General features: G+C 39.1%; 1 protein-coding gene across 1 annotated transcript; it reads left to right on the top strand.

Annotated features, from left to right (window-relative positions):
* The first annotated feature begins 27,318 nt into the window (after positions 1–27,318).
* On the top strand, positions 27,319–70,159 carry TYR (tyrosinase). Its single transcript, XM_058848790.1, has 5 exons — positions 27,319–28,304; positions 37,821–38,037; positions 47,155–47,302; positions 65,321–65,502; positions 69,682–70,159. The coding sequence occupies exons 1-5, from the start codon at positions 27,462–27,464 to the stop codon at positions 69,903–69,905; spliced, it is 1,614 nt and encodes a 537-aa protein (XP_058704773.1). The 5' UTR covers positions 27,319–27,461; the 3' UTR covers positions 69,906–70,159.
* Positions 70,160–72,089: the final 1,930 nt, after the last annotated feature.

Genomic DNA, 72,089 nt, shown 5'->3' with positions numbered 1-72,089 from the left:
CCGCACCGCTCCTCTCCTCCGCCCGGGGTGGGCGCAGGGCCGGGCACGGCGGCTCTGAGCGCGGGGAGGGGGCTTGTGGCTAGATGTGGGTGGGTGGGAAGGGTCCGAGGTAGCCTGAGCCCTGACAAACTCAACGCATCCCTGCACTACTACTGCAACGAGGAACACCAAGGAGCCATCACAACACGATGCCAGACAGAGATCATCTCATTATTCAAAGCAATTCTTAGCAAATAAACAAATAAATAAAATAAAATAAATTAATAAAAAATTAATAAAGCAAAATGGCATTTGAGTAAGAGCTGATCTGGCATTTAAAAGGCTGCTGACCATTTACTGGGCTGTATTTGCAGGGAAGGATTAGCTCGTGCATCCATTTTCAAGAATTAACAGCCTTTCTCTGCCACTGCTCCACAGCTGACACTCCCTGCTGGTTCTCCCCTCTTTGGGTTGCTGCTTAAAATATTATCTCTTTTCATTTTTTTTAAAGCAGCTGCTGAATGACCCAAATCCCGGTAACTACATGATGTGGCTCCCCCGGTGTGACTGCATCACCATATCCAACCATGTCCTCCTCACACTCCTGCCCCCCTCTGAGTTAACTTTGATAAAGTTGTTAGAGCATAGAGGAAAAGTCTTACTATGACTCCATCCGTGCTCCTAATGCTCTGTGATCCCCTTATTGCTGTCTCTCTTCCACCAGATTACCAGTTTGACTACTTCTTTCATCCCAGATTGTGAAGGATAGATATCCTGCATGTCCTTACCAGGTGTGGAGTATGGTCTCTTTCTCCTTCACATCAGCCTTCAGTTCCAGCCAGGGCCTGGCTGGGAGCCCATCAGCTGGCACCTGCTTCACACCCTTCCCAGCTCTCCTGCCTCCTTCAGGCACAGAAGCCCTGGAAAAGGCCAGGCCTTAAGCAGAGGGCACTGTGAGTGTGTGTGACTGTAACTCTTTGTTTCTTCAATGCAGTTCCAAGAGCTTCTGTGCTGGAGCTTGAAGGGATGGGTTACATGACAGGGGAGAACCCTCTAGTTACCATTCCTGTCACTGCCCTGGTGGGCTGAGAGGTAAGGAGCATCTTTCCTCTTCCTCCCTTGACCCATGCTTCTCTCAGACACTGTCTTTCTCATTAACCATGCACTGTGAAGTGGCTAGAAGGTCAGGAGCCTGGAGACAGAGAAGAAGAATAAGGGACATATATTTGTAGAAAAAGCACAGACAGAAGGAGGGGAGGGTTGTGTCTGTAGAAAGTAATGGTGACACCAAAAGCAAAGTGGTATTACTGTGTGCAGGGGTCTGGAAGGAGTCAATGTTGGATGAATTGGGGCAGAGGGGAGGTGCATTGCTTTTCTGGGCTGTCACAGCAGTTGTCTGCCTTCCCCTGGGACTGTGTGTGTGATGAGAGAGTCGGAAAGCAGCCACATCTCGTTGGCAACAGAGACAGCCAGCTGGCAGTGAGCAGGGTGACCCCAGCAGGAGATGGAGAGGATCCCCACACAAGCAGGACACACAGAGATGTGTAGAAGCAGCTATATGGGGATGCAAAGCAGCTCCTACACACACATCCCCAAGGACTCCCTGTGAATCACATCCCAGAGTCAGAGTTCATTGTGCCAGATGTTTGGAGCAGCTGGATCAAAGATTAAAGGAGGCAAGCAGAATGGATGGGGGCAGCCATGGCTTTTACATTCCTAATGCCTCTCACTGACCCTTTAAACGGGGTCCCAATAAATACAGATATATAAAAGGTTCTTCTCCTTTGCTCTCTTTCCCCCCTTTCTCCCCTCCTCCCTTTCCATCATTCTCAACCATTTTACAGAATCCATAAAATTAGCTGCTGTCTTCTCTGCTGATGGTAGATTCAGTTTCCCCTACCACAAAATTTTCCCTCCTATTTTGATACTATTTTTAAAGTTAACTAAAAGAAAGCTTCCTCTTCCTGTTTGCAACAGCACCAGCAAAAGAAAAATAAACTGGTACCTGAATAAGGAGACATAATGACTACACTTTACAAACCCACTATTGGTAACACTCATTACTTCTGTGGCAGTAGCACCTATAAATACTAACACATTGGCAAGGCTGTACATTTGCTGTATCTCTGCGCTCTGAGGAGATCGTACATGCAGAAAATTGCAGGGGTAAAAAGGGTATGAGTAAGTCTCTGGTATAATCAGTACCTCTAAAGAGCATCCTAACCACACAAACATTTTAAGATAGAAAATAAAGAGGCTAAGAGAATACTAATTTGGATTCTCCTCAGTTCCGGCATTAATAAACCCTGTGGGTCACAGGCAGCACAATCAAAGAGTGGACAAGAAGGTGATGTTGTATTGACCAAATAAGCCAAGTGCCTGCTTGCCTGCAAAGTAATCTCTAAAACAAAGAAAGAAAGGAAAAAAAAAAAAGGAAAAAATTGAATATTATATGTTTATATTCTTATATATCTATATATATACATATATGTATGTATGTATGTGTGACAATATTTGCTCCCTTTGGATAAAATGGAATAATCCAGCATTCTTATAGTTCATGACATACTTAAAATCAAGAAAATTACTCTTGCCTCCCTAGCAAGTATACCAATGGCAAGTCTGTTATGTAGGAGACAAAAAAGGTGCAAAGTATGCTATGCAACACATCTTAAAAGTAAATCTAGCCTGCTAGGGTAAAAGAATACTTTTAGAATTCTTATACTTTGCTCATATTGTTCTTCCTGCCTTGAGGAAAGCAAGGGCCTGATTTTACATGTAACTTTTGTAGAGATTTATATATGAACTTAATATTCTCTTAGGAGTTTTCCTGGTTTCAGCTACCATGGGGTTAAGTTCTTCTCAGTGGCTGTTGCATTGATGTGTTTTGGATTCAGAATGAGATATTTTGGGTTTTTGCTAAGTCATGTTTATCCTAAGTCAAGGATATGCTCTGCCAGTGCATAAAAGAAACTGGGAGAGTACATATTTGGGACAGGTGACATGAAAGGGATATTCCAAACCATAGAACAGTCGTGTATATGAACTGGGAGGAATAACCCAGAAGGGGAACTAATCCGGGGTCGGGAAGAGGGGTCTGGCATCGGTCAGCAGATGGTGAGCAATTGAATTGTGCATCACTTGAATTTTCCCTTATTATCATTATTATCATAACTTACCATTATCACTTTAGTTTTACTTTATTTTTGATTACTAAACTGTTCTTGTCTCCACCTCTAAGTATTACTTTGACTCTCCTCCCCATTCCACCAGACTGGCGGTGGGGAAGAGGGGGTTGAGTGAGCAGCTGCATGGTGCTTAATTTCCAGCTGGGCTTAAACCACTACAGAGTGAATACAGGAATATTATCTTTTTTAGGGTGCAGTTCATGTGATCTACCTTAAACACCTTTTTTTTTTTTTTTTTTAGGATGACAAAGAAGGAGGCATTAAGATGCATCCACTTCTCTTCCTCTGAATAGGAGGAATTCCAAAAGTGCATCTGTTCCTCAGAGGGATATCCATAACTTGAAAGCACCAATGTGCTTTCAAGGAATCTGACCAATTTTTCATTCTTGGTTGTGCATAAGTATAAAGGAGACAGTGAAATACCCAATACTTTGAAGACTGTTCTAGCTCTGTGCAAGGAACCAACCCAGCTCTTAGAAACTGGGAAAAATCAAAAATTCCAAACTGAACCTAGGTCTAAAGCTCCTTCAACGTTATTCAGGCCCAGAGTAAGAATTCTTACCTTAGATTTAGATTTATAATCTAAAACTGGAAATGCCTATAAGATCTTGTTTGGCTTGACCCTTATCAGTTGAAAACAGGACATGAGAGAGGAAGACAGAATACAGAGCTCCGAAAAGGATGCTTGCAAGAAGTATGTAAATGGGGAGCAAGACGTTATCTGTGGAAATATATGTGAGTAATGGAGTGTATCAAATGTGGCTAAGAGATTGTAACACACAGATGTCCTCAGCTTTACACACAAGAAATTATTTTAAGAGAATAAAACCCGTTCTCTGGGCATCTGAGTAAAAAACTAAAACCAAAAGGTTGAATTTACCTGAGGAAATTGTTCTATGTGTCCTCTCTGTAACTCCTCTTTTGCACCTTCTAGAGAATTAATTTCATGACTAAAGTAGCTGTACTTGCCCAAAAGGGGTAAGTGGAACTTTTTCAGAATTAAAGCTATGGTTCTCATTAGTAGGCATTTCTACAGGCAGTAGCTCCAACTGAGAAAGTTTGGTTGGTTTATATTTATCTTTATGACTAAAGATATTATTCCCATTATTCAAGTTCCATTTCCTGTTGCTTTAACTGTTATAAGAATTTTTAACTTTATAAAATCAACAAAAAGGCATTATGTTTACCTGATTTCTTCCTTTATTACTTCCACTCTCTTAAACTATCTGTGCATTTTATGTCTACCTATTGTATCCTATATTATTCCAATCGCTATTTTCCACCAAAGAATTGTAGCTCAGTCATCAAGAGACTCAAAACTGATGTGTGGGGGTCTTAATTAAATGCATTCAGCATGCACACATTAAAAGGAAAGCTTAGGGTACAGTCAGGTCTCCTTGTTAAAACCGAGTGATATACATGACTCCAAAACAAAACAAAAAAAAATTAATTTCAGTAACACTAAGGTTCTCAGTAAACTCCACACCCTAAAAAGACATTTCTGTCTATGTTGAGGAAAGTGGTTTAGCATTCTCACATCATTCAAAATCTGATGCTGCTGCTCCTATTTCTACTCAGCAAGTTCTAATCTGAGTGGGGGAGTGCTTCTAATGAAGGCTGACAGAATGAAACCTCCAATTATGCTGCAGTATGATACACTATCTTCTCTCTGCAGTGAGAGTAGAATATTGAATGGGTGAAACTCAACCAGTTTTGAACTCATGTTTTGAAGTCATGTGTGATAACTCCAGATGGACACCTTCAGCTGAACAGTGGGGAGACAATGGCAGTGGGGCTGTTATGTTGTGAACCCACACAAATATGATCAGATTTATTTATTAAATATTAATTATTAATTAATTATTAATTAAATATGATCAGATTTATTATGTCAGTGTTATTGATTCATGTCAATACAAGGCAGAAAAGTTCCTGGCTCTGAAATGGATTCTCTCCTGAGAACTCTACTCATTTGAGGATCCAGACCTTGCACTCATGAGAAAGAATGATATCAGAGGAAAACATTCTTAAAAATTCATTTCATTCATAGAATCATAAAGTGGCATGTGTTGGGAGGGTCCTTAAAAATCATCTCACTCCATCCTCCCTGCCATGGGCAGGGACACATTCCATGAGACCAGGCTGCACAAAGCCCCATCTAGGCTGGTCTTGAGCACTTCCAGGGATGAGGCATCCTCAGCTTCTCTGGGCAACCCATGCCTGTGCCTCACCACTCTCATAACCAAGAATTTCTTCCATATATCTAAACCTTCCCTCTGTCAGTTTAAAACCATCCCCCCTTCTCCTGTCACTGCATACCCCTCCAAAAACCCCCTCTCTCTCTCCTTACTTACCTTAGATACCGAAAATTTACCTTAGATACTGAAAGTTGCTAGGTTTCCCTGGAGCCTTGTCTTCTCCAGGCTGAACAACATCAGTTCTTTCAACCTGTCTTCACAGGAGAGGTGTTCCAACCCTCTAATAATTTCATGGCCCTCCTCTGGACATGCTCCAACACATCCAGGTTTATGTTGGAGACCCCAGAGCTGCATGCAAAGATGTTAAATAGTGCTGGTCCCAACACTTATCCTTGAGGAACACCACTTGCCATTGGTCTCCACTTGGATATTGAGCTGCATGTTGGATGCAACACTTGGATGTTGACTGCAGCCCTTTGTAGCTATCCAACCAAATCCTTATCTCCTGAGTGGTATGCCACTGTCAAATCCCACAGCGCATCTATTTAGTTTAGAGACAAAGATGTTCTGCGGGACAGTGTCAAATGCTTTGCACAAGTCCAGGTAGATGACAGCAGTTGCTCTTTCCTCATCCACCAGCACCATAAGCGTGTTGTTAGGAGGCCTTCAAATTTATCAGGCGTTTGCCCTTAGTGAAAACATGTTGGCTGTCATCAATCTCTTCCTTATTTTCCATGTACCTTATCATAGTTTCCAGGAGAATCTACTCTATTATTTCACCAGGCACAGAGGTGAGACTGACTGACTGGTGGTCCCCATGGTCTTTATTTTTTCCTTTTTTAAATTTTTTTTTCAGTCAGTGGAAATGTCACTGGATTGCCATGTGTTCTCACTTATGAATGAGTAGCCGCTTCTCTCTGTCTACAGAAGGCCTCATCTCTTCGGTCTTCCTGCTGGAAACAGACACCCACTAGAAAGTGATGTGTCCCTGCTCTCCCTTTCAGCCTCTCCCATAAGCTCTTCAATTCCCAGGTGGAATTCCATGCACCCCAGCTCCTCACTGACCATTGTGGAGAACTGCCACTGTTGGAGAGCCACCCTCAGGACTACCCAGCATGAAAACAAACCAGAGTAAAAAGATGATGAATTTCATCTGAAAAAAAACTCTGTCCTCCAGGAGAAAGTGGCAAAATGTCACCACAACGCTCCACACTAATCACCTTACTGGTGTATTTCAGCTGAAAAACTTATTCTTCCAGCTATTCTTGGCCAGCTGATTCTTCCTGCTGACACTGTGATATGCATCCTGTTCCCCCTATGAACAAAGGAGGTTGGCAAAAGCCTGGGAAATACGTAGCACAGAACAACCTTGCTCCAGCAGTAACACAGACTTGGATCAGCACATGCCTGCTTGGCAGCTCACCTGCCACAGAAGGTGACTTGGAGCCAGCTCTGTCTCTTTGCTTGTGGCTATTTCTGTGAGAAATGTCAGCTCAGGAGTAGAACTAGTAACAGTGGCAGGGGCATAGACACAAAATTATTTCAGTCCCTCACCTTCCTGCAGGACGCCAAAAAGAGGGGAAAAAAGGACTAAGGCAAGCAGTAATCAGAGGTGTTAAGTTTGGTGTATGTCTTTAAATTATAAATCCCCAATATTGTTTTCCTAGGTAAACAATTACTATAGTTACCATAGTAACACTGAGTTGACAAAAAAAAGTCTTTGTATTTTGAAGATGACTATTTTTTTGAGACTCAGCAATGTGGTTGCTGTTCAAAAATTTACAGTTTCTGTCAAACTAATTAATTCTGTATGGCCCATTGAAGAAGCAGGTGCACCTCAAGTTTTTATTGGCACTGAGTAAGCTCTTGAATTTGTGAAATGGAGTTTTTATGTTGGTTATGGTTTTGGGTTGTTTTGGGGTTTTTTTTCCATTCCAGAAAAGGAAGAGGCTGATGAAGAAAATTAGTAGATAAATTACTTTGAACTATAATTAAATACCAAAGCCATTTCCCTTCTCTTACATATTTCTCTGTTTTTCACTTAGGTAAATCTATCTACACAACTGCCCGAAAACTTTTCTCTGTCAAACTTTCTTCCTTTGACTATCAGTGCACACTAAAAGAAAATGCAACTAAGAGACATGGAGCTTTGCTTTTGGATTCTATTTGACTCTAGGTGTATAAGGGTGCTTTATCAAGACAAAAACACAGTTGACCAGTCATATTCTAAATATACTTAGGGCTTCTCCTAGTATCTCTTCTGGATTCTTTGTTCAAGATCAAGAGTTGTTTCATGGCAGCCTGCTGGATGAATAATCTGATTGCTGATAGATCCAAATAATTTACAGTAATGTGTGAGCATGAACAGCTTGGATATTGAGAGCAGACACAAAACAAAACTTTCCTAATCAGACATAGTTTACTGTAATGTGAATTCTACCTCTGGTCATTTAAACTTCCTTTGTGATCAGTGGATAGGAACCGGTGCCTGGCTGATACAATTAGTGTCACCCCTAAGAAGTCTTCAAGTGAATGTACCTGAAGATTGGCTAATTTATGAAAACAAGAGTAATTGAGAAGCAGGTACCTGCCTTATGACCTCTTTGAGTTAGGCCAGATGAACATGACATGGTTTTCATACAAAAGGAAAAACAATATTAAAAAAACTGTCTTGCTAAGAAATTGTCAAGACTCAGGTATAAACTTATTTTTGGAGAGGGAGTGAAACAACCATTGTTTTTTTCCCCAGCATGGGCCACTAGCTGAATATGAGGTTTAAATGATCACTTCTCTACTTTTCCTGTATTTAAACATCAGCCTGTGCATTAAAGCAGCTCAGACACATGGTGTGCTAAAGAACACTGAGCTTATTCATTTGTCAAACCTACCTTATTGTGCATATTTCTAATGCAGCTACTCCCACAGCATTGAGCTGACAGAAATGCTTATCACAGTGCGGCCCCACTGAGATTCTGATATGAGTTCTGACCTTAAGAAGCCACATGAAAAATCCCACTGTGGCCCCAAGAAGTTCTGAGACATCATTTCACACTTAAATAGGATGGGAAATAAAAGAAGTAAACAAAAAAAATATTAGAGTTGTATCTCTGAAGGTCTCATGTGCATGGATGATCTCTGAATGCAAAAGAAGTAAAAAAGAGTAAGTAAGGTAACAATGAAACCCTCCTTGTGTTTTGGTAGGAAAAATCAGTGTCTCTTCTTTTTTTTTTTTTTTTTTTTTTCTGCCACAGGTACAGCTCTGCTGCACTTTATTAGAAGACTGCAGTAACTGTTCCATGTTTCTAGTACAACTCTAGGGTAGGCCAAACATTTGCCTTACCAGCATCTCCCACTTTTCTTTGAAGGTGGTCATGTCTTGCAAAAAAAAAAAATTTAAAATTTTGAAGGGATGTAGATAAAACTCTGCCATTCCCTGTTTACTTGATAAGAAATTGGAGTGAGATGAAGATGGGTCTCATAAAACCATATAATATCCAAAACTTGCACAAAGATAGAAAAATACTTATTCTTATAGAGGTTAATAGGCTTTTGATTGGTTCCAAACCCGTACCCAATGAATAAAGAGCATGAATGAAAACAACTTGAAATGATAGGTCAGATTTAAGAGAGGGAAACATCTGAACCTCTCAGGTGTCTGGAGGACATGACCAAGAGGACTGGTAGTTGTATGTAATGCCAAAACTGCAGTGGTATCTATGCATGTGTTACTGCAAGGAAGACAAAGAGGTGTTGTTTTAAGCAGATACAAAATGTGCTGTACAGAAAAAAGAACCAACCCACAACTCATACACAAAGTCAAATTTCACATGTGAAATGGCCCCTGTGCTCTGTGCACAGGTCTATTAATTCCAATGGAAGAAGAGAAACAAAGCTCTCATTACATGGTCAAGTTTGTTAGAACCATGTTTGAATAGACAATTCCCTTCTGAGCTGATGCTAATATTTCCCTGGTAAAGAACATATTTTTGTTAAGCCTTTTATAAATACCGGTAATAATTATGTTTTTTTGACACTTGTTTACAAATAAAACAGCATGATTTTGCTTACATGGAGTTTAATATCTTTGAAACCAAGGATGCAAAAGCTTTGCTGATGCACTGAGGGAACTAAGTTCACAAGATGTATCAGCCTAGATTTTTTTTTTTCATTTTTGCACATAAATAATTTGCAGCCTCTTTGATATTGACACTATTGACATGCTTTTAGCAGCAAGGGGATACTTGTTAATTGCCCAGAAATATCCTTAATATCAGTCAAAATAAAGAAGTAATATAAAGAAAAGGAGGTAAGTGTGGAGGAAGACCATAAAAAAAAGGCAGAGAGTACAATCAATTTGGTAATGGATACATTAAAAAAGATGAGAGTGTACATTGCCATATTTTCTTTGTGGCCATATTTAAGAAATTCTTTCCAAATATAGCAAGTTTGTTGCTTGTGTTGACTGAAAATAAATTACTCCTGTAGCCAGAAGTGGGTTATTCAAAGATGGCTTCCGGAACAAACAAAGATTTTTAAAATACCGTTAGAAAGATGACAAGAATCACCTACCTATATTCAAGGTTTGTTACAATTCAGCACCTAGGCCAGCTATCAGATCAATTGATGTGGTAGAAGTATTCATCACACTTCACTTTTTGTGATATAGATTCATTACTTTTTTCTGTAACTTTTCTCATACCAAGACATAGTATCAAAATGAAATTTAACAAACCACATTGTCTTCAAAAATCATGCCCTCTTAAACACAAAACTTTGCTCTGTTATAGTCCTGTAAAACTGCAATCCTCCAGGGTTTTAATATCACAACTGTCCATGTAAATTAAGTTTTATGGGTTTACTATGATTTGAAAGCTCTGCAGATTATCATCTTGCTGTGTGACCTTTTCCTGAACCTGATGAAATAATCAGGATTTTGATTCAAGTAGAATAGCAAGATGAGAAGTAGCTAGATACAAGTATTTTAAAGCTTGCCTTCTTATCAATTCCATGTCATCCTCTGGTTTTTGTAGGGGAGAAGTTGAGAAGCCAGTCTTCCAATTTGTGGGGGCTTTTTGTGTGTAGTTTGATTTGGTTTGTTTGTTTGGGGGGCTGTGAATGTGTATGTGCATGTTTTTTGGGGGCGTTGGGGGGCTATTTTGTGTTAAAATCAATTTACAGAGAAAGAAACTCCTCCTCATATGCTCACACCCCCAGATGTGGATGTCCAGATAACAGTCCCCATGGACACCTAGAGGACGAAGCACATCTTCACTTTGTGGAACTGGGAATTCCACCTCACTACAACAACCCATGACAGAGCACAGAGATTGCTCCAACTCTCAACCTAAAAACCAGACAGACAAAGGAGTGTAAAACTTTAGAATTAGACTCTTGCTTGTAATCAGAATTAAAATATCCATAAATTAAATCATCAAATTTCATTGTCCCAAAGTAGGGCTATAAAAATGTCTATATAGTGAAATCTCGTCAGTTTGTCCACGATGATTAGTATTACCCAGAAAAAAAAACAAAACAAAACTTATTTTACTTAAATATTTGCCTTAACTGGAGTAGAATACATAATAAGAGTCATCACTGATTGGCCCTCAAGTGGACATTATGCCAAAGAAGTCAGGAATTTCTGGTAACAAAGAAGTTCTAGTAGATCTTTCAATAAAATACTATATTTTAAAATAAAATCCTCTATAAATAGCTATTTTAAATGAAAATTAAATTGAAGTTGATAAGTGAAGAATTTCAGGAACTCAGAAATTCTTTGCATATTTTCAAAACTTGCAGACATTTGAAATATTGAAAAAAAAAACCCAAAAAGATGAGCTAAAAAAAAATCTAGCAGGATGCAAAAAGTCTTCTTATACTTTTTATGTTACCCTTTACTGTCTCCTGCAAAGGACAGTAGCATAATGCAAATATTTTTATGTCTTTTTGGCATTCAGATGCTCTATAGATAGAAGACACACTTGGATGATATTCTGCTTTGACAAGCTTTCATAATCTGCATGAGAAAACAAGGTTGGAACTAGAACTTCCGCAGCTTCATACAGATAAAGATTAAGAAAGACTGTCAAGAAAGAACATCTAAAAGGTCTTCTACTATTTAGAAACCTTGGAACTGACATTTCTTGCTCTCTCCTCCCTTCACTTACCACAGAAAAAGCAAACAAATAGAATAAAATTACTTTTGCCAAGAATGAGTACTGAATTGCAAACCTCAATACATTTTTTCCCCCTTCTGTACATAATCAAGAAGCCATTTGTTCTGCAGTAAAAGCTGCTTGATACATTGCCTCAAAAGCACTGTAAGGAAGGCTGATAACACACTTCACCATTTTAGAGGCAGCAGGGACTGCACATGCTCAGTGCCGTTATCACCTAGGAAACAAATGATTGCATCTTATTTTTGGCATAAGGCTGTAGGTGTAGGAAAGATCTGAAATTCGCTCCCACACAGAGCTGAACTCATTCCTCACGATGCCAAGGGGAGTACTGAGCGGAGCCGCTGGAAGCACCTCCTAGTGGCAGCCAGGGAACCACCCACGGGCACTAGACATGGTATCAGGGCTCTCGCCGCCTCAATTCCCCAGGAACAGGCTGTTCCGGCCGGCAGAAGGCACAAGTCAGGCCAGGCAAACATAATAGGCTCTTTGGAGCTGAAGATCCCTAAATGAAATCTGTGAGGCACCCAGAAGTAGCACGCATCAAGATGTAAAAGCATTCAAATGGATTTTAATGAAACAATTAATTTAAGTGCTCTTCAGAACTTGATGTAAATTGCCTCTGCATCAGAGCATTACAGCGGGAGGCTTAATATATTGATAGATTTTAAGGCCAGAAGGAACCATTATGATCATCTAACCTGACTGCTTGCATAGTATGGGTCAGACACTCTCACCCGAAATTCTGTAAGTAAAGCCCATAACTTTGGATTAAGCGAGAGCGTCTCTTCCTGAAAGCCATCCAAACCTGATTTAAAGAATTTTAATAATAAAAAATCCATTGCAGCCCCAGATAAATGATTTAATGGGATATTACCATAACTCTTAAGGTTTTGCCTCTTATTTTTAATCTTCAGTTTCCAGATTATTGCCCACCTTTGTTTTTCAAGCAAGCAGATTGCAATATAATTGTGACTTACTTGGGAAGATCTTGACTGTGAAATCTTGAGCAGCCTTGATGATCACAAAATATGTACGTACAATAGCCCTTCCATCTTTTCTTCCTTCTCTCCGAAGAGTCACCTTTATAATATTCCTAGGACAGATAAGCATGTCTTCACCTTTGTTGAATGGATCAGCATCATTCTTTCCAGCTTTTACATGTAAATATTTGCCATGAAAAACATAACTGTCAGGAAATAAACCTTTGGTTTAATTCTGGTGTCATTATACAGGATTTTCTTAAAATGGGAACATCTGTAAAGCACTACAAGCATAAATTCATATGAAAATTGGTATTTTACAGTGCCTTTCCACATGGACATGTTTACTGAATAGTTTACTGCACCCAGCTTTGAGAACAACGAGCTCCTGTGAGATTATTAATGCACTACGTGTTCCCTTTACCCCTTATTCCACAGCTACCTCCCTCTCTACACATGTCCGGAGTGCAAAATGATGTTTCATTCTAACCTTAACATATGTGCAACCTTACTGACAGCAGGAAAGAGCACTTGTGATTTATACTCAGAAAGGAAATGAGAATGACCTCTCCTAGAGGGACACACAGTAAAGGGAATGATATAAAAATGGTGATTTCATTAAATCTGACAGGGTAACACCGATATGTGCCATTTAACAATCTAGTCTGCCGCCATGACTTGCAGCATTCATGCTATCTATAATGTGATGGTTTATCTGCTAGCACTAAGATTAAGTTTTTCTTTTGTCTGTACAGCGCCTGGCACAACAAGGGCCATGGCTAGGGACTCATGCATGCTATTATACCAGAAATAAGGAATGCTAACCATAGTTCACTTCAGTGGGACTCAGTGTGCCCATATGGTCTGTCCATATGGAGCTGACTTCAGAATGGGTTTCTTTATGTGCAGAACCTTACACAGACAAAAAGATGAAACTTTCAATAAGGAAAATAAGTAGAGAATAAAACATAAACCTGATGGACAGAGACCAAAATATTATTTTTCCTTTCAAGTCCCACAAATTAAAAACAAAGACAAAAATAGAAACACAGAAATTAAAATCATGACTGCCTAGATTTGAGACGCTCATTAATTATGGATACCACTTTGCATCACACAATGTTAACACTGTAGCCAGGATGTATGCTGAGAAAATTAATATCTAAAAGCAATGATTGTATGTGAGGAAGCTGCTTCCTTTTTCAACAAAATAATGGATACCTCTATTCTAGCCTGATAATGTTTCACAGCTTATAGACTACTGCTTGGTAGGCTGAGGTTGATACGATCAAGTAAAAATTCCATGCCCCGAGACATCTGTGAAATTATTTCATCTTCGCAAAGGGGAATGCACACAAATCGATGTTAATTGCAACATTCATATTTCTGATTTAGTCAAATGCCTTTAAAGCTTGATGATAACAAGCTGAAATCAGCAAAGTGACTGTAGCAAGATGCAGCCCAGACAAGGATGAAGTGATAAGAAAGGAGAACATTTCTAGCATCTAAGACACTGCTTTGGAAGGCTCTGTCCATGGAAAACAGTTTGACCTCCTTCCAACACCTCTCTTATTGCAAACAACTTTTCAGAGAGCTTGTATAACACGGTTGCCAGCAATTCTGCTGCTTCAGTGCTAGATCTGTCATGAAACACACCACAAAGTGCAGATAAAAGGTGGCCCTTTTTCTTGAACAACGTCTTCTTATGATTTAAGGCTGCAGACCAAATAACTCTGTAGGTAAATCTGAAGAGGAATGGGTGCATGGATCACAGACTGTCTGTCTCTGCAGCCTTTATTAACATTACTGTGAATTTCTGTACATGCCTAAGAGAACAACAGACCCCAGTAGCTCCATGCTAGGACTGTATTTACTCCTATTTTTATTCAGTTTTGTTCATTTCAATTTTGACATCCTGAAGCCACTGTTTACAGCAAACTGTTCTATCCCTTCTGCTTTTTCTTAATTTTAATTATGTTGAGAGTGTGTTAGACTGAAAAGAAAGTCACACACTTTTATTTTTCCTGACTCAGATTTTCTTCCTACTCCCTTGTCTACAAGTTGCTTAGTGAAATTTTCCTGGAGCTTCTGTCCTTTACTTGCAGCTTTTTTCCCACTTTTTGGGGACAATAGCTCCAGAACTGGCCACCTGCTTCCCACTCTCAGGTTGTTCAGCCCATACCTGCAGTCCACAGAGAAGCTTATGTGGAATATTGGGCAGGAGTATGTGGAAAACACTACATATATTGCATGCATATACATTGTAATAAATTCAGGACTAACAATATTTTTTCTTGAGCTTTATAGTTAGATTATTTAATCTTTTGCATACTCTCTGCCTTTATAAAGGAGACAGATTGTAAAATGACTCCTCTACAGTAGTCAGACTCATAATGTGTATGAATTGAAATGATTTATTACACAGGCCACAATGCTTTAAGACTGGAAGTGTCACTTTGTAATTAAAGTGTCGGAACAGCTGGGATGATTTATAAGGGTGATATAATGAAATTATTATTCTGAGGCTTGTCTGTTTCTTGTAAATTTTGTCTACCCTTGGCATGGGCATTAGTCCTGTGGTATTTATAACATGGGTTTTCTAAGCATAGTTTCAGGGATTAATGTACAAGAAATTAATGTATAAATCTTTGAAAATCAGATTAGCAGGATAAAATAATGAGGCCATCGTCAAAATAAGAATAACAGCCAGGCTTCCCAATGTATTAATTCTTTTTTGTAGGGCTCTGAAGATATAGCACAGGTCTAAATGTGCTATGCTTTACACATAGCACTAACTCTGCAGATTCATCTCACCCAAGGGAGTCCACTCTGCAGCACAGGCTAAAAGCATTAAGGACACGGCCAAGCAGAGGGAAATTTGAGTTCTCAAATGGTGACACTTATTGCTCACAATTTGCTTCAAAGCCACACAGATAAATACATTCATCCCATGTAATTTCCTCAAAGGTTTTCAAGCTCTACTGTGAACCACTCCTTCCTGCAGCTAAACTCCAGTTCAAGGTGGATGCAAACATAGCATTCAATCTATGTTGGTATCACAATTTTGATCACCATCACATTCTGAATGTAATCACATTTTGAACACCAAGATTATTTTTCATTAATTGTTAGCATGGTATTTGTGACTGATAAGAGAAAACTCATCATGATATTATTCAGTAAGATTGTTTTTCACAATGGGATTCCCTTGAGACCCCTCAATCTATTTCATCAGCTTTCTGTCTGCCTTGTCCAGAAGGTACCAGTCTGCCTCCTGCTCTCTCTCCTAGTCTTCTCCATCCGAAACATCTCAAATGCCAATCTCAAGAGACCTGAACTAAGTCCCTGTCTCACCTGTCACACATCCATGGAGACACCTGCTTGTGGGAAAATAAAATGTACGCATCTTAACTCCCTCTGCCAGATACAATTTGATTTTTAATTATTTTCACTCTTTTCTTTGACAAGGCTACACAAAACCTTTACATTCCAAAAACAGACTTTGCAAGGAAATGTCAAAATAAAGCTGTTTCCGTTTTTAATTTAGCAATTTATGAAATATTTTGCTCTTATGAGTTTTGCTCTTGCATGTGTGTGTTTGTTCTGAAGCCAGATTGTGTTACTTCAGATGTTTGAACAGATATTTAAAATAAATAAAGGTCAGATTTTCATTGATAAATATAGGTTTGATCACTCTAAAAAAAAGCAAATTGAGCTTGAAATTGGCTAAATGCATAAGAGGAAATTACGACAAATGAAGATTTAGTTTGAGAAATTTTAATAAAATACTTAAACTTTTCATTTAAAAATGGAATTTCAGGCTATCTTTCAATAAATTAAAACAAAAAAATATTAAAATCTTTAGACAAATAATTTATAAATTCAAAATATAATGGTTCAGATTTTTTTTTTTTTTGTGAGAAACTGATTCTCTGTTTCTTTTACTTTTAATGTACAGTGGTTGGGTTTTTTTCCAGTTTAGGAAAAGTGGAAGAAGAAAACTGAACTGAAGAAAGTTATAATTACTATTATTCAACTCAATTGAAGCTCAAGCTCAAAATTTAACACCTATTTAAGTAAGATTGGGAATGAGGATTCTCAGTGTTCTCTATATTGCTATATTTTCAAATGAGAGTCTTTCTGCTTCCCACATTTTAATTGTTCTGTACCCTCACACAATATGTGCTGCAATATTAAGGAAATTCTGAAAATTTAATGGTTTTAAGTTTAAAAAACTGACAATACAGCTAATAGTCTACCTCCTCTATTCCAAAGAAGTATATGGCAACTGCAAAATCTTCCTTAAAAATCCTGATTATTCTTTGGTTTTTTGCAAAAAACCCTAATTTTTAATAAATTTAACTAGGCACCTTTTTTCACACACTGTTTAACAAAAAAATACTAATTTTCATTTATTTTTTTAATGACAAGTAGCATGGCATATTGTATATATTGTAAGCTTTAAAATTTTTCCTAACACCATCTTTCACAATTATTTTTATTGTAGTAAAATTTGAAATTTCTCTTTTTTTTTATTTCTGCCAGAACCACCTTTTTTGTTAATAAAGGGTTCGAAACACAAAATTAATTGTTTAATAATGAAACAAACCCTCTGAATTATTAGATTTTCATAGTTTATCGAAATACAAATTCGTTCTCAAATGTCCTAGGTTTTTTTTTCTTCATCATTCAAGATTCTTTTAAAATTGGGTGTTTGTCCCTAGGAAAATACTCTGGTAAGTATGTATTTTTCTGTAAATGTACCTACTCTATTTGGTATAATACACAGTAACGTCTTTATGTTTAACAATACACACACACACACACTCACACATATATATACAGTGTGCTTCAGATTCCCTTTACAATAAATATTAAGAAATAGGTGTTTATAGAATGCATTTCAGATCCTTGTGATGTAAATGTCTAAAATGGCCACAATCATCCATTTCTCTACTTCGATCATAAAAACCTGGAATGATATACTCAGGTGCATACTTTTGCAGTGCTATTTTTACATGGTAATATTTGAAAGTGAAAAATGTTTAAAAAGTCAATACCCCAAAATTTGCAGCATTCAAAATTATTACCCTTTAAGAAAAGAAAAAAAAATGTTATTCATGCCTTGCTCTTGAAAAGGAGAGAGGAGAAGTCAAGGAATGAAAAAAACATCCTGGAAGACTTTTAGTATAGAATTCAGCATGAAAACCTTCAGATTTAATTCTCCGAAAGGAAAAGTCTTGAAAGCAGTCCAGGCATGAATATGAGCTTGGCACTCTCTGTGATATCCTCTTTGTTTGTTGTTTCCATAGAAATTGCATTTCAAATTCAACGTATGCACCGAGTCCTTTAGTGAAAATTGGGTATTTTATTTTAAATAGTTCTGCTTTACGTCTTCAATACTATTTTTCTAGAAAGAGATAAATACTCCATGTCATGTATTTGCTCATATATCTGGTGATGGTGAACTTTCCTTTTATTTGTAGAAAATATACTGTTCACTGTTAAAAAAAGCTACTTATCTCCTAATGTTATTCCTATTTCAGATGTTTGTCTAGAAATATAATAAAAGTCACAAAACAACTGATATCGCAGGAATTTGTGTTCTGTGATTTATCTGTATTTTGAAGTGTATAGGTGGCACAGCTGTCATTCAAAATTTAGAGCATTTATCCAGCCTATTTCTTTGAGAGGATGGTTCTGTAGAATTAATGTAAACTTATCAGTACAGCTCAAAAATACATAGGCAAGTTCATTTTACAGATAAATGCCTTTGGCAACTCTATCAGCAACTCACTCAGGGATGTTTTCATTTCTGTTGCTTTCAAGAGGCAGGAAAATATTTCATTGGAGATGAATTCAAACCAGTGCCGTACTGGGGCAGCACATGGCATCTCTGCTGGGCTCAAGGACTGCTCAGGTTTGCCCTGGTGAGGCAGTGCATGGTTAAATGTAAGGTTAAGACCACTTTTCTTACATCTCAGCCTGCTTCAGATGTCTTTGTCTAGGCTCGTTCCCTTGTCTTTTCTTTCTAGTGATGGAGAGAAATTGTCACCTTCTGAAAGGGATTAAACTGAACTATCATGGTCATCTGTTTCAGGGTGAAATGACTGCATACGTAGAAGGACACAAGCTGCAATCAGTTCTCTTCTGCACTTTGTACATGAAAATTAAATATTTTTTATTGTTTTTAGTTTTGATTCAAACACATTAAAAATAGGTTTTGTGTGGCCTCAGCACAGGGCTGCTTTGTTTCTCACCACCTCATTTTCTTTATCTGAGAATTAAGGCAAAGTACACATTTATATGTCATGCCAATACATTAATCATTGGCAATTCTCTAGGTGACACAAAGTGTTCAAAGCCCAAGATGTTACACATAATCATATTGATCACACTGAAATCAAATGCAAGGACAGTTTAAAAAACAAAAACAATTTAAAAGTCACCCAAAAAGTAACTGCCATGAAAAACACCCGTCACCCAAATAGTAAGGCCCACCAAATAGTAAGAAGTCCAACATTTTTCAGTCACTGAAATAGAAAACAGGAGACTTGCCCTCATGAAATGAAGACAGTCCCAAAAGTAGAGCAGAACTGACACTTACTTCTAGTTCTGGGAGATCCCAAAATATCAGACCTAGAAAACTTGAGACGTCACTCCATATAGAAAAGCTACAGGCAAATGTTTTTAGGAATTTCTGAGCTCTGCATCTTTCCATGGCGGAATCTGACATGGCATTTGCGCCACTGTTTTCTTTTAATCATCACTTGCAAAATAATAATAAAATACTGAAAAAACCTCAGACCCTCAAGAAAGAATCCATACAAAATGGATGCCCTTTCTTCACTGGTATGTTCTTATTTTTGGTGTAAGGGGCAATTAAGATTAACCATATGTATGTTGGCAGTAATTTTCACACTATGACTCACTTTGAGTGCTTCTCTCACTCTGTATTTATCACTCCTTAGCGGTGAAGAGATCTTTGGTCATGCTGGTGGGCATGTGCTATCAGGATGCACAATACTGTCCTGCAGTTTCCACGTGCTTAAATGAATTTTACCTTACACATTAAACGTGGCTCTGTTTTTTGTGAGTGGAAGATCAAGTTCAAAATAAATTTGGCAGTACTTAATGCGAGATCACCCTAAAATTCACCAATGTACACGAAGTTTCCAGCAAAACCTTGTGTACTGTGTGCCTGACAAGGAATTTATTTGAGAAATATAGCAATTTATTGTGTGTCAGTCCAAGTCTGTAGTGTGCAAAAGCCCAACTTTGCATCAGTGCAAGTGGGCATACACACACAAAATAGAATCCTTTAATTTATAATGTAGTTAAATATTCCTTGTTATGTTATATTCCATGATGAACATGTTATGTTTATTATATCTGAAGATGAGCAAATGGGTGAAAAAAGATCCTGGCATAAACATGAGGGCTTTTAGTATTTTTATGTGTTTCTATAGAAATGAAAGGTGTGATATAAAGTTTCCTTTGAGAACTCACTCAGAAATCTTTGCTTCTCCAACCTCCCAAATGATCTGCTGAATCACACTGATCAGAACCCAGTCAGTCCTTCACAGTTTCTGAAATTAGCCTTGCCACTCAAAGCTTTCAAAAAATTTTATGTTTTGGGGTTTTTTGTCAAAGCTATACTCTAACAAAAAGATTGGAATGATAAAATTGCTTAAACTAAGTCCATCTCATATGATCAGGGACAGTTTATGATTAATTTAGCCATTTAAGTCACAAGAATCTCTTACACTTATGTCAGAAATATTAAACATATTATTTCTGAAAGTTTTTTATTTGTCTTATTTAATGCCTTAGTACCCTTCACAATTGATGCATCACTTGCTTACTGAACTATTTCTTGTATACTCTACACCTTTTTTTCCTGGCCTGGGGAGAAGAAAGGAATTCCAGGAGCACTCTCAGCCATTAATTTCTTTCAAATGTTTTTCTAGGTACATCAAGCCTACCAGAAATTATAACTGGTGCAGAAATAATGTTTACAGTATTCATGTGAATAACCTCAACAAAATCTGCTTTGTTACCCACAAAATTGTTGGGCTTTTTATTTGTTCCAGATTTTTGCTTTTTCTTCTGAAAAGTTGAAAGCAGGCCTACTGTCTTGGTTCTAGAAGACAGGTGTCTGCTAGGGAGAGCAGGAGCCTCCCTTGGGATGAAAGAATGTAGACCCCCTCCCTCCGAATTATTATAATTTTGAAATCAAGGGGGCTTTCAGGCAGAGATCTGGGGATAGGAATAACAGTTCTTTACTAGTATAACCAGGTAAACAAACAAACAATAACTACAGCAATAACAAGAAAACAGAACCAGGGACCCCGGGACAGCTTTCTCGGCTGAGACGGGATGGAGGAGAGGCTTTGTTTTCATAAACCCCTCGAGCAGTCAGTCCCGGTGTTCCTGCAGGGCTCCGAGGAAACAGTCAGCTGGGACAGCAGGGACAAGCTGCGATCCTGGGCTGGTGGATGAGGTGGATCAGCAGCTCCACGGTGATGCCTGGCAGGACAGGGAGTGCGAGGCCACCAACCAAGAGGGGAGAAGGAGAAGAAGCAGCTCCGCGACCCAGCACACGAACGTCCTTCCCCGAAGCTGAGGAAAAAGCCAGCTAAAAACTGTCCCCACCCTCCTTTTTCTGCCCCCTTCCCCCACCACCCTGGGCCCGGCTACTCTTTGTCCTTTGTGAGCACCTCTAAGTACCGGTAGTTAGGTTGTCCCAGCACATAATGGGTAAAAATTCCCACTTAACTCTCAACATCTACTTTTTAAAATTTGTAAAATAAACTCCAAATCTTCGTGTCTTTTTGCCTTCTAGCTACTTTAAGGATCTTGCTGTCAAATATCAAGGAGGTATATGTTGTATAATTTTCACTGTTGTGCAGTATAGACCAGATACCTGATGACATCTGCGCTGAAGATATCGCTGTCATTGGGTAATATTTCATTCACTTTTGTAGTAGGAATGATCAAAATAAAGGACCTTGTTGTCCATTATTCTGCTCTCTCAACGGCCCTTGGCAGATGCACTGTGGATCTGGGGACAGAGCAAGCCTTCCCTTCCTTGGAGTGATCGCCAAGGAACTTAGGGTTCAGAGACTTCAGGAGCCAGAGATGGTGCATTCCTGTTCTTTGGTTCTGTAATTTATTCTTTTCTGAATTTGTCTGGTCAGTTTTTGAACTCATCAGAGTTTTCAGCTACAATGAGCATAGCAGCTTTACTATGACTTGTAGGAAGAAAAAAATCTCCTTTTGCTTGTTTCAAACACCCTGCAATAGTAATGGCAAAAAATTAGCAAGGACAATGAGAAAAATCTCTTGCAATCCCACTTCTCTTCGTTACTCAAAACTGTCAGCTATTATTAGAATAATTTTACATTGGAAGGACTTTTCTTTCCCCATATTCCCAGATGCCTAATTGTCTTACCAAGACATTTTGTTCTTTATTCAGAGACTTTGCAGTCTGAGTAATGGAGTTTCCTATCCACTGTTTGCATTGAAGTGAAATTGAATGTCAAGGTCTTATTTATATATTTATTTAGCCATGGAATAATTAGTGAAGTTCTACAGAAAATGTAAAATTCAGTACGATTTGATTCTTCATTACAGCCATTATTTGTCAGGCAAGGGGGTGGGGAAATCAGAGACCACATATTGTATTTGTGTCTTTCATGCAGCTGGCTGGGCCTTTGAGTATTGTCAGACAGTTGTGGAAGGTTAATAAGACTTTTTGAATTCTAAACAATGTATCTCTTTTCCCCTTATCTTTCATATGCTATAGAAAGGTTTAAATTAATAGAAATGTGAGTGGAGCTATTATAGTTGTCTTCTTTGTTATCTACATTTTCTCCCTGCACTCATCTGGGAGTGAAGGGCTATGTGATCTCCCCTCTGTAGGGTGGGGGAAACAGCAGGAGGACACACATTATTCTCCTGTGGACCCATTGGGCTTGCAGGCCATCTTCTTCTTGCCCATTCCAGCACATTCCTCTACTTGAAAATCTTACAATAATAAGTAGGTATGCAGGTAGCAATCTGGGAATTAGGGAACATTTACTTCCCACAGCTTTCCTTCTCTCATTGTATCTCATGGAAGATGTCTGCATGTTTTGTATTGTAGTCTATCAGCACAGTTTTATCTGATTGCTCCTTCTACCAGAGTTAAGAAGATAAGGGGATTTCAAGAGAAGAAAAAACTGCAGACTTTAAGAACCCACTAGCAATACAGTCACAAAGTTTAAAAGGTTTTCTGAGGTTCCTGAAAGTCTAGCCAGCTAAACTTTTCAATCTGAAATAAGCTTCCTGCAGGTAAGGGTAATACTCAAAGGAAAATCTGAAAGCAGCATATGTTATTAATTTCTTCGGCACATATTTTCTTTCTACTAGAACTGGAATTTAATCACATTTTTGTGAGGTTTTTTTTTCATTTTAAAAGATACTCTGTTGGTGTGTAAAATTCAGGCTCTTTTACCATTCAAAAAGTTTTTATTCACCTCAGCAAATCTCTCAGATACACTTTAGAAAAACTATAGTATTCTCCTCACCACTTTTGAGTATTTAAAAGATCAATTTAAGAATAAAATAATGTGTGGTTGAATTTCAGAGTAAAAATATGCATTTGAACTACTTATTTGATTTCCTTCTACTTATAAGCAAAAGCTAGGTTTAGTGGAAGCCAAGCTGCTCTGGATCCAGAAGAGGCTATATGAGGTGACCTCAGCCTCCAAGGGTCCCAGCTGATTTATATACCTGCACCTGTCCCAAATGATTCTCTCATTCCTTTTCCAAATTTAGTTTTTTGACACTGCACAGCTGTGTTTGCCTTACCACCAGGAGCTACCGAGACCTGCTCTGTGCTAAATGTCACACTCGTGGTTTTTAATACACTGTTTGATTATGTGTTTTCCAAAGCATGCACACAGAGAAAACCAACACACAGCTACTAGTAGTTATTATTCTTTTTCTGTTCCTCTGCAGAGCTGGATAAATGGAGCAGGACAAGTCTGTGAGAAGCACCATGGGGCACTTGTTATATACAGCTGGTTCTGAAGACAAGCCCAGCACCATGGGCAGCCAGAAGGAAGCTTCCTCCAGTCAGCTTGCAGAGTCACTGGAGTCAGAGCACACTGGAAAGGAGGAGGAAGAGCATAGGCTTTTAACTACAAGGGTAAAACTCTGCAGCTGGCTGAGACACAACTATGGGAAGCCTGTCATGATGGCAGAGGATGCAGCTTTGCAAGATGGGGAGTCAGTCCAGGAGAGCTCCAACAGAGCCAAGGCTGGTCTTGCCTCTCCTTTAGTTGTTTCCACCACTAGTTTTGCACAGGGTGGATTGCTTGTCTGATCCCTCATCAGGCAAGTTTCCCTTGGAAAATTAGCAGAACATTAACCCAGAAAAAAAATGAATAATTTCCCTGTAAGTTGCTGAAAAACCTTCTGTGCTTTCAACCTAGTGAGCTCTTAAAAGAGACAGGAACATCCTGAAGCTTCACAATATTATCCACCTAGTTAAATCTGGGCCCTAGCCTGCTATCAGGGCCACAGGTATGTGTCACATAGTACTAAGAAATTGTTTGACACTTTTCCTTTGAAAGCTGATAGGAAAGCATTCAGAACCACATACCAGAATTTCCACTCTGCCCTGCCTGCTTCCAAAAGCCAGAAGTCAGACTGCCTTTCAGCAAAGATCTGAAAGCAGAGGTGAAGAGTAAGTGGAGTAGCAAAACTGTAGGAAATGTTGCTTTAGCATCCCCCATAGATGCTGTCCTGTCATCAAGATTGACAGATGTATAGAAATTTTGTGCAGACTGTAGACTGATAGATTGATAACTGCTTTTCTGCTACTTGCTATCTTCAGTCTATAACAGGGAAAAACTTCCTTTTGCCTTTTGATATAGTTTGCTATACTTTTATTGCTCTGATTACATCAGCACCTCTTCTTCCTTGCTTTGGACTGTAGATCAATGACATTTTCCTTGCTCCTAGAAGTTGCCTGTAATATTTGGCCTGTGTTTTCAAACCAGTCTGAATGCCTGTTTTCTGATGCACTAATTCTGTATCTTGGTCTCTCAGTATTGGATCAAAAATAACATGGCCACATAATAAAAGTACTGATCCAGTAACATTCACTGGTTTGCACAATCCGAGCCCACTGGTTTATCACACTGAATTTCCTGTCTGGTTAATAGACTATTTGTCCTTCCACTTTTTTCTTTAATTGTTAAGAGGTCCTTGTACTTATCCATCTCAAATAACCATTTTTTTCTCTTTTTCTCTAGATAATTTGTATCTCCATTGGTAACTGAGCAGCATTAACTTTGTCTATCCAGCCTTTATTTATCTGCAGTTTTATGCTTGACTTTTAAAATAACTACAATTTAAATTATTCTCCATTTTCCAATTGCAAATTTCTTTTTCCCCCTCTCAACATAGCCAACTAGGCCTAAAATCCCCACAGAATTTCTAACAATTAATTAACAAGCGATACTGAGGAATACTTCCTTCATGGTGCCGTTCAGCTATCAGAGTTTTTTAAAACACACTAATATTTCTTGAAACTTTGATCGCTTCAGTACTAGCAGTCCGGAATGGAAATTTCCATGGCATTTTACAAAAGGAAGACATGATATTTTGAAAATCAGCCCATTCAGCTCTGAGGAAACAAATAATTAATTTTATGAGGTAATTTGAACCCCCACTCAATGCAGTTGTTTTTTACTCAGAATGTTTTTGTCTTTGTCCCTAACTACGTCAGAAATCCATAGGCCATGTCTCAGTGATGCTTGGTTTAGTATTGCAAGAAAGCCAGCAGGTGAGCTTCAGGAAGACTTCTCACTACTCTGGGAGTTTTCATTCTAGTAACTATTGACATCTCTATAAAGCAAAAGGGGCGTGTGCTGCTCCTGAGTCACATTCCTGATTCATTCATGCTATTACACAGGGAATTCTGTGGTTAACCAGCTGCTTTGGAAACTCATCATATGACAACTCCCAAGGCTCAGATCCTTCTTTTGTAACACGGAACATAAAATCTCATTTGAATAGTAAAACAGAGTATTGAACATATTTGTGTGTATGACTGTCTGCATAAGTATATATTTCAGGGCTTTTCTCGTTCACTCTGAGGCTCTTCCTCAAGTTTCTCCCAATCCCTGTAGCTTTTCAGTAAAAATTAAAAAATATATATTGGTATCCTCAGAGATGTGTCCCTCCTCATGTATAGTATTTTTGTAGTACCATTCATGAGAAGAGTAGTAAATGAAATGACAAGGTTTCCCAAACAGCCAGGTAAAAAATGAAATGAAATGAAATGAAATGAAATGAAATAAAATAAAATAAAATAAAATAAAATAAAATAAAATAAAATAAAATAAAATAAAATAAAATAAAATAAAATAAAATAAAATAAAATAAAATAAAATAAAATAAACACATAGCATTTCTATGATAGAATCTGTTTTACAAGCCTAATATGGAAACCAGCAGAATCAGCTAATAAATAGTAATCATCAGACTATGGTTAAAAATATTTTTTGAAAAAGCAAATCCTTTCCCTTTTCCCTTCTTGCTTCAGGCTCCCCCATCACAGGCTCCCTGGGAGTGGGACTCAGGGATAATCCCCTGGGATACCTGAGGCGTAGAAGCCAACAGGATTAAAGCGCCTCGTGCTCCTCAGCATGGTCATGTGATGACCTCCTGATCCCAGCAAAGGCCTTGTTTCCCAGCAAGGTTCTCACTTCATTTGCCTATATGTTATTCCTGCCCTCACTAAGCACAAGGAAATCATTCACAAAGTTTTTAGTAAGAAACAAACCCAAGAAAACTACTCTTACTAACAGCAGTAGTAGCTGAAGGAAATAATGGATAATTCATGTGCGCTTTTCCCAGCAGTAAAACAGTTGTCCTCTTGCAAGGGGCAGCTTCAAAGAATGTCTAACTTTTAAATCTGCTCATGCAGCTCTGTCAGATCTGCTCAGGCTACTGTACGAGAAGAAAGAGGTGGGTGGTCTGGAGGCTGCCCAGTAACATATTGAGCAAAGAACGCAGATATGGTGTTTGCAAACTGCTTAATGGGAGAAAAACAGGAGTCAATGGTTTTTTCCCTGATCCAGAGACAGATGCTCAAAGTGCTTTCTGAAAATCTACTGGCAGATTGTCCGTGTTCCCCACAAAACTGTGGAGAAGACTGTCATGCAGACTTCTGTGTATCATCAACTGTGAAAACGCTAACAATTTTAGGAGAATAAAAACAATTTTCTTAAGAAAAGTATATTACTTCCCTCACATCCCTTTGCCATATGCTAATCTGAGAAACCCAGGTCGCACTGAAATGTAAAAATGCTAAGTCAAACAATTTGTTCTGGTTCTGCACTGTGTTCACACTTAATCTGACCACATTTTATTCTTGCTTCCTCTTAAAAAAAAAACAGTTTGCTAAAAAATTCTTTATTTTTTTCTTTTTAGGTTCATTGTTCTTCCTATTTAAGTGACCAGATTCTGCCACATCTTTTTTTAACTTTATTAAAGCATATAATCAAACTAGGAATTCTAAGAACTTACAATTGATTCTGTGTCCAAACTCTAATTTTACTTCCTCTCCAACTGCCAGGGGAGAGCAATCATGTGCTAGGCAGAAGACGAAAGCTTGTAATAAATGCCTGCATTTTGAAACTTGCAGGGGGTGGGGAGAAAGTCACTTGGCTTTCACCTAGAACATGTGATAATGAGATTAACCCTGAAGAGTATATTGTGTGCAAATGCATCTCATGTAGGAATGGGGAAGGACATTGGAGGGTGCGCTGTGGCAGAAGTCAGCGGTGAAGTGTTCCTGGTGGAGGGGAGGAATTCCTTTCACACGCAGGCCTTTGGAGGGGTCAGAGAGAACACTCCACGCACTGAAGCATAGCGCTGATGCTCTCCTGCTGCTCTGTCAGTATGCTGCGATTTGCCCTGGGTTTTCTGCTCGTCATCCTTCAGCCATCCACTGGGCAGTTCCCCAGAGTCTGTGCGAATGTGCAGAGTTTGCTGAGCAAGGAGTGCTGTCCCCCTTGGGATGGAGACGGGTCCACCTGTGGGGAGCTTTCTAGCAGAGGGTCCTGCCAGAACATCCTTCTCTCCCAGGCTCCACTGGGACCACAGTTCCCTTTTTCAGGAGTGGATGACAGAGAGGACTGGCCCTCTGTATTTTACAACCGGACGTGTAGATGTGAGGGCAACTTCATGGGATTCAGCTGTGGGGAGTGCAAATTTGGCTTCTCTGGGATCAACTGCACTGAAAGGCAAGTGAAAACAAGGAGAAACATCTTCCAGCTCACTGCTAGTGAGAAGAACAAGTTTCTTGCCTATCTTAACTTGGCGAAGAACATCCCTAGCCAGGACTATGTAATTGCTACTGGCACGTATACTCAGATGAATAATGGCTCCAACCCCATGTTCAGAGACATCAATGTGTATGATCTCTTTGTGTGGATGCATTATTATGCCTCTCGAGACACACTGTTAGGTGGGTCCAACGTGTGGAGGGACATTGATTTTGCCCATGAAGCCCCTGGTTTCCTGCCTTGGCATCGGGTCTTTCTGCTGATGTGGGAACGTCAGATCCAGAGGATAACGGGTGATGAGAACTTCACCATCCCCTACTGGGACTGGCGAGATGCAGAGGACTGCGAGGTCTGCAATGATGAGTATATGGGTGGCAGACATCCCAGCAACCCTAATTTACTCAGCCCAGCATCAATTTTCTCCTCGTGGCAGGTAAGAGCCAGCCAAGGAAAGGGGAAGGGAATGATCCCATCTGATTTTAAGCACTTCAGTGGGGGGCACAAGATGGGAGCTTAGACACTCTGCCTTCCCTTAGATATTCCTGGAGAGAAAGTAAGCAATACCAGACAGCAAATTGGATTTTATGTGGACCTAATCTTCACTTAGAACTGTTCATTTGTAACTGTTTCTCATTTCTTTCTGACTGTAAGGTTTAGGATGTTTAATTAAGAACATAAATTTAAAGTGGAAGGAGGAAAGTTATGCCTTTGTGTCCAAAAATGGCCTTCAGCAGCTTAAGCATTCTTGATTCTGGTGTGGTATTTAGGTCAGAAGAAGCAGGATTTATGCATATAAATTTCTAGCACACAATCATTGCAAAACAATTGGTGACTGAATGATGGAAATAAAAGCAAAGGCTTTTCAGGTGCTCTACCCCTCTCCCAGTGTATTCCTCCCTTCCACGAGTTAAAAACTATCAAATTAAACTAACCTGCTTTCAATATTGAGCAAACAGACAAACAAGTAAATCACGCCTTCAGAGAAGAGAAGCATTGTCTGTGTAATTCACATCAGCAGTTCAAAGAAATAGAGAAGAAATAATCTCTGTTGCTCAAAGGAACTGAGAGGCAAATGCAATAGTGATTCCTTCCAATTAAAAGCACTTCAAATGAACCCATAAAACACAGTGAAAGTACATTTATACAGAAGTGATAAGGTCTCATATAGCTGAGCTATAGTGTCCTGTTCTAACACTGAGAGCCCTTTTTTGTCTCTTGCTCATCACTGACACATTGTCTAAAATACAGTGACAAAGGTCTATTAGCTTCAATAGACACACTCCATCATGACAACAGCAGCAGTTGCTTCTGTCATTGAAGTCTATGATTGCCTATGTTTGTCTAAATCTATCTTCTGTTTATTTCTGTAGCAACAGCCCAAATGAAGGTTGGGCAGTTTTAGTGATTTAACAGAGAGACAAATTCAAGCAGCTCTGGGATATTCTGGCATATTACAAATCAGCACCCAATTTGGCTTGCTGGGCTACTTGTGCTGTATTTAGTTTTGATTTGTGCCCTCTGAATAATACAGGGTGTGTATACTTCTGTTATACACACATACAGGGTGTTTATACCTCTAAAAGCATTTGGAAATACAGAATAACAGAAGTCTTTAGGCTATTCTCTGGCATACCTTTTTCTCCTTCAGACAGGTACCATTTCAGGGATCATTCCCAGGAGAATGTTTGCATAGAGACACCCTGTCTATGAGACTAAAATTATTTTATTGACATAGACATGGATTATTTGATGTCACTTTACTTCTGTGCCTGGGAAATTTCCTGGACACATTTAATTTAGTGTTTGTATAGCCATAAAATAGATACAAACATGCGTTTTCATTCCATTTGCTAAGATTCTTCTTATTTCTAGAAGTTTTAATTTGGATCAACTCTACTAGCTTAATTAGATTGTACTGTCAGAAAGAAGTGGATCTTATGCTGTTCTACAGTGAACTGAGTAAATTGTTGTGTGAAAATGGTATATGTGGTTAAGTGGATTAAATTAAACCAGAATTTCACTAGTCATATGTGAAAAGTGGAGCTACCAACACAGTATTTTGGATGAGATAACCAAGGTAGGAGGAGACAGGAAATACACAGGAATCAGCAAGTTAGCAGAATTTTCTAAAAGACATGTAGTTGTCTGATAGTTGAGTTTAGTTGTTGTTGTTTTTTTTTTTTCAAAGGCTTTATTAATTGTGTCCAGATTCCTAAAATATTTTCATCTTGGTAGTAAATACCCAGAAAATTTATTAGTAGCAATTGATATATTTAAGAAACAGTCATGTTTATAATTTATAATTTCTTATTTAAAGTTATTTCCCACTAATACAGTCTTAAAACAAAGATATTTTTTTTTAATAGAAAAGGTTGCTCAAATATTTTTGTATAACTAAAGGGTGCAGAAATAAAAGTTATGCTATATTTAAAGCACATTCAGTGTCAGTGTACATAGGTAAGAGCACCTAACTAATTTGATGATGTTTTCCAGGTATTTTCTGGAAATGTTTATCACTTTTATTTTACAGCAACTTCTGGAAATGTTACAATTTCATCAAAATTTCCAAAATAAGTGTTAACTTTACCTTCAAATATTATCATTTCTCTCTAATATCTTCCATCTATGTATGGCTCTCCTGTCTTATCCTGAGAAAAAATGAAAGAGATTGAATAGATCTGCATTTTCAGTCATGAGTTTGGGGTAAAGATATTTTTTTATTAGCATTGAATCCAAATTTAAACAGTTGCTTAATAGGGAATAGCAGTCACTACAGTTCCTTTGAATAGCACAAAGTAAGAGATCAGACTATCACTCCAGAAAATCAAAAGGGAACAAATATAGCCTTAGCTTGAACTGGAAAACAGCCACAGATCTGCTGCAGAAAGCTCTGATTCTCTAAGCTCTGTAGCTAAACAGCATGAGTGAAAAAAGAAAAAAAAAAAAAGAAAAAAAAAAAAGAAGAGAAAACCCCCCAAAACAACAGGAGAATACAGAAATGTGAAGGAATTTGAAGGAATTCAGGCTTTTAGCAAGCATTCAAAATAAAAAGAGGGCAAGAGAAACCTGTGAATAGCACATCAATAATATGGTGTCTTTTTTAGAATTATAACTGTCTTTCCAAAGCATAACAAAACAATGCCTGTTATGTTAGGAAATGGTTTTATTTAAAAAAAGGTAAAGTGCCTATTTGCAGAACAGCATCCCTCTTTCTTTTTTTCTTTAATCCCAAAGAAAGGAGAAAATACTTTATTCAATTGAAGGGTTGCCATGGCAACATGGATACCCATGGATACATGCTGAAATTCTTGCTTTCACCTTACTTTTTCTTCAACATGCTGCTGTTACCACTTGACTGAGTGAACTATCCATCCACATTTTTCTCATATTTGTCATTTAAGTGACAATTCAGATTCCTGCCTCTTTTTTACCAGCAGGACTATCAGGAATCTTTTCTGGCTTTGTTTGTTTGCTTAGCTCATGTTTTAGGGTGGGTAGGAAGGGTTTTCTCATGTTTTCAGTTACTTGTTTGTGATGATTTAAGTGTTATACGCAGCATTAGGACTGCATGTGTCATACTAATGCTTTGGCAATTTTTGCAATTTCACGTCAACTTAACAGAAGACTATATGGGAATTGGAGATGTTCTATAACATTGTGAGAGAATTTTGTTTTGTTTTAGTGCTCTCTTCTACAATTATTCAAAATAATGGATTCGAAAAAAAAAAAAACCCACAAAAAAACCCCAGTTTAAAATGTATCTGCCCATAGAAAGAGGGTTGGACTAGCTGACCTTTAAAGGTCCCTTCCCACCAAAACTGTTCTATGACTCTAAATAGTAGGAGGTTATTTTTTTTCTCTCTTCTACACCAGGACTCATTTCAAGAAACAACTGAAGTCAATGGAGTTGTTAATGCATAAAAGCCTACTGCAAATTAAAAGCAGAATCCTTCTGCTGGCAGTTAACTTTTGAGTCTGGGAATCCCCACAGTGTGCTAGACATAAGATGAAGAAAATAAAGTTGGAGAATCTAAGTGCTATTTCAGTTTGCTGTTGTGGTAAGCAGGAAACACCACCAACTTCAGCTCCCTCTATTCTGTCTCTCCGAAGACTTGAGAGAAGCAATTGCATAACACAGAGAACTGGCTGCTCTCAGATGTGCTGGGGTAAGCCTGCTGCCAATTCTTTGTTGCAAGCATGGAAAATTTCCCTTAGCACTTCATTCCATATCACCCTGAAGAACCACTTACACAAAAGCGAAGCTGCTGTAAAAGAGAAACAAGTTACACAAATAGAAAATAGATAAAATGCTTCTGAACTAATAATGACAGTACTTTAGATCCATTACCTGAAAACATGACTTCATAAGAAATATGAATTCAGCTATTCAGACATAGTTATTTAATTCTAAGTACATTTTATCAGGGAGTTGTATTGCTAGCTGAATTGTCTGACAGCATTATTTGAAAAATTATTTTACATCTACCTTTAAAAACTGCAGGAAATTTTCAGAAATACAAACACCAGAAGCCAGCACTTCTTGATTCTTAAATCAGCCAGAGTCTTACATCCATCTGCTTCTGGACACCCAAGGAATTCACAAGCTTTATATTTTACTGCAACTTAATAGGTTGTGGTGCCAACTACGGGCTGGTACATTAAAAAGCAAGAGCTCAAATGGAGCAGCTATAAAGAAAGAATTTATGAAGGGTGTTCTCTAATGGTATGCTTACATGGATTATAAATTTGAAACATTTCCTGTTAGGAAGAGGTACCTCTTCACATGCCACCTCATGACCACAGCAGCAAGGTATCACGATCTGTGCAGAGCAGAAGCAGCCACTTGGGTATCCTCAGCCTCTGTGTCCCTGTCCATGGAATCTTGTGTGGGTGACAGTGGAGCTGGGTCCCTGGATGCTTGGCTCTCCTCTAATGTATAGCCATGCTTGCTCAGGAGTTATGTAAAGTAAAAGATGAAGAATTTACTTGTTTAGAGAAGTATAAATCAATAGCTAGGTTGATTGCATAAAAACTGGGGTTAGTTAATAATTAATCAGCAGAAGAGTCCTACCATCTCTCTCTAGACAGATGTGTCTGGGTGATTTCACAGTAGACATGGAGACAGCAGCAGTGATGGTACAGCTTGGAGACAGCCAGAGAGCAGGGACTCATGGCCTGTCAGACCAAGGGCTGCTAGTGAATACCTCATCAGTAATTGTTAACAGAATTTCCTACTCCAGCCCACTACCATTTAGAGGTGCATAATTTGGTATAGGTTGCCCTCCAGTTCTGGGCTGCTTTCAAGCAAAATGGTGAAACTCAGCCAGCTCTTACTGAAAGATGAGAAAATACCTTGAAGGCCCCAGATTTGTTTTAATGCTGCCAGTTCATGTTTGTCTCATCTGCTTTTAGCTTGAGTTTCACAGCTCCCCCAGTTTATGTATGTGCCATAAGGGGAAGAAAGACAATTAAGGACCTCACCCTTTTAGATGTTTCTTAGAATGCCTTCAAGGCTTTGCTTTGCTTATTTTCTCCCTATCTTTCAGTCCTCTTCATGTTTAACTTTTCCATTCCTGCAATATTCAGCAGAAAATGAAGAACCAGATATAAATATACACAATCTCTTAAAACCCTTTTAGTCTGCTACAGATACAGCAGCTTTCAAAGTATCGACTATGAAAACAAGGTGCCAAGGTATGGTTTGTATCTGGGAATTTCCTTGCATTTTCTCAGTTTGGATGCCACTTAATTAGGATTAAATTATGCCAGGCCCTAATGCAGCCAAAAAAAGAAAAAAATTAAACCTCTTTATAGCTGCTAAATGTTTTAAATCTAGTGTGAGAGCTGTGCTTTAATGACATTCCCAAGCAAGGTTGTGAGAGTAAGTGGACAAAGACAGAGAAAGACAATGAATCAGTGCAAAATCTCTTCTGGGTCCATAACAGGATGCAAGGCTCCAACTCAGGAGCCCAGACTTCACGTAGGACAAACAAAGGTGAGAGGAAGTGTCAAGGAAGGTCATGAAGTGCCTACATCACACCTCTCTGGCTGGCACACACCAGCAAGTCAGGTGGTTGCTCTGACTGTGTAGTCTGAAGTGCTTCTGCTCGGCTACTTAATCTGCATCACAACACTATGAAAATATGCTGGTAGAGCTTCTGAGGGGAGCTCAGTGGGCTCAGAGGAGAAGCAGTGGAAGGGTTCAGTTCTAATCCAGAGGTGTGGATTAGCCCTTTGAGTGGCTCTACTGCCCCAACAAACTGAGGAACCTGAGATCACTACGTGAGCACCTATTTCAATACCACAGGGAACCCTCTTTTCCCAAGTGTTTAGGTATATATTATCAGTGTTGAATGCCCTTGTGAGTACAGATCTAATAAACAAAAGTAACCCCAAGAAATCACTCACAAAATTTCCCATAGCTTTGAATTTAAAGACAGCAAGCAAAAGACTGAATATCACTGAAATCTTCTGTAACGCAGTTCCATTATTTTGGCACGGGGGCTGGTCTGTGCAAGCAGTTGCAAAGTAAAAGACAAAAGGCTTTCCCATTTTCCAAAGGTGTGAGACAGTAGCCTGTACAGTCTGTTTTCTAAGAAACACTCAGAAGATCTGTGTTCAATGTCTCAACTGCAGTATCTCACAGGGGGATGTTTTTTGCTGGGTGCTACAAGGTCCAGAAGCGATGCTGCATATTCTGGACTGCCATCTACTGGTATTTGCTCTGCTCACTACTTACATAAGCTTTTCCTCAGAGTATCTTCCTAACAATTTCCCTGGAACTGGTGAACTCACACAAGCAGGTGCAGCTGGAATTTGAAGATTTGTCCAAGCTGAACTGAGAAATTTGCTCAGGACTGTTATATAAGGGAATAAAATATCATGCTTTAAACCAACACATTTAGAGTAGAAAGTATTCCTGTTGAAGGAAAAGAAGGCAGTGATGTGACCCATTTTATGGATGCTTTATGCAGATCACATCCAGAAAGAACCATTTGACTGATCTATGTTCTATTATCACTTACACATCACATAACTGTTAAAATAGCAAATTAGAGTTTCAGGATAGACACATAATTAATATCACCTATTAAATTTTTCTGGAAAAGCATTCTGATTAATTTTATGAGCAGGCCTTAATTTTTAGTTCAGAAAAAGAAACAGCAAAAGATTACAAACAAGAGTTTTCATTCCTGGCACTTATGTTGTGGCATTTCTTGACCATGACTTTCCAAATGCCTTCTAGCTTCTGTCTCCTGTTTAGAATGAATTTGGCTAGTCAGACAGTTAATGAGGGCTACACTGAGACATAAATGGAAAAAACCATTAGCACTCTAAAAATTTATAAGCCTCATGACATTAACAATTACATTAAATCCCACTGAAATGGATAAACAGAACCAAGGGGAAAAGTTTCTTTATTTAGGGATATATTTAAGCTCATGCTTGAAGATTCCCTGTCTGAATATCTGAGAACTGGGTCTTGAACACAGCATGTGATTCCTCTTTAGGACACAATAGGAATATATCCCCAGGGTAGTGGGAAAACAGTGAAAGACAGGAGATGGCAGGATGGAGAACCCAGGAGATATGAGCCTAGATAAAGGCCATAGGAGAGATAAATAGAAAATCCACACTGAGCCAAGTGACAACTGAGAAACAGGTTGAGCTTCACCAGCCAAGACACATTTGCCTTCATCACTAATGCACTTTTAGGGACACAGAATGGTACATTTTTATAAACAAAAAAATTACTAGAGCTTCTCCTGAATCATCCACCTATTTTCCTTCAAATGGGAGTCAACTCAGTAAAACAAACCAATCATAAAAGCTATGTTTTGTGTTTATAACTGTGGGCCTCTCCCTGTCACTATCTCTCCTTTCTTGGCGGGGATTCTTAGAAGAGTCTCCTCAGAGACACACTCCTGACCTGAGTCACTCTTAGAGGTACAACCCTGACCCATTTGGTGAGCTTCTGGGGGAAATGTGCTGGTGCAATTCTCTGCTGGAAAACTACCTATAGCCTCCAAGGGCACTTCAGTAGTTTTAACAGAGATGGACAGATTGCAGCTTACAGACCAGTGCCAAAGGATAAATTGCTCTGATAAGCTTTCTTATATACCCCCAAAATAGATGAGAATAATTTTTTTCATGATATTCATATTCATAGAAAATTTATCATTTAACAACTCCAGATTCTTAAGGACTCTGTTATATCACCAGCTTCATCAAACATTATCTGTGAATTTGTCGTCAAATCCTTTACAAAAGGATTCATCTGATCTCCTTACATTCTTTCAAAAGTTAGTTCAGCAGCACATCAACTTGCCTTTGGCTCTGTCTTTAGATAGTTCAGAAGCACATCTGAGCCTCCAGGGTGTGATTCATCCCACCCTAATGCAGAAATAGAGCATTAAGTTGAACACTCTTAATTTTGCTTCCCTTGCTAACTGCAGTCCAGAGACAGTTTCTGCATTGATTTTTTTGCTCATTTTATTTCATCGACTAAGTCAATGGAGAGAGTTAGACACCCCTAGAGCTAAGTGCATCTCACCTACCAGACATCTGGTTTGGGAGAGCTGAATCACACTCAGGAGATGCCTCCCTCTCCCCTGACTCCAGAGGTCATCCTGAAGTGTTGCTTCAATCTCACAGTTTCTACATGGCTAGTATAGGTGAAATGAATCTTCCACCCACTTCCTTCAACAGAGGATCTCATGTTCTTCCATCTCATTCAAAGCAGAGATGATTGCTTTCACTCACCTTCTTGTTCATTGTTTTGGTCCCTGAAATAGAAATATACCTTAGGATAAAAGAAATTGAGGTTTCAGTGTTAGGTGTTTTCTCCCCTATGATGTCTCACTCACTAATTAGACCTATTCTTTCTCTACTCAACTTTCTCATTAACATTGATTACTTGCTAATGGCAGAGTCCTGAGTTATGTGTTTTAAAGGGGTCTCTGGTGGTTTGGAGTTTTACTTGTTTTGATGTTTTTTTCAAAAGGAAAGCAGAACAATAAATAGTTGAGTTTGATTCAGGGCCTCAATATTACCTTCTAGAACAACTTCTAGAAATTCTGAGCCACTGTTTTTCTGTTTCATTCTCATAGACCCGCCATTGACCTGCCTTGCTCTTCCAGGAATCTCAAATTGAACTGGCAGCTTCTGCAGATCATCTGAAAAATAATGACTTTTTATGTCACTGTAATTGGACTTTCTCTGTGAACCCGGAACACTTATAAAATTATGCTAGATGGATTCTGGCAGTATTTTACATCTCTATCCATCTCTCTAAGATCCTTTCACAATCTCCATCACTATGGTGTTTCAGTTGGTGATATAAGTTCATCTCCACAACATTTCTAGGAAGTACAGCAGCAAATTTTCCCATTTCATACATGTAGTATCATTAAGACATGGAGAAAGTAAGTGTCCATTTACCCTGATAAAGCAAACACAGATAATTTCATAATATTTTTTTTCATATTTCAAGTCAACATTTCCCATTCTTACTGTGTGGGGTAAAAAGAAAATCTGTGATTATGGCTTTGTTCAGTAGCCTGCTGAAGCCAAAAATCATCCATTTAGCAAATTCAGCAGCAGATTTAACTCTGTGTCCTGCTGCATTGGTGGGTAACACTGAATTTAGCCTCAGTGAGTTTTGAAGAACATGAATTATTTGATGTCTTAGTCCACATGGGTAATTTCAGATACAGATCAATGTATGACTCCAAAATGTGCACTGTATTAGTGGGCTGTTTTGTATGAAATAACCATCTTATATTAAAATTATACACATAAAATGTAAAAAATAATATATATTTTTGAAACAAACTTATTACACTGTACATTTTCTTTGTTCTTAAGAAAAAATTCATCAAAGTACCTCTTTTGTTTTATTTTTTTTTTTTGTAATTGCAACTCTTCTAACAGAAGATGTTTTATGCAGGTAATTTGCACTCGGTCTGAAGAGTACAACAGCCAGCAGGCTTTATGCAGTGCCACGAATGAAGGGCCTATAAGGAGAAATCCTGGGAACAATGATAAGTCAAGGACCCCAAGGCTCCCATCATCAGCTGATGTTGAATTTTGCCTTTCACTGACTCAGTATGAATCTGGACCCATGGATAAAATGGCCAATTACAGTTTCCGAAACACTTTGGAAGGTAACATGCTTTATTCTGTTACACCATTTCCATCTATAAATTGATTCTCTCTGGGGTTAGAGTCTTCAAACTCTGGGCAGTTTGAACTGATTTCATGAAGAATAACTGTCAAAGAAAGAAAAAGTTATGCAGAACCACATTAAAGGTATTTGATAACAAACTAGAAACTATAGACTAGATCAGACCCTAAGTCTGTTAGGAGATACTGTCTTCTGCTACAGTCAGGACCAAGCACTGCAAAAAAACACAGCACAGCAGAAAAGGAACACATCCAATAGTCTGCTTGTGCACAACCATACGTAATCATGAAACCATGGAAGTTACATGTTTGCCCTGGAATTCACTGTTTTCCAGGGATCAGGCTTGATTACAGGTGTGAAGGAGGATGTTGCCAGCTGGCACATTATGTCTACATCATTCCGCTGTGAACTCCATAGTAGAATTTTTCCCAAGCTCTAAAGAACATGGATTAAGTTACCTTTCAAAAATGACACTTAATATCATTTCCAAAATAATTTAGTTGTTTATGTTAGTTATCTAAGCTATTTAACTGTTTTGAATTTTCTTAATTGGCTAGTAAGCAAAAGTTCTTTACTAAAAGAAATTCTTAATTATCTGTCTACTAAACTCTTTTGAATCCTGTAAAATTGCTAGTAAGCGACAGCACATTGTACATTTATCACTGAATATATCTCTACAATTTCATATATCAGCTGAATCAAATGTGATCTACTTTTGATCTTCCAGAGTTTTGGGTTGCAAAGAACTGCATAAGGGCATAACAATATAAAATAGGAGTAGGAGTGGGAATAAGGAAAGAGTCATAAAGACAATAAGAGGGATGAAGCAACTCTTTTATGAAGACAGGCTCAGAGAGCTGGAGTTGTTCAGCCTGCAGAAGAGAAGGCTTCAGGGGAAACTTACTGGGGCATTCCAGTACATTTAGGGGGCTTATAAAAAGGGAGAGGGACTTTTCATATGGTCAGATGGTGAGAGAACAAGGGGCAACAGTTTTAAACTGAAAGAGTGAAAGCTTAGATGAGATATTAGGAAGAAATTCATCACTCAGAGGATGGTGTGGCACTGGCACATGTTGCCTGGGGAAGCTGCTCCATCCCTGAGAGTGTTAAAGGCCGGGTTGGTTTGGACCCTGATCAACCTGATCTAGTGAGTGGGATCCCTGCACGTGGCAGAGGGGGTTGGAACAAGGTCCCTTTAAGGTCCCTTCCAACCTTAACCATTCTATGATTCTAAGACAAAAAAAGTTTTAATATGTTTAGTCTTAGTCTTTATGTAGCATGTAATGCCTTAAAACTTTTTTGGGAAAAGTGGACTACTTTCTTTTTTGAAAATAGTCAGAAATTCAGAATTTGTCCGTTTCAGTCCAGAAAGAGCCCAGACAATAATTGTCTGCACCTCCAAACATACCTGTGCTTTCTGTCCTTGAAACCAGAAATACATAAAGTATTGTAAAGAAAAGGTGACATAACTGAGTTGAGGTTTGCCTACATTTTACTCCATAAAGTGTGTGAATAGATGCAAAGGGTGGAGTAGAAGGGGTAGAGAAAAAGGAATTGAAGTAAGCCAGTAATGAATTACTGAGGGTCTACCATCATGCTACTGGTATTGCAAGCAAAACCAAAAGCACAGTCTGTGGGAGTTTTTTTATTTTGTTTTTTAACCTGAGTTGTTTCAACACAACTTTACACCACAGGAACACAAACATTTCTGCCAACCAACTTATTTAGCTAACAAGATACTGAACTGCAACGTGAAGTCAAGAATTCATGGCTAACATTGAAAAAGACGGTGGAAAGTTTTTAAAGAAATTTTACTGAAAAAATTCCCTTATAATTGCATTAACTCCTTTATTAAAAATGGCTGGCTTTGTTTGTTGTGTAAAAATGCCAAACTTAGATTGGCAACTTGCATTTACTGTATCTGTGCCTACTCCTTGACTGCATTCTTACAAATCTGTTAACACTTCATAGTTCCTAACATTTCGTTCTTTTTCAAAGCAAAACATTTTTCAACCCTGCTTTACTTATTTGCACAATTTTGTAATAATACAGCTAAAGTCAAATTCTAATTTCTTTTAGATCCCAGGGAAATCCAAAGTAAGTGCATTGACCTTATTGGAATTACTCTAGGTTTAGGAAAGGTGATCAGAACTAAGCCAGTGACTGTAACTGAGCACTTCCTGATTTACACCAGTGTCAGATTTACACCTCAGTCTCAGTTCTGTAATGAAAAATACTTGTGATCACATAGAACATTCCCTTCTGTGAAAAACTTTATGCTTTCTCTTTCTTAAGGCTAAAACTTTTATCCTTCAAAGGGGCAAGTATCAGCATCATTATGACAAGAAGGCAGGCTGAAATTTCTATTTGAAACATAAAGTGCCACTGCAGGAACAGAAATTATGTCACTGAAGAATTTATATCACAACAGTCATAAACAGAAAAGGTCAATATTGTTCAATAAAACACTCCCATGAGGCTGTGCCCATGAATTGCCCTCTCACTCTGTGGCAGACCAGATTCTGCTACAAATGAAAAACAACAGGTTAAGAGCAGTTTACACTTTGCCCCTGGAAGCAATTATTTTAAATAGGATTTGTTGATTAGTGGTCCTAACTGGGGAACACTGCTGACTTCATTGGAAACTTCATGGATACAAGAGAACAGAAAATCAGCCTAGTTAAAAAGCATCTGAAAAGATCAGAAATGGATTAGCCGGCTGCAAATTAAGTAATTTAGCTTCTTTTTTTCTGTTTGGTTTCGGTGTGTGACACCTTGAATGCTACTTCCTAAGAATAAGAGACAGCTGAAAAATTTAGATTTTCTTTTTCATTATGAGCAGATTCCACAGTTGAAATTAGTTTATTCATGGCAACTTAAAATGAAAATCAGGACCTTCTAAGTTTTGCACAAAGTCACAGAAGAACATTAAAAAAATTCTAAAGCCCTCTATCACTTTCATTATTTATGAATTAACTCATGACAAATGTTATCAAACCAAACCATGTCAGAGCATTCCATTGTCTGTCACAATTATGTATTGTTATTGCTAATCTGTCATGAAATAATAGAATAAAGCATCAAATATTTCAAAATGTAATTTCATTTCAATAAGACATTTTCCCTTTTTTTTTTTATGAAAGGAGAAATTTTCATCTGGAAAACTTTTCTCAGTATTTTCACAGCAACCCATAAAGCTATAGAAAAAATGGTTTCTAAAAATGAAATTATCCAACAGAAAACTCTAATTGAAAAAGTTTCAGGCTACAGCCAACATTCCTCACCCATCTTGAACCTCCACCTCTAGGCAAATTTATGCTGCACACTGGGAAAATGTTGTCAAGTTGCAAAGATCCATTGCTAGAGAACTAGAAAGACTACTCAACACAGATCACTTTGAAACTCTAAAAAATAAATTCTAAGAAAAAATAGGTAGATGGTGACATGGTCTAAATTAGATAATCACAAACTTTCATTTACTCCAGTCACATAGGTCAAATTCTATAGATCTTGCAGCTAGCTCACTCTTGAGAGATTACAGTAATAACACCACCTGAGAAAGTATGTAAGATTTAACCCTGAAAAATTTCCTGTGAATTTGCCAATGGCATAAATACTGCACAAATATAAGCTAGAAGAACATCACTAACTTCAAACAGCTTCTAGAATATGGCCTTAAAATTCTTATATTCATCCTGTTTTAAAGTAAATGCATCTGTCTGACCTGAACTTCTCTAAACTGTGAAAATTTTATTAGAGAAAAAAATTATACTCAGGGAGAACGGGAAAAAATTGGACTCAGAGAATCATAGAATTGTTTAGACTGGAAAAGACATTTACGATCACTGAGTACATCCATAAATCAAACACTGTCATGTCCATCACTAAACCATAGAATCACAGAATCATTAAGATTGGAAAAGATGTCTAAGATCTCCAGGTCCAGCTCTTAATCCACCATTTTCACTATTAAACCATATTTCCAGGTACCATATCCAGATGTTTTGTAAACACTTCCAGGCATGTTGTTTCTACCACTTATCTGGACAGCCTGTTCCAATGCCCAGCCACGCTTTTAATGAAGAAATTTTTCCTAAATTCTCCTCTAAACTTCCTCTGTGGCAACTTCAGGTAGTTTCCTCTTCTGTTTCCTGTGAGAAGAGACTGACCCTCATCTTGCTGCAGCCTCCTTTCAAGTAGTTATAGAATGATAAGGTCTCCCTGACCTTCCTTTTCTCCAGGCTAAACACCCCCAGCTCCCTCAGCTGCTCCTCACAGGATTTGTGCCCCAGACCCTTCCCCAGCTCTGTTGCCCTTCTCTGGACACGCTCCAGCCCCTCAATGTCTTTCTTGCAGTGAGGGGCCCAGAACTGAACACAGGATCTGAGGTGAGGCCTCACCAGTGCCCAGTACAGGGGACAGTCCCTGCCCTGCTCCTGCTGGCCTCACCATTGCTGATCCAAGCCAGGGTGACACTGGCCCTCTTGGCCACCTGGGTGCTCTGCTGGATCATGTTCAGCCACTATCAACCAACAGGTCTTTTTCCAGTCCAGAGGAGGGTAACAAGGGGAGTGAAGGGTCTGAAGCACATCTTATGAGGAACTGCAGAGGGACCTGAGGTTGTTTAGCCTGAGGAAAAGCAGGCTCATGGGGGACCTTATCACTGTCTGAAAGGAGGCTGTAGCCAGGTGGGGGTTGGTCTCTTCTCCCCAGCAACTAGCAACTAACAGGATGCGAGGACATAGCTCCAAGCTGTGCCAGTAGAGGTTTAGGCTGGACATTAGGAGGAATATCTTCACAGAAAGTGGGATTAGACATTAGAATGGGCTGCCCAGGGAGGTGGTGGAGTCACATCACTGGAAGTGTTTAAGGAAAGACTGGACATGACATTTAGTGCCATGGTCAAGTGACATGAGATGTTTGGTCATAGGTTGGACTGGATAATCTCAAAGAATTGATTCTCATTGATTCTGCCCTCTAGAAGAATACTGCCCTCTAGAAGATCAACTATCCAGCTTAGTGTTTTCTGCAAATTGACTGGGCATGACAAGCCCCTCAGCATGCAACATACAAAACAGAATTTGACCTTTAAAGTACCAGCTGTCCTTACCACTGGCCTAGAAAGTCACACAAAACTAAAATTTATTTTGTAAGAAATACTGTTTTGCACTTCAGAAAACAAATTGCAAAACTGTTATGGATATCTAAATGATGCTAGGGATGCCAGAGATGCTAAGTAGTTCCCCAAGATAATTAAAGCAGATAGGATTGTTGGAATGGATCCTCCATTTCTGTAGCACTTTGCAGTGCTAATGCTCTCCAAGCTCTGCATACCTGCTGCTAAGTGTAGTTACAGCACTTCAGTCAGTGGCAAATGAGCAACTGAGGAAAACACTACCTGCTTTCAGTACATAAAGTTCTGCACTTGGCTGATTGTGCATGGACTTCTATGGTCTCTGTTAGCAGATTCTGTTAGCAAAATTCACAGTCAATATAATTAAGTACTCTATTAAAAGACATGCACCTGACCTAATTGCATGCTCAATGAGAACCGCCTATATACCATCCTAAAAGCTGTCAGGCAGCCTGAATTTATCCTTCTGGCTGAATTTGGCATCATTAGTTTCTATTATAATAAACTTTGGTCTAAATTCCCACTTGACTTAATTCGGCCTGGCTCAGTAAAGCTGCTTCAAATCCACTGAATCACTGTTGTTAATCAACAGTGTTATGAGCAGGAGAAGAATGAGTTTTATCAAGCCCTAAAACTGATTTTTCTCTTGTCTAAATCACTGGAAAAACTTCAGTTCAGTGATGTACGTCCTGGTAGCTATTTCTGATGCACCATGATCAAACAAGGGTTTATAAGGATGTCTCAAAATTACAGCTTCCTATACTGGCCAAGATGATTAAGTAGCTCACTGCAGTCTCCTCCACCCATTTGTCAGTTGCTCTCCGTCCTTACTATGGTGCCATCACTTGTTCTTATCATAGCTTTATGTGAGATTCTGCATTCTAGTGGACTGAAAAAAAAAAAAACAAAAAAAAAAAAAAACAAAACTGACATCCTACACTCCAGGGTAGTTTAGTGCCAGAATAGTCAGTGAAATCAGTTCACAAAAAGACTGAGGAGGTAAATTTAGTGCAGAAGAGAGGAAAGCACAGCATGGGGCAAGGCAGCTGGAGGAAGAAGAGTTCCCCTGTATAGAGATGAGGAACTCTTATTTCAGCTCATTGCTTCTATCTGTAGTCTCACATCTGCTTTAGAGGTGATTTTCTGAAGCTACCTCAGCAAAGTTTCCTGTACTCTGAAAAAACTGTGACATTTTCACATGTGCTTTTTGGGTGACTCCACTCTAGTATGTCATCCTGCATAGCTGATTGTACTGAAGTCTTTTAAAAAGTCTGAGAGAAAAGAGTAAGACCCAAGCTAGTATGACACAATGGCATCACATCATGGCTTTATTCCTGCTAACTTAAAAATTTATATGAAGTTTTCGTAACAAGAGATCAGGTATTAGAACTTCTCATGTGCAGGGTTAAACATGAGATCACCTTTGACAGACTGGATGCACCCCAATTTTCTGAAGCCAGAGGGTGGAGTTGCTAAAAATGTTCCAGTACAGAGATTTTGATGATTATGATAAATTGCTTATGTGCAGATGTTCCAAGAAAACTGTCCAGAGCCAAAAATAGTATTCTGTGTATTTTTATGAATGATTAGATCAAGTGTTTGCAATGCATTAAAAAATTTAAGGAACATCCAAAGTCTGATAGCAAACATTTAGCTGTCTACCCTGCAAAAAGCTTTTCTTCCCTTATTTAATGCAATGGAATATAAGTGGAAGAATTGCTTCAGAATGATACACAGATATATGATATCCAGTTAATGTTTACAGAAATGTCCTAGTATTGCTAAATTGACTGATTCTAATAAATATGTGCTGTGGCCAGCAGCAAGTAAGACAAAATTGTTGCCACTGCTTCCTGTGAGTTCTGGACAGACTGTCAACATACATCATTCTTCATAAGTAATATTTTACTCTGCTTTTTCCCCTGATTTGATAGATAGGAAACATAGCATTCACCATCATGCAGATTTCTGTGGGCCAAATTTTCACTTTGAGAACTTCTGTCCTTTGCTGTTAATGTCACCAAGCAGACTCTTTCAGAATCCTGGTCCATATTTGATGTACTTTAAATCTGTAGGTGTTAATGTGTTCTTTGTTTCCAAAATCCTGACTTGCTTTACCTTAAAGACTTACAATATTCATAGTAAGCCAACTCTGCCTTCTCCAAATGTCCTAATTATATTTTCAATTCTGACTTCCCCTGAATTTCTCAAAAGCTTTGTCATATTGTAGACTCAGAAAGATGGATGGTTATTATTGTATTTTGGTTCTTAGGCACTATGGTTAGGATTTGACTTCTATTATAAATAACAGTGGGTTACGCCAGATGCTCTCCCCTCGTTTGAAGAGGTTGGCTGACAGCAAAAAACCCAATGAGGGAATTTAGAGTGATAAAGAAGTGCAATCATTTCACACAGAAGATCAGGGTCCCAGTTGGGTGTAAAACTCAGGTTTCCAAGTGCAGAGTGCAACCCTATTCATAAGGCAGCTCTCAATTAATACCTTGTGTGACTCAAAGAGGAGAAAATCCAGAGCAAAACAGATGAAACTGTGGACCCAAGTTCCATATTACACGTTAGAGTTTTCATACTGGCTGTATGGAGTTTTTTCATACCGGCTGTAGTTCAGTCCCTTGAACTGAACACCCACTTATAGCTGGAACATTTTAGATTTTCTACAAAAGGAATCCAGCTTGCAAAGTCAGAAATTGCCCTGTGGTGTGAATCACAGTGTGAAACAGAAAGACTGTTGGGAGATTCACTTCAAAAGTATATTACTGATTCTCATTCAAATGCTAGTTCTTGGTCCAAATAAGTAAATAAAGCAAGTGTTCAAAGTCCATTACAAATTTCCCATAGATAAAAGCTAATATCTTTATTTTCTCCACTTTGCAGATATGATAAACTGCAACAATATTTGGGAAACACTGAGGATCAAGGATTGTTCACTGCCTTTTTTATTAAACTGTGAAGGTGTTTCAATGTGCCTCTACTATGTTTCCTCATCCTACAGCTTACAGAAATTGTGAGAAGAAGACATCTTCAATAACCAAATAAAAGAGACAGATATGAGAGATGTGACAGGGGTTAAACATCAGAGCTAGCATAAGGTTCAGAAATAGACTGGGAGGACAACACAGCTTTCTTGTTCCATTCTCCAGGAAAATCCCAGAGAAAGATCAGATGGTTGAGTTGGCTTTTACTAGGAGTCCTTGCCAGTAGTTTGGAAGCATGGCTGATGGGATGATGAGTAGGGCTATAACACCAGAGATAAATATAGACAGGCTACCAAGATAAAATCTAATGCACAAACTCCTCTTCCAGTATTTCCTGCTTGGCAGATGGCCTGTATAAACTCTTCCTAAAGCCCATCTTTTAAGTGTCCTCCAAAATTAGTGTTCCACAGACTTCTAACTTGCAAGTCTGACTAAAAGATTATTGATTACTCACCAAATCCTTCTGTAGAGATTATAGCTTGTATTGTGTTGGCTTCTATCAATACAAGCATGTGTTCTATAGAGACAAACACTAATAAATGACTGAGTAGATGATGAGATAAAATAGCCTGTTTTATCTTAGGAGACTTTAAGAATAGAGATTAAAAATGAAAATAAAGTGAATAAGTTTTCTCAACAAAAATAAATGTCCACACATAAATATGTTATGTTGCATCTGTATTTTACCAGACAAAATGAACAAAGAAGTTTAAAAATATGAGGCAATTAAGCAGTCCATTTGCTGACATGCTGCATTAACTACATGGCAGGAGTTTTAATTTAGCTTATTTTAATTTCATCTTTGCTATGCCTTTGAAATACATTAACACTCCTTTACAAGTTTTCCTAAGCTCTTGTCTAAAAACTGAATATAAATGAAGGGAAAGTAAGTACTTTGATCTTCACTGTTACTGGAAAAGGAATTATACACATTGTCATATCAGCATATGATTTTCTCTTGAGTCTACAGGCTTTGCTGATCCACAGACTGCGATATCTAACCCAGCGCAAAGCGGTTTGCATAACGCACTTCACATCTACATGAATGGCTCCATGTCCCAAGTACAAGGCTCTGCAAATGATCCTATATTTTTATTACACCATGCATTTGTTGACAGGTGAGTTTCATTTTCCTTAGTAAAACTAATTAATTATGTGGTTTTTTTACAGTGGTATTTTCACCTGAATTTCAAAGAGTGCAAACATTTTACATGTTTTTACGCTCACAACATTTTCAGATATGTAGAAAGGAGCTGTGCTGTTACTTGAAAGCACGTGTCTTTCCTAACCAGTCTGTATGTTCACTGGATTAAATATAATTTGATGAGTTGACAAATGCACTCTGCTTTTATTAAAAAGGTAAAAATAGTTCTTCAATGATGTCATAGTGATTAATATATATGGATGTGTATGTCAGGAAGTTTGGATCAAAAGTGAGTGACTCATTTTAACACAACTGTAATCATTTGGAGCAATTCCTTTACATTCTAAATGTCAGGGCTGTTTTAATTTCTGTTCCATAAGGAAAATCCAAGCCTGCTATTCATAAATAAAGAAGGAAAAATTGGTATTTAAGTGTGACAAAGAAAACTGTGACTGTCTCTTGTTGAAAGAGAAGGGCACAGCTGTGCAGAATGAAAGGAGAGCAAACAGATATCATGTTTATTAATAAGAAAGGGTAGGAGAGAACAGTTTTGCCACAAACTGGTAAAACTGATAGATTAAGGGAAGCATTCCAAGGTTTCATTTCTGTGTCAGTATAGTACATGTGAATGGCTACAAACAATTTACTCTGGACTGCATTTACACCAAATTGTGATGATTAAAGAGCAATTAAAAAAAAAAAAAAAAGCTAGGCAAAGAACTGTAAAAGCCACAAAAACAACACTTGTTCTGGAGCAGTTTATATTTTCCTATCCACCTTCTACTTTTTCTCCACTGAAAGTTACTTGACTACTGCATTGCTTAGGACAAAGAGAAAAAAACTATTACCCTGTACAAACGTCCATAAATCTGTAAGCTCAGAAACTGACTGAGACTGCCTGCATGTAGCAAGGTGCCTGCTGAGATGAAGACCAAACTGGTTTCTTCATTTGGGCCACTGAGGCATGCAGCATAGGAGGGATGCAGATTACAGCTTGCCAGCATCATCTTGCAGTCTCAGGCAGTTCACACTAAAACTCTTATATAAAACTTTATCTTATTTAACCAAAAAGGTAGTAGGTGTAAAAAGACAAAATTGAAGTTGGGCTTTTTCTCCTCATATATATTTAAAATATAAGAGGAGAGAAAAAAATAATATGGTTTATATCTAATATTATATATATATATATATATATATATATGTATGTAGGTAGGTAGGTAGGTAAGTATGTATGTATGTATATATATAATAAATATATTATGTATTTAATGTGACTAATGATTGTGTTCCTCATATTTTACCCATCCAGACATAGGGCATCAAGTCTAAGTCTTAGCAGGTCACCCAGGCATCAGTGGAATGGTTCCTTCAATGGCTGACCTACATGTATTCTGCTCCTCATATTGTAGGGTATAACTAGTCTCCTAGAGGTGTCAGTTTTGAAAATCCTTCATGTGAAAAGCTTTTCTCGAGGACATTTTAAAAGTTACATGGTGTAGCTGTGATTTAGCATATCCATGCATTGACTGCTTCACAGGATGGATGTATAAGGGTTTTAAGTGTAGTTTTCTCAAATTGGTGCCTGGAAATTAGCTTTCCAACATCTAGGCTATTAAAAAAATGGATCAATTGAATATTCAGATAAAGGCAACACAGAAGAGAAAAACTTATGTTGTGCTATATCAAAAGAATTGTTTTACTTAGACATTGACACTAGCAGAAAACCTATAAACCTCTTAACTCCTACTCATTGCAGGGCTTAAATAGCACCTTGATCTTCATGCTGGCCCTTTATACAGAGGAATTTCAGTTATAGTCATTATGAGTCCCTGGAAAAATTCTCATAACTGTAGTTGTTATCAGTTTTAAAAGGCACAGTTATTTGCAAAAGATAACCTCATTAAACTGTACTAACATTGAGGAAACAAACCACTGCACAGGCTCTGTGGGTGCAATAGAGATATGCATGATGCAGCCTCATCCCATCTGAGGCAGACAGGCATCACCAGTGCTCTGCAGCTGCTGTGGATATGGGCCTTAGTACACACAGATGTAAAATCTGAGAATAATGCTGCCTTTTGTGTAGGTGACAGAAATGCATTAGCCTGATCCGGGTTACTTAGCAGCCCTATCTGTGACAGATTAATCATGCTTTTAGTTATAATTAATAACTAGGTGACTGATAGGTACATACAGTACATTTTAGAAAACCCTGTTCCTCTCCTACACAGGATGAGAAGGGGCTGCAAATTTCTTTTCTGAGAGGCAAGCAAGAATACAAAGAGTAGAGGAAGTGGGAGACAGTCTCCAGAGCAGCAGAAGCACATTTTTTGGTCCTTATCAACTTTTCTCATTTGGGCAGAATACTTTTGAGCTGACTGCTATCACTACATTGGGACAATGGGCTTTTAACTATTCAACTGTACTTCCGATGACAACAATAGCCACAGGTCTTCTGGGTTTGCAGAGTCAGGGAGCAGCTCTGTGTCAGGAAATCAAGAATGGTCCAGCACTTTGAGCATCCAAGTAGAATCCCCCACAGAGGAATTTCCCCACTCCACTGCCAATTCCTTGGGTGAAACCCAGCATGCAGCTTGCTCTCCCAAGCTTCCATCCCCTGGAGATGTGTTTCCTTCCCATTGATTTCAATGAGGCTTTTGAGGACCTGCGGATCTGAGTTTGAGCTATCCCATCTGTACAGTGGGTGATATTAGATGCCTACACAGCAGGGATGCTGTCAGGGTAAATGCATTAATGACTGTGAAATGCTCAGTTACAACCATAATAGGAGTGATAGCAATAAGGCAATAGATCATTGGAAGTGATTTTGCATGGAAACATATGGTACAGAGGAGGATAAACAAGTGTATACGGAGTCTGCTGACAGGTGTGAGCCAAATGTTAGGAGCTGCTTTCTAAACTGAGCAGCAGTCAGCCCACCATCTGCTGTCCCTCACCTTCTCTGAACAGGACTGATGCACCGAAGGAGGGAAGGATAGATGAAGCAGAGGTGCAGTTGAGATCGCTCAGGTGAAAAAGAAAAAAACATTGTTATAAACATTTCCATTTTTTTTTTAGGTCATTTCTTCTCAGTAGTGCAGATGTATGAAGGTACCCAGGCAACAGCTTTCTCAGCAATGATTAATCAGGCTCCTTGCCTTCTAATTTGTTTGAAGATGTAGGAATCAAATCTCAGTGCTTGGTAAAAGCAGGTGACCACCCTGAAAATTAATAATTGTTAATTTAATGGCTTAAAACAATAAAAAGAAAAAAGGTGCAACAAAACATACATTCAGCAAAAACAAGAGCTTTTTCAGCTCTCTGAAGCATTTCTCTTAATTGCAAATCTCTTTACTATTCAGATATGCTCTACAGTCAGCACAAGAGAATAACAAGGGAGGAGTCAACCCACTCAAGCTGTAAGGAGCAGCTGCACAGGCCATGAAAGCCAAGCCCACAGTCCCACTTGAGATCACTGGGGTGTTTTCTGTGCTCTGAGAAGGAACTCTTTCCTCTCTGCTGGATCTTTTACACGTCTCATCTCTAGAGGCATGTAGTATCTTCATCTGCCCTTCTGTCCTTTGAATATTTCAGCTTTCTTCTCATTTATTTCATACTTCTGTAACTCTGGATTTCCACACACCAACACAACAATTTACCTAAGAAAAGCTAAATAGCAACAGGGAATAGAAGTTGTCATTAAAGATCTCCTTACAATTTTATACCCATGCAGCAGGTAATGCAAGGCCCTCCATTCTCATCTCATTCCTGAGTTCTGCAGCAATGGGCAGGGTTTATTACTATAATGTGGATGACTTCCAAGGGCCCTGGTTTTAGAAAAGCAATTTATGAGTAAGTTTCTAAAGACACACAACAGATGTGTAGGATATCAGTCTCTTGCTTCTCTAAAGTCTTATTTGTTAGCCTATTTTCATAATAGTCTAGAGCTAGACCCAGATTGCCAGTTCTAGTGATGCTGTCATTACAAGACCTCTTTTCTCCAGGTATCATAAATAACTACACAGCTCAGAATAAAGCTGCAACCACCATCACATTAACTCAACTCTCTTCTTAACTCCAAGTGTTGTTCTCTGTTCATACCCTTCTGCTGCTTCTTTCTTCTCTTCACATCAGATCAACTGCTTTTTGTTTTAAAGACCCTTCACTGCTCAGCCCCAAATCATTGTTAAGGAACTCATCTACTCTTCCAAAATATTCATTATACCAAACTCTATTGTACAGCTTTTTGGCATTCAGACGGGTTCCTCCATACTCCTCCTTAGTGAGTGGACTATTTCAGTCCCAGTGCATGGGTGCCAAGTCCTCCTCCTGTCTGCATCTCTCTGCTGTGCCTTCTGCTGCTGCCTTTGTTGTAAGCTCTGTCATTAAGGGACTATCTCATTGCACTGGTCTGTGCAACACCTGGCATATCCTTAGTCTCTGACTGTGGCTCTCAGGTGTCAAAGAAACAGGAGGCAACAATTGCTTCATTGACTGTTGCATGAAGTAGCAAAGACAAGACACAGCTGGACATCCCTCATCTGATCAGCAGCACCCCATTCCCTCAGCCAGCTTTGTGGACACTTTCAGTCCCTGTAGAATCAATATAGTTGCCATAATGCCAGCACCTTCTTCCACTGGGAAAAAAAAAAAAAAGGCAGCACTATGGCAAAAGTGGAAAAAGTGATTTTGTTGCAAAAAATGCTTTAGCAAGAGAAAATTTGATTTTCACTCCCAGGAGATGTCAAAATAAAAGCATCTTATTTTTACTCTGTTTTTGAAACAGAACATTTTCATTTTCTCTTGAATGTCATCTCTGAGTTTTTAAACCAAAAAATGGCACAAGAAAAAACCAAGTTGTTCTCTTGTTTTGAAATGTTGATAGGAAACAAGAACTTATTTTGGAAGTTAAAAACAATTTGCTTCAAGGATTTGGAACATTTGGAGAAGACATTCAGAAAGAATCATAGAGATTCTTGTAAGACAACACTATGTTTCCGGGCTTGTTTAATACATTAAATAAGAGTGATTCTTTACCCTGAAATGTCTCCAGTGGGAGACAACACAGATAAAGCATGAGGCCGAGGAATTTTTTTCTCCCTCTGGTATACAAGAACTTAGACACATCAAAACTTTTGATTGAGGTGCAGCTGATACAGAAATTGTAGTACAATAATAAATCAGCTAATAATAAAGCAGTCTAAATATTGAAAAATCACTTTACAAACACAAATTGTACTATTAATTTTATTCCTAGATATAGGCACAGCATGGCTATTACTGCTTTTTGAGGTTACATTTGTAAATGACACAGCCTAGAAGTCATGTTTTTCTGGAGCTGAATGGGCTACGGCTTGGAGCCACTTGACATCTATTAGACAAAGGCAGGTCAAGAGGTTGCCATTAGCAATATCATGGGAAGAGAGCTGTAATCAGTGTGCACAGCTACATCCCACTAGCTGGCTCTGTGGCACAGCAGCAAGGTAGCCCAGCTCTCACCCTTCCCTTATGTTTAGAAAAATCACCTTGTTACAGCAGCTCCTGCACACAGAAAGCAGCTCTGTTCTATCACAAGGGACTTAGAGGAACAAAACTGCTCTCCAGCAGAATGTTTGAGATGAGGGTGGGCCAGGAATGACTTCGGTCACAAGCTTTATTGGCACACACAAACTCCTACAGCAAGTATGAGATACAGAGCAGATAAGTACAGAAGGTGGCGGGAAACTCAAGCATTGAAGTTTTTAGGAAGGAAATTTCTATATTTTTAATTTTGTTTTCCCTTGGGGGTGTCTACAAATGTGCAGGAGGACACATGCTCCCTGTGTTATCACAAGCCCTCTCTTGGCACCCAGCAGAGCTGCTAACCTTTCTCTCCTAACCTCTCAGGCTTTGTAGCATGTTAACCAGAGCTACTCAGCTTGTTTGATGGAGCTGACTCACTCAAAGTGGGCTCAGTATGTGGGCAGAGTGAGTTCACATCTACTGTGAAATACCACATAAATATATCCATGAAAAGCAAAGTGTAAGTGGGAAGGATGGGGTGTTGCTGAGAAACAGCTCCCCAGTATCTCTGCTTTGATATGGCTCTGTCTGGGGCTGAAAGGCAAATCACACACCAAGATATTGGGCTCTAACTTCTACTTCAGTAAGCCTGAGCAGCTGCAATTGCAAAGCACCCAAAGGGAGGCAGGAACGGCCTTGGAGGGTCACATCACCTATCATCTAGCCTTGCTAGAGGCAAAAGTGAAAGAGTACAGATTTCGAGCATGCCTCCCCCAGTGAACAGACAGGGACTGGATATATGTGATACACTTGAGGGTGCACATGCATTTAAAGTAACCTTTAAGAAGTCCTCTGGATAGCCACAGATAGACCATACAGAGGCAGACACAGAGAGAAATAAGGACAAGGATCAGGCTCTGGAGATAAATATTATTTTAATTGATTAAGCATACATATAACCTATAGTGCTGCTGTTCCACCTTGTTTTAGGGGAATGACCAGAGAAAGGTTAAGCAGACATCTTCTGAATTATATGTGAAATACAGCAGTTGGCAATCTCACCTGCCATGTCATTATTCAGGCTAGATGTTTGTAATGATCCATTCTGTTCATAAAAGTCAATTATATAGCAGGTTCAGTTCAAATAGTCCCATTTAAAGTGCAGGTTTCATATCAGTCTTACCGCAAGATTTTAGTTCAGCCAACACAATTACTGAATGGATCACTTTGTACACCACATATTTTGCAAACAATTACTGGTTTTTAAAAGGAAAGGTTACACTGCCCTGAAACTTCACAAGAGCTGCATGGTTAGTCTTCACCTATTCTCTTGATGCTGGAGGAGGAGGAAGCTCCCTGTGGCACAGCAATCACAATGAGCTCTGATGCAGGCAGCTAGCATTTCCTTCCTGCAGCAATTCTGAAATAACAGCTGATGTAATTGTTCAAGTTGTAAAAAAGTCACAAGAAAACATGGTACTTTACTCACCCACATGTAGCTACCTCCTATTCATCAAAAGAAATTATCACTTCACTTCCATAGATGTGATTTATGTATTATATGCCCTCGTGAACCTCAATAATGAGAATCTTTAAGTCTCAGAAGAACTGAATTGCAAAGCACAAAAGCAGGTTCCGTAGTGTCAGTCTGGCTACCTCCACAGCAGTCCATTTTAATCTTCTTGTCATCTTCCTCTTCAGGGAAAAGTAGTTATTAAACTTTGGAGCAGCTAGCATTTTTACTATCTCCAACTTCAAGTGATGATTTTGTGTTAGCAACAAACCATGGCAAAATGAACCTGAGAAATTTAACATAGGATATACATTCCACCAAATGCTGACTTCTGTTTTCAATGCAGCACAGGGTTGCGTTTGTATTTCCTTATTTACAAAGCAAGCAGGACACCCCATTATGTCTCATCTATAACTTGGGGTTTGAAGTGTTGGAGAGTATTGGAGACCTAAATCTGAATGGAAAACAAATATCTCTAGCCAAACATTGCTCTGGTTTGTCAGTAAGGGGTGAAACAACACACATGATGTCAGCTATTTAAGGAATAAGAATTTCTCTCCTGTACCTCAGGTAAGTGGTTTACAACTTTAATTGGTTCTAAACAAAGGCTGACTTGACTAAGAAAAGCAACTGAGTTTAGATCAGATATCTGACAGAACCTCAGTGCAGCTAATCCTCATTTAAACTCATTTCTTTCCAGCAGAGATTCAGAATAAGCTCCCACAGGAATTAGATTATTTTGCCAATAACTGGTTTAGGCTAAGGCACTACCTAGTCCTAGGCTAGAGAATATGGACATGCCTCTGCATGGATTCCTACACATTTTTCACAACACTCAGCTCTAGTCTTTAATGTCCAACTTAGTTTATCTATTATCTTTCTCTTTAGTAGAAATAAAGCTCTTTATATGATAATATAACAGCAACTGATCAAAGTTGGGTTTGGCACTTGTTTCATCCTATCCAGTTTTCTGAGAAGGCAAAAACCAGTAATATTCCAGTAAGGTTTCTTTACCGGGAAAGTAGGCTATAGAACTGCTCAGCTTGTTAAGCTTTGTGGCAGGGGAACCCAGACTTACATGCAATGCAATTGAAGCCTCAGGTAGCTACATGACTTCCCTGGGAAGGGTTAAGCAGTTTGCAACGTAACCAAAGGAAATTGTGATAGCAAATGGGAAATAGACTGCAGGACTTCAGCAAACCTCTCTGAGAGGAACAGGGAGCAGTGATCTCTGCTAGGATCATTTTATCTGAATTCTCTGCAGGATCCTGATGCTTGAGCAGCTTATTTTCACAAGAGGCTTGAGGAGCTGGTGACATTTTTTATTCTAGGAGAGAAACACTTGGAGGACTACATGATTATTGGAGCAATGAGGGGAAGCTATATAGCCCTCTGCAGCCAAATAAGCATGCAAAGCAGCAATGACAGATCCAACTTGCATCTTCTCCAAACAGCTGTGGAAGCTTAAGTTATTTAACATAAAGAGGAAAAGTTTCAGATGGAAAGTCTGAAGACCATTCTCTTTGTCCTACAGATGTGTTGAGTGTGTTTGATAGATAAAGGGGAAAAGCTCTAAATCACATTAGTAGAGGAAATATTAAAAATATCTCATAAATGACATGGAATTGTGTCAGGGAAGATCTAGGTTCAAAAAGGAGAAGATAGGAAACAGTTCCCTAGTTTAGGGAAAGGTTCTTCACCCAGAGGGTGGCTGGGCACTGGAACAGGCTCCCCAGGGAAGTGGTCACAGCTCCAATCCCGCCAGAGTTCAAGAAGCGTTTAGACAATGCTCTCAGGCACACAGTGTGACTCTTGGGGTGTCCTGTGCAGGGCCAGGAGCCAGACTCAGTGCTTCTTGCGGTCCCTTGCAACTCAGGATATTCTGTGATTCTATGAATGCAGCAGCTGCAGTAACCTTGAGGTTTTCAAGGAAGCGGGACATAGGCAAAGTGGCATTGGTTTTCTCTTACGTGGGATTGGGTGTCATTTCCTTGTCACTTCCCTCCCTCTTGTTTCTTTTATCTGACATTTTCCAAACATCTGGTTTGTGCAGTGAGAACAAAGGAATTTAAATTCTTTTGGTGAGATCCATGAAGCAGAGCAGCACCAAGATCCCCAGATGTCACATGTCTCCCCAGCTCTGGTGGTACTTTGTAGTGGGTGGGAAGGTGTCAGCATAGTGTATATTAAATATTATAGTGTATTATTATACCTCACTCAGAGAGTGGTACTTTAGGAGACAGCCAGCAATCAATAAAAATTTTTCTGAATAAGGAAGGGGTTTTATGTCCTCTGCACATTGTGTCTCCATGTTTCAGGTGGTCTATTCCACTCAAGTCCACAAAAACAAATCCCCACTTTTGGTTCAGAAGATGAAGTAAAGGGAAACAACAAAGTAGGCCAGACCTTTCCTGAAAATAAGTATTCATATCTTAGATGCATAAAATTGATCTACATGGGGAATACATGCTCTGAGAAAAAAAATCAGAATCATGGTATTATGTGGGAAGACAGGTCCACCAAGCTAAAACATCTTTTCTTTTATTTTTCTGTGTTGTGTAAGTCTATTTTTTAAGTGTTGGCAAATCTAGAAGCCCAAACAGGTGTGGCTACCACAGCTCCATGTTCTTGGGTGCAGCCAATACTGAGGTTGAGCATGTGCTCCCAACCTCACACTTACACACTAGGTGTGTATACATATATATATGTATATGCATATATGCAAACATTCTTGACCAGATATGCAGATCAACATAAAAATGCAGCACTCACAAAAAAACCCAACAGCACCAACATCCTCATCCTCTTTACCTGTTTGTCTGACCAGGATGAAAGCCTGTTATGGGGAAACAGACATCCATATAGAGATATATCCACACACACAGGCTGAATTCCCCAGGAAGTGGCCTTAGGCATCCAGTGTAGCTGCTAACCCAACCCCCCAATCCTCAGCTGCTGCTCCCACGAGCAGGCACATACACACACACACACACGCACAGGTGTCTCTGGTGGCTGCCCAGGGGCTGGCATAGAAGTAACTTCACAGATGTACTGTGAGGGTCTGGGGAAGAGGGGAAGTTGTCCACAGATCCTTGCTGCACGCTGCAGCTTGGAATTGATGAGGGAAGCCCCTGGATGCTCTCCAGCAGCTGGGACTAGACAGAATAAGCACTGTAACCCAGGACAATCCTCAGCAGTGATTCACCAGTGGGGGACACAGCCTCAAAGGCTTTGGATGGGTTTTCACAATAATTGAGGGCAGCGTCTTAATTTTTAATCAGGCACTTGCATTACAACACTGTAATTTGTTTACTTCCTGAGAGTCCCTATAGCATCTTTAGCCAACTTAAAAAGAGCAAAAGAGAATACTGCAATATAACTGCATACATTGGCAAACAGTACAGTGCCTCGACTTTACAGCTTCAACATCGGCACCTCTTCCAGGACTGAAGCACCGATCTTTCTCCTAAATGCTTGGGATGGGAATTACCTGAGGTGACTTTGCAATACCAGCTGACTATGCCAACTTTTAAAGTGATGACTGTTGTGTAATCACAGTCCTTGGGCTGGCATTTCAGCTTTCTTTAATTTATTTCCTTTTTCTTTTCTTTCCAAATGCAAATACATGTTGCTTGCCAGATTTCTTGTACAGCATGTCAGATCTCACGATACTGAAATAAATTGTATAAATGAGCCCTAAGCAACAATGTTCTGTATTCCTTCTGGCATAGTCAGTCTGACCTCACCTCAGTCTCACAACTGGAGATGAGGAATGAAAGTCTCCACGTCAAACCTGGCACAGCAAAGGACTCGGCTTTGGATTTGAACCTGCCAAATTTATTAATGACTTACAAAGCAGCTGTCTAGCAGCTGAATGGTTAATACTGAGTGTAGGCTCAGCTGAGGCACAGGTTTATCAGGCTATTGAGAAACAAAGGGCACAATTTCAATGTTGTTTTACATAGTATGTAGGTTAGGAAGAAGAAAAGTCCTACTTGGTAACTAGTGGTACTCAAAGATATCCATCTCAGTTTCTCCCATGTGCTGGTACTGGCCCTCACACAAAAGAATTATGAATCAGATCCATGGCTTTACCTCACCTAAACTATTCCAGAACAAATGAAAATAAGAGAGGTTTGGTTTTAAACAAATAAATTCCTTAATCCTGCTTATGGCATGGTTGTGAGGACAAGGAGGCAGGAGGAAATCCATGCTGTGGCCCCTGCAGTGAAGGGGACGCACAGTGACCATGAGTCTTCACCATAAAGTGACTAGTTCTCCCACCGGCCATATCTCTTGCTCCTTTTTGTGTGACAAATTCACACAGAGGTACTGAACCCTCTTCTTCCCCCTTCACCTCTCTCCACCTGCCCTCCATTACCAGGTAAAACACACTGGATGAAATATTTCTGTTAAACCTTCCTGAAGGGACAGTTAGTTTACACTATGAGCCAGTGCCTCTGCGGTGGCTCAGTCTTACAAGTGGATATTTAAGGTCTGGTTTCTCTTCTTATACTCAGCCAAGAGTACTTCTGCTCATGGCTGTGGTAGCACACTTGGGAAATGGCCTTTAGAAGGGACTCTTTGAAAAATGATAAAGAAAAATGTCTACTCTTATATTTTTTGCTCTATTTTTTCTACATTTTAAGATTTTCTTCCTGTGAGCAGCATGTTTTTCAGAGTGCTCAACAGTATCTGGAACAGTAGGAAGGAATCCAGCCTACATACAGCAATGCTTTTGTACTCTGCCTGGTATTTCCCACTGGCAGCATAAACCCAGTTATTTCTTGGCTCATCCTTTAATTACTTATGATCCCATTGCAGATATTATTAATAAAATAATATGAATTCATATTTTCTGTAAGAAAAAAAATATTGGTGGCCTTTTTTTAATCATCCTCAAATCAATTCTATTTTCCCACCACTTGTTAAACCAAGGTGGGTTTGTTTGTTTGGGTTTTTAAATTAATTTTCCTCTACATCTCATTTAATTTCATTTTGTATGACCTGGTATGCATGGAGCGGAACAAAGAAAATACTTGAGTCTATTTATACGTAATTAAATAGAAGTGATATATCCATGTCTTTTATAGATGGCTTTAATTTTCACCATACCACACTACAATGTTTTGAAAAAGCAAAGTATATTTTCCCTGAATGAAAATTTAAACTGACAAAGCATCTATATACCAGGTAGGTGTCATTATTACTTTTTGCCACATACCAATTCTTTGGTACCTATTAGAGCTGATACATGCAAGTATTAAGCTCATCAGCAGTAACAGTGACTTGTATACAGTTATATAACATAAAATTGAAATAAAATCAAGACTCCATGCTTTGCAATGTTATAACTTAACTCTTAGGGTTGCCTCAGTGTGGTACAAAGTGGCCCCACTGCTAGGTCCCACTTCCCTACAGTGTGTCTGGTATGAATTTAGGTAAGTTATTTTTACTCTCTGCCTGTTTTGTGTAGCATGAAATGAGGCCTACAAGAGTCTCTAAGAATTCTCCAATATGCAGAAAAAATATTCATTGCCTTTATGATTTTTTATGAATACTTCTGACCCGATTATCTTCCTTAGCTATTTCTGCATTAAACATGGCTTCTGACTGAATCAGACCTTAAGTGACAGTGAATTTATCATGCCCCATGATCAATTTTTCCAAGGTTTAAATCCAAAACTGAACCTTATTTTAATCTACAGTTGTCTAAATCCAACCCATTCTACAATATTAAAATTTTATTTCCTACCACAAAAATAATCTTTGCATAGGGTGTTGATTATCATAATCTAGTAATTACTTTGATATTACACTTACTAAAAAAATTCTATTTTGGAAATGAACTTTAGCAAGACCGAACCTCTCAGCACTAAATGTGAGACAGGGCACTTTCAAAATTCAAATTATTCTCCAATCTCTTTCAGTTCTTGGGCCTCTTATTTGGGGCATTCAGTTTGGGCACTTTTCTTCAAGAGAAGGAAGAAGTCTTCCAGATGCAAACAGTATTTTCTCTAATCTAGACAGAATTATTTTTTAATCTGCCCAATGCCTTTAAATAAAAACTACCCTTTCCAAGTCAATTTTGCTTGCTGTTGAAGAAATACAAAGGGCATTAATGGTATCAGGAGACTAACCTCTATCTAATTTAGTTATTTTCCATGTTTTAAGTTTCTCTTTCTTAAGCTTTGCTTGCCTGTGACCCTGCTAGGTAGACCGATCATCCTCAAGGATTTACGGTTTACTGCTGGTAATCCCAGGCCAGGTTCTCTCCATTTCCATTTTCCAAATAAAATTCCCAGCAACTTTTGGTTAGCTCTTCTCTTCTTTCCTTTATCCCGCCTTGTCTTCCCACCATGCTCACATCCCATCTGCTCCTTTAACACTGCCAACATCTCCCGAGTGATACCAGTCTAGCTGGAATTGCTAAAAAAGCCTCTGTCTCTGGAAAATATCACTTCCAGCTATACAAATAGCTACTTATCTGCTTGCTCTCTTTGTCTCGATGCTGAGGAAGAAAGTAACCAACCAGACTTCTGTAGGAGCCAGAGAGATTTCTTTCCTTCTCACTAAACTTATGTCCAGTGGTCTTTTTTTTTTTCACTTAATTAGTATGGAGATTAGCTATAGCAGAGCCTGATCTGAGTCTTTAGATGTCCTTTTTGTTACCTTTAGTTAAATTATGTCAAGAAAGGGAGGCAATACGGAATAAAATGGCCTTGGAGATACCCTTATCTCATGGTCCTGCTTTCTTAGGCTCTCAGATCCAAGGAAGGATGGAGAGGTTCATATGAAGAGAACATAAGAGCAGTGGTTTGCTAAGATAACCAACAGTTCCAGGGAGTTAAGGTCTGCTGCTTTGCCACAAACCTGGCTTTTCTATCAGGAGCTTTGTCACTCTATGAAGGTATCAGCTAATCACCTCAGCATTTTGTCTCTCTGCATGTAGCATCATTTCTGCAGATCTAGGCTCTTCCAAGGTTGTAGCTCCTAAGAAAAGAACAGGAAACAGCCACACATTTTCAAGATACTAAAGGGAAATATCTTACCTGGCTGCTTAGGGGAAGAAAAGAAAAACTTCTGCCAACTGTAAGCAGATCAACATCTGATGATGGAAACACTGATTTTTTTCTGTCATAGAAACCCTATGCCTGTTATCAGATTAAACAGCTGTCTCTATAGATCAAGGCACATGGAAGAATTGCAGTGATCCGTCATAGCCATTCAGACGTGTTCTCTTTGCCTTCAGGAAAGGATAGCCCTGACAGAGAAAATATTTGATGCTAACTGCCTTAAATATAGTCAGGGCTGGAGAAAGCATCTTATTTGAGAGAAAAAGTATTCTACAGTGTTTGACACAGTGGTCACAGTGCTCTGAAACAAAAGACAGTGTGATTACTTTCTTCAAATATGCTTTTTTTTGGCCCAAATCTTTTCAATTAAGTCCTTGAGGACAGGAACACTGTGCCAGTGTCACTACCTAGCTGACAGCAAAAGCCATAGGCTACTTCAGGATTTCAGTTTTCCTTAAAAATGTATGAAGGGAGTTAATGGTCTTGGCTGGGGAGTCATAAAATGTAGCTCTCTGGTATGAAATGCCTTATGGTGCCCAAGGAGAGCCATTTGTACTTTGCCAATAGAAATACAGCTGAAGTTGTGCCCTGTCCATGGGCTTTTCTCCCCAGCTGGATGCAATTGAGAGTTTTCTTTTTCCATTTAGCTGGCAAACTGTTCTTGAAAAGCAATAGTAAGGTTCTTCTGCCATTACTTACAAAGTATGAGTAAGGCAGGGAAATGGCAGTGCCCCCCTTAAAAGGAGGAATACAAACAGATGAAATACATGTAAAAATATTATTGATATACTAAATCTGTCAGTTTTCTCACACAAAATTAAAAAAAAAACCCATGAACACTCTTGAAAATACAAATCACCATGCATTATTTGGCCAAGAAAAAAATAGTTTTGAGCGTATCTAACTGAACAAGCTGGGAACAAGCTTTTGAATTGAAATAATAAATGCAACTTCACCCAATCATTTTATTAACAGAATATGATTCTAATCTTTCAAAGTGTCAGATAAAACCCAAAAGCAAAAAACCAAAGACTACTAAAACATAAATGCTCATGACAAGCTGTTCTGAAGGGAGTAAAAGAAAATGTGTCTCTTAAAGCTTTAAAAAATGTTTCTGAGATTTCTCTGGTGGCGTACAGATATATTCAATGTAAGAAATCTCAGCCAAGATGATAAGATCTTGTGCCAGCTAATGGAGAGAATTGTTCACAAACAACTCAATGAATTGTGCAACATATCTTGTGCATCAGCAAAACTCATCACATCAGGATTTAGAGGCATAAGATCACATCTGAATCTAAAGATCAGCTGCAAGGGCAGGCAATTCAGTGCTCCTGCTACTGCTAAGCAAAGCTTGATACCTCATGTGGGAACCACATTGCAAATGAAGGAATCCAAAAGTACATATGTTAATTTCCATGGAAATGTTTTGCATTTGCATTCTGCTTGAAAGATTACTGGCCTAAGGATTCTTATTGAAAGCCCTTATGCAACAGCAACACTTAACTCATGCAGCAAGGATGCTGCATTTCAGGGCATTTCTTGCAAGGCTCTTTCAGGCAAATGATGACTTTTAGCTCTGAACCTTGTGCTCATCAGCCCTCTGGATTTTCAGGTTGTGACTGCTCAGCATTTTCTAAAAATCAGACCCCAGGAAGTACCTCAGATTGAGCTTCCACAGTCAGGGTGTGGGTCATCACCAGACATTAAAAACCTGATCAAGTCCTACCTCTGCCTTCTTAAAATATTGCCACAACCAGAGCATCTCTGCACCTCTAACAACTTTGTACTGCAGAGAAGAGATAGCTCAGCTCCCATCTAAAACTGCTAGGAAAATAAGGCTTGATAGTCAGGGGACTTTACCCAAGACATGAGTAAAAAACAGGCAGGGAAAAGATTGGAGTACAACACTTCCCCACATCCCACTCCCCCTCAAGCTAAATTACCTCTTTATATTCTTTGTCTTTTTTTAGTGATTACTGAATTTTTTCATGCTGTTCTCCAAAGATAAGAGTTTTTATCCAAACTTTCTTGAGATAACTCTAGCCCAAGTCTTCATATCACTTAAATTTATACATCTGAAAGCTTCAACTAAACATTATTATTCAGATAAGAGTTTTTTTTCCGGACAGGGTTGATGAAATTAACTGAAGAAGAGAGACACAAATTAAAATTTTAATCAAAATTAATACCTGCACTGTGAAGGGTAGACAAGGTGTATGATCACAGTCATGTTTTCATTTATTAGAGTTTTTTGATCCTTAAAAGAGAAGAAAGATTTTTTTTTTTCCCTACTTGTATGTTGATGAGTATGAGAGGGCTTTAATTTGGTGGGCTATGCAGAGTGTTTCTTAATATTTCTGCCCAAAAATATGAGGTATAAATCTACTGGCAGAAATGCTTGATAACCTGCAGATATCCTGATACCCCTGAGCACCTGCACTTGCATTAGGGACTGTATTTCTGAGATAACCTGAGTCCCTGAACAGCAACAGGGAAGTCCATGTCCTCCAGTCAGTGGCCAGTGTTGGGGAGGAGTAATTGTTGAGCTAAATCTCCATTAAAGCACAATTTACAGGTCTCTTTAGACCATTTCTACCCTTATAACTGATAAATTAATCCAGTGATCCCTCCCTGAGCCTGATGTTGATAATTACCTCTCCTCAGTATCTTCAGATGTGGTATGAAGTCCTCTTTCTTCATGCAGAAGATATCTGCATCTGCTTGCTCTGCAGCATTTTTCCACCTTCCCTATTCCAACCTGGCACACTGAGGTGAATAAACACAAAGGGATCAGAGAAAGGATTTGAGGATTGAAAGTGAAGAGTTGAGAAGAAAAAGCTTAAAGGGAGGAGAACTGAGAATGTTTTGGAAGGTTCTTAATTTTGCTTTCCAAACACATTCAACATTCAGTAGTTAAGTTGAAAATGCCACTGTGTGCTTCCCCTACTGCAGCCTTTAAGCTTTCTGCATCCAAGTTAAAGAGGAGACACACAGCCCTGTGGTGACAGACAGCTAATGGAAGAAATTTTGGTAGAGAAATATAGAACAGAGCAGCTGAGGCTGGAGGTGTGGGGAACAGCTTCTATTGTTTTACATGGCAAGGTTTTTGGCAGTTAGGGGGCTACAGGGTTGGCTTCTATCAGAATGTGTCAGAAACTGTCCCCATGTCAGATGGAGCTTGCTCCAGCAAGATAGACCTGCCACTGGCCACAGCTGAGCCCATCAATGATACTGGCAGGGCCTCTGGAATGACATATTTAAGAGGTAAAATAAAGCTACACAGGAGCTGGGAGAGAGTAGCATATTAAACAGAAGTGCAGACACTAAAGTCAGTGAAGAAGCTCTGTCTGGAGAAAGACACTTTACTGACAGCTGACCTGCTTTGTCACCTTATCCCTTCTTCCTGAGATGTTTCCACTCCTTTGGTGATGTCCAGAGGATCATGATGTAGCCATACTGCATTGCAGATGTGAAAACCCTTGCTAAGATAGAAGAACAGGATAGAGCAGCTAGAAATAAGACCATTCACAACTAGCTACAAATGTTTCTGAGAGTGAGGAGGAAGGATTGAGGTCTTTAATCCATTTCTCTCTATCCCCCACAACCACATGAACTGCTGAACACAGAAAGAGAGTGATTTACATTTATGGAATTTAAAAGCATATTCAGACTCTTTGCAGCACTGCAGGCATTTGCTTTTTGTAGGCTTGCCTAGGAACTCAGCACTGAAGTGGATAACCCCAGATTTGGAAATTTGGAAAACATTACACACATAAACACATGACATTGCATGCAACTCTGTCTCCGGCATTTAAAAAAAAGCCCATCACTTTCTTTTAATCATCAAGAAGAAAATTTCTGCTAATCCCCATTATTAATCATGCTTTTTCCTCTACAGCATTTTTGAACGATGGTTAAGAAGACACAGGCCCATGCTAGAAGTGTACCCAGCAGCTAATGCACCCATTGGGCACAATCGAGAAAACTACATGGTGCCCTTCATCCCCCTTTACAGAAATGGAGAATTTTTTAAACCCTCAAGAGAGCTGGGGTATGACTATGAATATCTGCAAGAACCAGGTAACGTTATAATTTTGGGTAAAATATGAAATGTAAAATTTGTTGCCTATAACCTGGAATATGTCTGTAATATGAGAAGATAAAAAACCCCTTCTAATTCCAGACTTTTTTTCTTGAATATAGTCCCAAATTGTACCTGCTTGTTTTCACATTTCTGGTTTCATTTATGTGATGGGTGAACAACTGGATCATGAGTCAGGCACAAAGGGTTACAGGGAATGGGGTGACATCAGACTGAGGACCTGTCACTAGTAGGTTCTGCAGGCCACCCTCCTCAGTCCTGTGCTCTTCAACATCTTCATAAATGACTTGGACACAGGACTGGAAGGGATACTGATCAAGTCTGGAGACTACACAAAACTGGGAGGAGCTGGTGACTCGCTTGACAGGGAGGCCCTGCACAGAGACCTCAGCAAATTAGAGGACTGGGCAATCACCAACCATATGAGGTTCTAAAAAGGGGAAGTGTCAGATTCTGCACCTGAGATGAGGCAATCCTGGATGTATGCAAAGACTGGGGAATGAGATGCAGAAAAGACTTAGTCCAGGTGCTGGAATATAAACTCATGGAACAGCCAGATCAAGAGCAGAAATACATACACATTTTTTAATTTAAGGCATTAGTTTCCCAAACTCATATTATTGCTAGAATTGTACAACTCAGACAAAGTGGCATATACCATGACTTTCAGAAATTCTGAATCCTGAAATTCTACTGCAAGAGGAAGGAAATGGTAAAATACCATCCAACAGTTAATTTCTGTTGCCTCTTGGATCCTTGTCTTTTCCCAGGGGAGCACATAGCCCTCAAAAAAAGGAAATTCTATTAAATTCGGTCCGTGTTTTTAACACAGAGGTAAGGAAAGTAGTTCCTTAATTATTCTGAAAGATCAACACAATGAATGAAATTCAACCTTGTTCAGAAAGCCCAGATAATCCTCAGATGTTGCTCAAACCCTCGTTAATCTTGCTGAGAAGAAGCAAGCTTAAGCTATCTCTTATCAGAAGGGAAGAACTGGTTACAAATGGAAAATGGTTGAACTCTCAAATTACAGATACAGATTTTCTCACTCTAGTGTATAAATACAGACTTTTCCTCAAAAGAGAAAGTCTGTGATTGGCAAACAGGAAGTACTGGACAAGTGGGAAAAATTTATCAAGGAAAAAGAAAGTCAGTAGCAAAGGTCTATGTGGTCAAGAAAAGACAACATTTCTGGAGATCTTCTAGATGAGGACAAAGAGGCAAGGCAGAGGAAGAGAACAAGACAGAATGAGCAATGAGCACACAAGATCTGGCCCCATCCTATTCTCAAAACCTGTCTTGTTTGCTCTTAAAGAAGTGGTTCTGGGTTGACAGTGGAACTCAATGGCCTTGGAGATCTCTTCCAACATTGATGATTCTGTGATTCTGCGACTCTGTGAAGGGCAGCAGTTCTGAGTTACAGTACCAGCAACTTAGAAGAGATGAAGTAGAACTACACAGAGCATGAAGAGGCTGGTTACAAGAAATAAAACTTGGAAAGGATCCAATGACAAAATGGCATTTTAATGCTACATTATAATGTTGTTGCATCCCTAAGGAAAAACTGATGCCTGTAGCTCTGCTTTCCACTGCAAAGCAAACTATGTGTAAGAATACATAGTTTTAATTGCAGCTTCATTATTTTATATGTATGACAGTGCTGAAGCAGAAGTGGTCTCAAACAGTGTGTATGGAAACCCATCCCTCAGGACCACAAGGCACATGTCACAGTGCAGCTACTGAGGAGCTGCCCTGAGCAGAAGCTGGAGCAGACACCCAGCTTTCCCTGACATGAGAACCACAAGCTGTAAAATGACCACAACCTGGATTGAAAACAAACACAAGCTAGCGTCAATAACAGAGATTTGGAAGACTAATAGCTGTCAATACAATACAACCTAACAAAAGCTGTCAAAACAAGTTGCTCTGTTAAGAGCTGTTTCACAGCACCTGGACCAAGTTTTTTCTGTAGTTTTTTTCCTTCTTTCAGAAATGAAAACAGGTAAATTTACAGATGCAATCTTGACTTTTCTCCAGAAAATCTCCCTCTTCTAGTGGAAAGAATTTTATAGTATCACAGAATCATTTAGATTGGAAAAGACTTCTTTGATCATGAAGTCTAAGCATAAAACCAGCACTGTCAAGCCCACAACTAAACCATACCATAGCACCACATCTATAGGATTTTTGAACACTGCCCGGCATAGTGACTCGACTATTCCCTCAGCAGCCTGTTCCAGTGCTTGACAATCCTTTCCATTAAAAAAGATTTTCCAAGCTGTAATAATGGAGAGTGATGAAATACGTCGGAGCTGTGAATTTTTCACCACTACAAAGACAAATAACTGTACCTTAAAGCTGAGTGACTCCATAACTTGAATCTCTCCTAGCACATCTTTCCAGTTTTGATTGTGGAAGTCTCACAGGTATTTCCCTTGAACATCCAGAGGTACACAACCAGTGAACAACAAACACACAAGAAACTCCCACTTCATGCCTAGTTTAAAGACTTGTCTATCAGCCCTGCTAATTCCTGGGCCATGATCCCTTTCTCCCTCTGGCTCAGGTGTACCCCATTCAACATGAGCAGGCCTGGTGCTGTGTAAACCAGCCTGTGGACAGAAACCCCAAAATTCCACCAGGAAAGGCACTAGGCTCTTGGCTATGTATTGATCTGTTGGGTGTTCCTATTCCTTTCAGTATTTTCCTCTACTGAGGGAATCTGAAGGAATGAAGGAGAATACTACCTGAACACTTACTCCTTTAATTCAATGTCCCAGTGCCCTGAAGTGTCTCTAGAATACCCTGGGACTTCCTCCTTCAGTCTCATCCCTTTCCACCTAGAATACTAGTAGCAGGTAACCAGGGGGCCACACCAAACCCCGCAGCTTCCTGGCTCCATCCCTTACCCAGGCCCAGGGGCGCAGCATCTTTTCAGAGCACAGTGCCTGTAACAGCACACTCTTGGAAGTACCGTGACCCAAGAGGATACATGGATTGTTCTTCTGGCCACCAGTGAAAATACAAGATAACAGGAAGACATTTACAGCCTTTGTGGGGGTACAACATTCTAAATATGGTTGAGTACATCTAAATCAGACCAGATGCATAAAAAGCATTCAAAAATAAACAACCATAAGAGTTTCCAGAGAAGGTGTCCATAGAGGTACTCTTTCTTTTCCCTACTAGCTAGTAATTACTGCTAATAATGGTCTTTAGAGCTAGTAATTGGGAGACGTGTATTCCAAATCCTCCTTAGCCCAAGCAGACAAGTATTCCTATTTTTCAAATTCAAGCCAGCGTTGTTGGGTGCATTTTGAACAGGTTTCTTTCCAGCCTCTGCTATGAAGTGAGAGCCCTGTATTGGCAAGGTTTTCATAACTCATTAAGCCATGACAAAAAAAACAGACACACACATTCATATCACAAAGCAAGAAGGCAGCTGATCATCTAACAGTGAGAAGCAGCCCTGGATTCACAAAGGAAAGAGGATTTCTTGTGCAGAATGACCACAGAATAGTTGTCTACTGCCTCTCCCCACATAGGAACTGTCAAAGCAAGTAGAATGCAAGTTGACAATTAGTTAAAGGAAGCTTTTTTCTCCACTCAATATGTAGTTAAGGCAGGATCTTTTTGCTGCTAAAAGTTGTGATAAAAGTTCAATGAGCAGCTTGAAAAGATGACAGAAGAAGAAAAAAAAAAAAATCCTCCAATAACTATTACATACAATGACGCCACATCTGGTTCAGGAAATGCCTGACCTGCAAATATTTGGAGTAAGTATTTAGTGAAAGCATTGTAATCGACTTGACCTGCTCTTAAACCCTCCTTAGTGTTCTGCCTCTGTTATTGTTGCCAAAGGATGCTGAGCTAGCAGGACCTTCGGTCATAACTTCTTGGGTTACGGTCTGAAGTTTTGACAAAACCATGAGAAGCGTTGGGGACAGTGAACTCTGTGCCAGCCTTGGACATGAAATTTGAGAAACAGAGTATCAGGGCTGAAGAGATTTATTTAAAACTGTGGCTCTCAGACAATTTCTAGCACTCTTGCTTCTTTATACTCCATCTTCCAGTATTATCTATTATAGAACTTCCATAAACTGAGAGTACATTACAACAACTTAAATGATCTTTCTTCTTCTGTTTGATTTTTCAAGCTCTTCAGTCTTTCCAAGACTTTTTGACACCTTATCTTCAGCAAGCCCGTCAGATCTGGGCTTGGTTGGTCGGAGCAGCTGTGTTTGGAGGCATTGTTACTGCTGTGCTCACAGGGCTCATCAGGGCCTGCCGGAAGAAAAAAGGAGGAACTTCTTCAGAGATACAACCCTTGCTCATAGAAAGTGAAGATTACAACAATATAACTTATCAGTCCAATTTCTAGAGGCCTCCAGTAACCCAGTCATGTTACTAAGGTGCTAATCAAGAATGCTGTGTTTGATTGATGTTTACAAATACCTTGCTGAGGTATGCTGCAGAAGCAGGATGGGCAGTCTCAAGTCTCTTGCAAGCTCCAATGTTGTAGCATCTCATCAAGATCCACTTCTACAAAAATCTCCCAGATCCAACATAAGCTACAATGCCACCCAAAGAACACAGTGTATTTCCTATGCTTGATTAAATAATGCTCCTATGAAACCAGACAAGGTTGTGTGGTTGATTTAATGTATAATTCTCTTTTATTTGCTTTTTCACAACTGTAGGGTCCAATTCTGCAGCCCTATCCATGTGTTTGGCACATGGCTATAGCGACAGGTGCCTGACTGCATAATTGGTGCAACATCCACTCTGTTTGAATGCAAGAGCAGAAAGAGCCCTTTAGTTCAGTAAGCAAAATATACAGTGACTGAGCAGAGTGACTGTCCCATAGGCACATTTTTTCTGGGATAGAAGAGTTTTCCCTCCAGCTCCTATAATGTCCCATAATGTTTGTCCTTGATTTAATGCCATTGGCAGAAGAAAGAACCACTCAGAAACCACTTCTCACTTGCTTTAAATGCTCATTAGTTGATGTATTCTATACTTGCATTTATCTGGGGAGCTGGGTGATTTTTAGGAGAGGAAACCTGGTCTCACCATGCCCACCTCTGTTCTACTTGACTTAATGATTGCTCACATTATGGCTGGCTTTTGGATGCTCAGTAGGCGCAGATTCCACGAGGTGAGCCACATGTAACAAGACAAAGCATGGTGGGTTGACCCTGGCTGGGCAGCATGTGCCCGCCCCCCAAAGCTACTCTATCACTGCCCTCCTCAGCTGTGCATGGCACAGACAATACAAGGAAAAGTTCACATGTCAAGATAAGGACAGGGAAAGATCATTCACCAAATACTGTTATGAGCTAGAGAGACTTGATTTAGGGAAATCGGTTTAATTTTAATTTCCTGTCAATCAAAGGTCAGAATAGCATAATGAGAAATAATAATAAAAAAATACACCTTCACCAACCCCCACCCCGTCTCTCCTTCCTAGTCTCAAATCCAGATTCCTCTACATTCTCCATGCCAGCAGCAGAAGGGGATGAGGAATGATGGCTGTTATACCTAAGATATAAAGACACACTCAATCTATGGAGGGAGAACGAAAATCTTTCTTGATTGAAAGAAAAAAGTTCTCAGGAAGAATCTCCTGATTGAGTCTGGAGCTGGTATGCTTCTGGGGTCCCCAGTCCTGGAGTTAGGACATGACTGGAATATACTGGAATTGTGTACCTTAAAAGTCCCAAATGTCCAGCTTTGAGACAGTCTAAATGGCTGTGTTGGTCTGGGACAAACTGGCAGAACTGTGACTCCTGGTTGGGTACTTGCCCTGACAGAAGTGCCACTTCTGTGTTTCATTAGATGTTTGCTGAAAAAAATGCCATTATGCAAAATATTTCAGTGTCAGCAAAGCAATGTCATCCCTTGAAAAGTTGTTCTGATAGAAAAATCCTAACTGTATCAAGCAAATTTATTTCAGTCTTTTCAGTATTCCATGGTGATAGCATTTCATTTTCACACTGATCAAGTTAATTTTTACCAGATGTCACCTGCTTGCAAAAGGCATGGCCAACAAGTCATTTCTGATTCAACTCTTCAGCTGTTCATGTCTTCTCCACAGATCACCAGTGTTCCCTGGGCCTCCATCCTTTGGCCATGACAAACCACCATGTGTGAAAGGATCAAAGTGAAGCTTTCGCTCATCAGGTCCTCTAAATCCTACTTTTTGGCAGCTCTTGACCATTCCTTCCTCCTCAAAACCACGGAATGCATAATTTATACTTGTGACCAAACTCATGACCTATTAGTGAAAGTGTGTTTATGCTCTGCTCAGATCCTTTACCAATTCCCAGGCAGGCTTTTTCCTTTCCCTTTTCTTCAGTGAAGGATCTAACAGTGCATTTTCTTCCCCTAAAATCTTCCTCACAGAGTATTCCAACTAGCTGTAACTGGTGAAAGAGAATTTTTATCCCTTTCATACTGGTAGGCATACCCCCGAGCAATTTTCCCACTCACCATATGACCTGGAGACCACATCTGCTTTGAGAGGGAACAAAGAGCACAGGCCTGTTTCCAACCGTCAACATGG

The sequence above is a fragment of the Poecile atricapillus genome, chromosome 1 (assembly GCF_030490865.1).
Source record: "Poecile atricapillus isolate bPoeAtr1 chromosome 1, bPoeAtr1.hap1, whole genome shotgun sequence".
NCBI lineage: Eukaryota > Metazoa > Chordata > Aves > Passeriformes > Paridae > Poecile > Poecile atricapillus.
Note: the sequence above shows the minus strand (reverse complement) of the source record. Positions and strands in the feature narration are given on the sequence as shown.

Excerpts from the sequence above, each read along its gene's own strand:
- TYR (XM_058848790.1), top strand. The coding sequence starts at position 27,462 with ATGCTCTCCTGCTGCTCTGTCAGTATGCTGCGATTTGCCCTGGGTTTT. Across the intron at positions 38,038-47,154 it reads TTTCCGAAACACTTTGGAAG|GCTTTGCTGATCCACAGACT; the intron begins GTAACATGCTTT and ends TTGAGTCTACAG. Across the intron at positions 65,503-69,681 it reads TGAATATCTGCAAGAACCAG|CTCTTCAGTCTTTCCAAGAC; the intron begins GTAACGTTATAA and ends TGATTTTTCAAG.